At 46.5% G+C, this 70,291-nt stretch overlaps 3 protein-coding genes across 4 annotated transcripts; 2 read left to right on the top strand and 1 right to left on the bottom strand.

Annotated features, from left to right (window-relative positions):
* The first annotated feature begins 10,562 nt into the window (after positions 1-10,562).
* SMYD1 (SET and MYND domain containing 1) lies at positions 10,563-37,787 on the top strand. Of its 2 annotated transcripts, XM_063157896.1 has the most exons (10): positions 10,563-10,969; positions 21,385-21,561; positions 23,145-23,358; positions 24,571-24,701; positions 26,454-26,492; positions 29,151-29,343; positions 32,430-32,522; positions 34,101-34,264; positions 35,754-35,922; positions 37,358-37,787. In XM_063157896.1, the coding sequence occupies exons 1-10, from the start codon at positions 10,833-10,835 to the stop codon at positions 37,514-37,516; spliced, it is 1,476 nt and encodes a 491-aa protein (XP_063013966.1). In that variant the 5' UTR covers positions 10,563-10,832; the 3' UTR covers positions 37,517-37,787. The 2 variants fall into 2 exon arrangements, with proteins under 2 accessions (XP_063013966.1, XP_063013968.1); XM_063157898.1 differs by lacking the exon at positions 26,454-26,492 and having other exon boundaries at positions 10,564-10,969.
* A 1,778-nt stretch (positions 37,788-39,565) lies between these two features.
* FABP1 (fatty acid binding protein 1) lies at positions 39,566-42,661 on the bottom strand. Its single transcript, XM_063157899.1, has 4 exons — positions 42,503-42,661; positions 41,326-41,498; positions 40,208-40,300; positions 39,566-39,685 (listed from the first exon to the last, which is right to left on the bottom strand). The coding sequence occupies exons 1-4, from the start codon at positions 42,567-42,569 to the stop codon at positions 39,635-39,637; spliced, it is 384 nt and encodes a 127-aa protein (XP_063013969.1). The 5' UTR covers positions 42,570-42,661; the 3' UTR covers positions 39,566-39,634.
* A 9,514-nt stretch (positions 42,662-52,175) lies between these two features.
* Positions 52,176-60,784, top strand: THNSL2 (threonine synthase like 2). The gene is made up of 9 exons (XM_063157895.1): positions 52,176-52,298; positions 52,959-53,206; positions 53,833-54,027; positions 54,277-54,429; positions 55,119-55,349; positions 56,198-56,346; positions 59,029-59,154; positions 60,028-60,167; positions 60,283-60,784. Exons 2-9 carry the CDS (start codon positions 52,984-52,986, stop codon positions 60,515-60,517), a joined length of 1,452 nt encoding a protein of 483 aa, XP_063013965.1. The 5' UTR covers positions 52,176-52,298; positions 52,959-52,983; the 3' UTR covers positions 60,518-60,784.
* Positions 60,785-70,291: the final 9,507 nt, after the last annotated feature.

The raw sequence follows: 70,291 nt of genomic DNA, 5'->3' as shown, positions 1-70,291 counted from the left end.
CAGTGTAGGTGTGTCACTGGGTGAGAAATTGAGGGTTTGGGATTTTTAGTGTGCTGTGGATGGCAGCAAGATGGAGGGCACAGGGTCTCATTTCTTCATGCTGCTTCTTCCTCCTTCTCCATGGGTTTGGGTGGCATTTTGTAATTGGGCAGACCAGTCTGCATTGTGGGCTCTGTGGGATCAGTTATTGGGTTAAAAGGGAAAATAATCCAGGTGTCAGTTCTTAATTGGATGGTTTAGTGTTAAAAGCCCTTGTACCAAGAGATTGTTGGGCATTTTGTGACTTCTAACGAAAAGCTGCAGAACTCACAGCAGTGAGACTGTTTTATTGATAAGAAATGATAAACACCTGAGTCTGAACGTGAACTACTGTCTCAAGTGCCTTCAATCCAGACCTAGAAAAACCAACAACTTTTATAAGCTACCAGATCTTTAGGCAAATACATGGTTGCATATAAATAAATAAATAAATAAATGTACATATATGTGTACATATAGCTATCTATATAGACATATATATATCTATCATATATATCTATCATTTATATCTATCATATATATCATATATATATTTATACAGATATATATACACAAATATATATATACACACATACATATATATACATATATATATATATACATATACATATATATACATATACACATATACATACATATATATACACATATATATACATACATACATATATATATATATATATATGCAATACCTGGGCAGGGTTTTTCTCCGTGTTATTCTGACAAACCTGCACGAGGCAAGCTCAGGAATGAACTGATGTGTCTCTCACTTAAATCCCAACCAGGCAGTGAGCTGTAAATGGCCTTCAGTTTGCTCTGGGACACTTCCCAAGGGCACCACACACATCCACAGCTGCTAAATGACACATCCCTGCTCACTCCCAGAGAGGGGCTCTGAACAAGTCTGGCCTTTCTCCTTCTAACTCTGCCTCAAGGCCATTTGTTATACACAAAATTGGCAGAGCATGGGGACATCTATGCTCCCACTGCCTGTATGCAAGCAGTTCTAGAAATATTAAGCAAAATTTTAGGTTTTTTTGCTTTCAGATTCACAAGACATCTTTCCTGGCAATGAAGAAAAACTTCTTTACAAGGCTACCTGACAGTTTGTAACCATGTCAGCAGAACTTTTGAGAGAATCAATCAAAAGCTGTGTCCCTGCAGAACTGCCAAACTGACATTGTCATTTATATGCCTCCAAAATATTTAATGGTGCTGGTGGTGTGAATTTGGAGTGGAACACATTTGTGACATTAAGAAATGGTTCACTGCAGAGCAGACCAACTACTGATTGTCACAAAGGTGCAGCTCTTTAATAAAAAGTTATTGATAAAAATGCTTATGAAATGTAAGACGAGATTTTAGTTGTTGTTTTTTTTTTAATAAAAGATACAAACATTCATAACACATGATGAAGTCAACAAACAATTTTCAGTGTTTCCTTCCCTTTATTTTTAGTCTAAACAATTTGTTTGTCAACAGCCAAATTTCAGAGGGGAAACCAGATTTCCAGACTGGAGACATGGATCCAGCCCACATCTCCTTTTTACCAGGACCCAATGGCAATACCTCCTCATGTGATTTTTAGTAAATCCTATGGTCTGTCCTTGCCACAGGTTCCTCAGCTGTGTTTTGGAATTTGAACATGCTGTGAGGGTTCATGGCTTGAGAGGTCCACTGACATACCATGGCTACAGCAAATATTAACAGCAGTTTAAGCATCTCAAAGGAATGCATTAATGAAGCAGCAAACAGAAGGAGCTTCTAGAGAACAAATTATGAATCTGATCCCACTGGAATGCTAAGAAGGGCTTGGCAGGTGATTTTAGCACAAGATATTTAGCCTCAGACACCCATGGGATTCCATGAAGAGAATTGCAAGGATCCCTCCAAGATTTAATTTCACATTCACGAGAAGTGTGGAGCTGTGACAATTCCCTCTGGCTCCTGGGGTGAGAATCCCACTGAACAGATTGGTCCCCCTGCAGTTATGGCCCTGTTTCCAGTTTCACACCACACCACCTGCCTCACCTGCACCATTGGCTTTGCCCCACCATCCTTCCCAAGCACTACAGAAATAATCCTTTTCCGAGGGAACTGGGCTGCAGAAAGCACCTGTCAAAGCTGATTAGACAGAATGGGAGATGAGTGTTCAGGCACCATCCAGGCATAAAGGGAAAATCTAGCAATAAAACTGGCAACATCTTCCTGTTCTGTCATGCTTCACTTGTGTGCCCAGAAAGTAAATGTGAAATACAGCCCAGGCTTCCATGAATGTACTACCTAAAAGCTGTCCTTTAAATAGCAGATATTTGTGCCAAGAAAAACAGAATATTATTGTTGTTGGATTGTCAAGGCCAAGGAAAGCAGACCCTGGAGACTACTGCTGCCCAGAATGACATGATTCTTTCAGTACCAGCTCTCAGCAGCCATAAAGTAATTCCTGTGATTACTTTAGCTCTTTGATGATTCAAGAACCTAAAGTCTAGGACAAAGAATGGGTGCCAAAAAAGATTTTATCTATCAAAATGCCTGCAAAATGCTAAAAAAGCAAAACACGTGCTCACAGAAGTCAATCTGTATTCCTTCCTGGGTGTGTAACACTGTTCATTTATAGCACTCATCTGAGATACTTGGGTATTTTAATAAAGGGCTGCTTTACAATCAGACTTAAATTCCAAATGTGCTCCAGAGGCTATGGAGCCCTAACAGAGAAGAAAGAGGTGGGAGGAGGTGGGAAAGAAGTGGGCTGGAAGGTTGGTTCATGGCTCTGCACAGAGACAGGGGACAAGGCTTGCTCAACACCCTTCGATACACATTCTCACATGTAGGTACTTTTGTATTTAGGCTTGTAAGTCTGAAATCTGGTTTTCACTCCTGTGCATCTCTGGATCCTGCAAAGGTAGCACGGGAGCAATGAGTAACTGCAAAGGGATGAGTTAAAACTTAATTCTTATGTATGAGTGTAACTTTGATGGACCTTTCAGTATTACCCCCATCAGCAGCACTGGCATAAGCAGCATCACTTTAAATGACTGTTTTCAGTTGGGGTGTGAACAATCTTTGTTTGAATTCACTGGTTTTATCAGAAAACAGGTGTTTCAAAACTGCTCAAAGTGCTGGACTCCTTTGAGCAAACACAGTCAGTGTTTTTGCTGCATCACTGCTCCCTCTGAGCCAGTGTTCACCTTAAGTCACACTTGGAGTTCTGCCTTGTAATTTAACTTTTTACAATGCCACTTTAAAAGCTCGAGACAGAGGTTTGTAAAGAAATAATTTGATTCAAAACTAATGTTTCAGTGAGTTGGTCTCAGTTTTACAAGTTCTCCAGCTTAAAACAAGCTCTGGGTCACTGAAAATGTATTAATTACCAAAAACCACTCAAACTTTACCAAGACTGGTGGATGAAGACTTTCCTAAACACATCCACTTTTGCTCTCATTAAAATGACTTCTCATTCTTATCTCCAATGTGACTTAAAAATGACATGAATAAATAGAAAGAAACTGTTATTAAAACAGAATAAATCACAACAGTAAATGCATGCTTGAAAGCCAGCATGCTATTTATTGGTGTAATTTTCTGACTTGTGCATTCTGAAGGAAGGACACAGCACCTAATACATCAGATGAAGTGAAATCAAAAGCAGTCTGAGATAATAGTGAATAACAGTGAAGACAGAGAACAACTTCATTGTTTCAATGTTCAGATACAGAAATTATGGATATTGAGAAGGCAGTGGGAACTTCAGGTTCTCTTAACAAAAAACCTCAAGCCCTTTAAATAAAAAGAATTAAAGTAACTGAGGTGGATTCTGAAAACCTGAAACCAAACAAGTTGCCTAATAATAATGAATCAGACTCTTGCTGTGTGAATTGAAAGATAATGATTTGTTCACTGTTTCTCTATTCTTCATTGTGATCTTGAATCACACCCAGCTTTTTTTAAAGTTTTTTTTCCTCATTGTTACAGCAATTCCATAAAGCCACTAAAACTTTGATATGAGAACACTTAAGGACATTTTAGCATTATTATATTTGCAAATTTTACCACTTGAGAGAAGTTTGAGAATGTCTTTCCAACTTTAAACCTTTGCTGTCTGTTTCCTTACTTTTGCTGCATTAATTGTAGAGGAATCTTTGTAGAATTCCATGTAGGAAAGGCAAGGAAAAAAGTGTTCCCTGGGGGCAATATAAACGTGGTAGGAAAAATACTAACATTAATTAAAATATCAGAAACCAGGCAATTTTAAAAAGTCTGTCCACCCCAGGATTTCCTACCTCTTGATTAAAAAGGAAATGCTCCCAGCTTTAGCCTATTATTAACTTTTCTTTCCCAGTACTTCAGGGCGAAGAAGACAGAAAACAGAATAATGGAGTAAAGAAAATATCTAAGCTGGACAAACCCCTTAAGGCAAAGGCAAAAAGTTTCAAGTTCAAGGTAGTAAACCCACAAAATGACCCAGCCAAATTGTACCTTCAGACGCCAAGAGCAAACTCAGCATTTCAGTGAGAAGTGGGCGGATGTGCATGAATCAGGCACAACAATCACTGCAGTTCCTCAAGAGCAAACACTGACCCAGTTTGTGAGCCCTTCCACAGCCTCACAAGCCATGGCTGTGGGAATCCTTAAAATCAGAGGGTTTTGGGAAAGCTGCAGAAGGCAGCCTCAGAGAGAGCAGAGCTGTGATTGGAGCCAAGCAGCAGCCACAAGATTTGTCAGCAGAAAAGTTGTATGAGAGGTGGAAAGTAAGGACAAATAGAACATTGGTCTGTGTATTAATGCTTGGCTAGAATAACTCCCTAAACCACAGAAAAGTACATTTTCGAAGATGTTAGGAAGTTCTAAGCTTCATAATGGAACTCTGTGCATTGTATTTTAAGGTTACAAGCAGGTATTGCATTCAAAATAAGCAATTGCTTTAAATTGTTTTAACTAAAGTACGTGTATCGGAAAGCAGGGCAACCCCGACGAGGGGAGAGAATTGATGAGGACTCCATGAATATCAGAGGACTAATTATTACTTTATTATACTATATATACTATATTATACTATACTATTACTTTATTATACTATATAATACTATTATACTGTATATTACTTTATTATATTATATATATTACTTCATTATACTACATTATTACTATATTATATTATATTATATTATATTATATTATATTATATTATATTATATTACTTTATTATACTATATACTATATATATAGTATATACTATACTATATGTACTATATTATACTATATATAATATTATATTACACTACATATAATCTGAATCTGCACAAGCACCCAACTCCACTGCACTGAACAGAATCTCGTGACTGTCAGCCCACAATCCCAACACACACCTGGATTCAATTGGTCAGTGAATCAAAACACTCACACCAGAATCCAATCACCAATTCCCTTCAGGTGAACAATCTTCCATGGTGCATTCCACTTGTGAACAACACAGGAGCAGGAAATGAGATAAGAATTGTTTTTTTTCTTTCTCTGAGGTTCAGAGAATGTGAATCCCAGAAATATTCTTGGGAAGCTGCGCCTTGCTTTTCTCGGTGAAGAGGAATGAGGCTACATACATGTGCTTGTAGTGGTTGGGTAAATCTACTGTCAGTCTGCTTTTGCTTTGTGTGATTGGTCAAAAAACTTCTAAAGTGAGTTGTAACATTGAGTTCTTTGTCTGCTACCTGAGATGTGAGCTGCTGGCATCTTCCCATTGTCATACCCATGGAATGAGGCTGATGCTGGAAAATAAAACAGCTGGAGATGTGTCCCACAGCAGCCCTGTCCAGCCAGTTAGGTGAAAGACTTTTCTCCAAGGAAGCAATATTGTAGTAGCATTAAATTTTCATTTTCTCGGTGAGTTTACTCTCTGAATATATTGTGAGTGATTTTTGTTTTCTTTTCAATGCTCATGGGAATGCACAAAAATGAAACACCAGACTGGTTTCTGCTTGGAAATGAATGCTGTTAATGCTGGCACTGCGTGTTTCCATAAGCTAGTTTCATCACTCAAACCCTAAGAATTTTCCCCCACAGAATATTGAAACAAGAGTTAATTTACAAACTTTCATGGGTATCTTTGAACACTACAGTAGCATTAATTTGGCTACAACCCAGGACTAAGCCTGTCCTCTGCTTCCTCCTTTCTATCACACCCATGAGAACTGGGCCAGGTTATCAGTGCTGCAGCAGACAGAAATCAGCTATTCTGATTCTATCAGAAGCAAAAAAAAAAAGAAAAAAAAGCTGTACTTTTTTAAAGTGTCAAAAAGATTTTCATTGAAACCAGTAGCTCAGGATTTCAGAAAACAAGTATTTGATTTTTTTTTTTTTCAGTTTCTGTGAGTATGGTTTGATCCAGCTGTGCTTAACTTCTTGAAATACACCAAAAAACTTGACAAGGGTGCAGCAGAAAGCTGATTAAGCCTATGCTGAGTGGTTGATTCTTTCCAAAGAAGAATCCTTAGGATAACAGACTCTTTTCCCTTTCCACACTGGCATGTTTTATTGCTCCTTGTGCCCTAAGAACACAGTCAGAAATACCCCTCACTCTGCAGGCTCTCTGGGACAGGTCAAGACAAGGTTCTTGTCCTTCTGCCCAGCTCCTTTCTGCCATACAAATGCTCCCATTTGATTGTAGGAGAGCATTTTGTGCTGTGCTACTTCCCAGGCTCCTCTCAGTGCCCTTTCAGAGGGGTTTGTGGAATATTGGGTGAGAAACACAATCAGTAAATTGGTACCCAAACTCTTTCTCCTCTCCAGGGATTGAATAAGATGTGCTGAAGAAGGGAGAGGGGAAAATGAGTAATTTCTGACATCTGAGAGCTACTTATTGAGTCTTGAAAAAGGATGCATGACTTTAACTACAGATTGACTGCATTCCTACAGGCACCAAGGGGTTTTAGCTTGTTAACACTGAGTCAAAATAAATTCCTTACACAAAAAGAAACAAAAATTATAAATTCTTTATCATTTAATCAAATAACACACACATGCTCCAAAGGGAGGATGTGTGTGTTGTGTGATAAAATCATTAAGAATTGTGCCATTGAGCCTTTCCAAAGCTGAAAGTTACTGCTGATTTTGCATTGAAGAAAAGGATACCCTCTGCTCTCACAGATTCTCAGACCAGAAAGTGCCCACAAAATGCAGTTCCACAGCTCTGTTTGGCAGAGGTATGAACTGACAAACAGAACCAACAATCCTTGCTGTGTCTGCCTCATGACAAAACCTGGACCAGCCCTGCACTAAAAATAAGAGTGTGAGCTACCTCTAAAGGTTAAAACCCACAGCCCTCAGGCTCCTAAACCCCTTGCAATTTCCAGGAGCTCAGAGTGCTCCTGAAGTTGTAAATGTATACCAAAGCAGATTTTGGAGTTCAGAAACACGGCAATTCAATTTAGGAAATATGTGTGAAAGTAGGAATTTAAACCTAAACATAGCGAGGCCATATTGGAACTTTCCCCAAGTATATTCCTTTGGAGAGCTCTCATACTTTCCTCCAGAAAGCTGTCTGCTTAAAATAGCTGTCAGCTTTCTAAAGGCAGTGATTAATTCCACTGGAGTTATTTCTGCTCCCAAGAATACTAATAAACTTAACAGACAATGGGCAAAGCTGCTGCTAATGGATGTCTCACATATTTTAAATAAATCCCACATTTTTTTGTTGCTAAGTGTGTGGGTTTTAAGTTTTTAAACTTGATTTTCATTATACAACCTATCAGTCAGTGCTTATAAACCACTGACCAAAGCCATTCAATGAATTGTAGTTTTTGACTAATTGACTACTAGTAATTAGTTAGTAACTGCCTTGTAATTGCCTCAGAGCTAGTAGAACCTGTCTAATAACTCCCAGTAACCACTAGAGTTAGTAAGTCCCTAGGAACTGCTCAGTAACTGCAAGAAGAGTTTCTCAGTAACTACTAGGAAGAGTCTAACAAATTGCAATTTATTATTATTATTATTATTATTATTATTAATAATAATAATAATAATAGTAATAGTAATAGTAATATTGTGGTAACTGCTGGTAACATCTTAGTACCTAATAACTGTTAGTAATGACTTTGTAGTGTCTAATATCTAACATTTACTAATCTAAATATCTAACAATTACTTAGATATATCTAACATTTACTAATCTAATATCTAACAATTACTAATATGTATCTAACATTTACTAGTCTAATATCTAACAATTACTAATATATATCCAACATTTACTAATCTAATATCTAACAATCACTAAATTACTAATTACTGCCTTGTAACTGCCTAGTAAATAATAGTTACTGCCTAAGAGCTCCTAGTAGCTACTTAATACCTGCCTAATAATTACTAGAACTGCCTTGTAACTGCCTATTATGCCTAATCCCAGCCCTTCCCTTCATGGCCCCATTGACCCAGCCCTTTTCAGAGCTGAATTCCCATTGTTCCCAGCCCAAGGAGAATGAGCAGAGTGATTTCCCCCCACTTTTCCCCAAAAAGGGGCTTCATGGAGATCAGGGCCTCCCCTCACCTGAGAGGGGTCACACTGGGCGGCCAAAGCTGGATTGCAGTGGCTGGAGGAGCCTCAGCAGCTCCTGCTCGGCCCTGGGATTTTTTTCCTCCTGGTTTTTCCTGTTCTTCCTCTCTAATTCATGGCTCATCTGAGCTCTGCTCGCAGCAGTCCGAAGCTGCTGCCGTTAAATTTGATAAAATCATGCTTTGGGTAATTTTTAGAGGGCAGCAGAGGGTGCTGTTAGTTCCCCTGTGGGGAGGATGGGGCCACTCACCCCTCCAGCCCAGAATCCAGACAGACCCAAAGCCCAGAATATTCTCCTGCCCAGGGCTCAGCCCTGCTCCATGCTCCTAAACTGGTGCTCTTCTCCAGCTGGCTCTGAAATTCAATGGTTTTTTCAAGGGGCTCAGAGTAGGTTCCCTGCTCTAAATATGGATTGATAAAGAAGGAATCCCTGATATCCAGCACCTGCTTTGAAAATACAGATTCTTTGTTGTAATTTTATTATTCTGTTCTGTATTATTTGTTATTTGGGAACCAGAAACAGTGCTCAGAGTGATTAATGACTTATGTTCAATACAGCCACACTCCAAGCTGTGTGAGTTTGGGAGGAAAAAGCCAATCAGCAGTGATTTTGAGGTGCTGAATTCCTTCTAAAAGATGCCTAGAGCCAAGGGAATAACCTCTGAACAAGAGATGGGACCAGAGCATCCTGCCATCACCTACCACACATGCAGAGCACTGCAGCTGAAATTGCAATTGCTTGTAGGATTTAATTGCCTGTGGTGACTTTGCTGGGCTGCACAGGGTGAGCTGGGAGCCTGGTGCTGGTGGCTCTGGGACAGCTCTGGCCCTCCTCAGGAGCAGTGCAGGCGTCTGGCTGGTGTGGAAATCCTGCTCACAGCCACATGAGTAGCCAGATCGCCCTGAATTTATGGAGCTGCGGATTGATACTGTTTGTGCTTGGCACAGGCAGGCTCTAAGGCAGGGATTTGTCATGACACCAGACTTCATCTGCAGGCAAGAAACACTGCCAGAGGCTTTTAGCAGGAGATGCTGAGCACTTCTGTGTCTCAAAGAGCCCAGTGACACTTCCCACCGCCTTGGAAATGTGAAGGATTCATTTTGCTGCCACAGGATGCCCAGGATTTGCCTCTTTATTTCTCTGCACTCAGTTTTGCTGTTGACCAGGCAGATTTTCCTGTGCAGCACAGGCATGTGGGAAGAGCACTGCAATCACTGTTATCTGCACAGTGCTTAGAGCAGGACACAGCATCAGCTTTCCTCAGTGGAGGGTGAGATTAGCAGGAACCAGCCCTGGGAATGCTGTTAAATGACAGAGAAATGCTGGAGGGCAGTGTGGGCTGGGTTCAGTTTTCACAATGAGTTCGCTCTTACACATGAGGGCCTTTCCTTGTGTCTCACTGAACTCGCACCGGTGCAGGGAGTAAAGCCAGGGCCTTGCTGCTCCTGAGTTCGGTCTCTCTGCTGGACCATCCTTTTCCTCTCAGGAGGCTCAGATTCTCCTCCACAGCTCTCAGGTGCTGGTTCAAAGAGCTTTAGTGCATCCAAGATGGTGAGAATGTCAGGATGTCCTGCTTGTCCTGCAGTCTGTGCTGAACTCTTGGTGTCCTTCCAGCTCCTTCCCCACTGCCCCTGGCATTTGGGATGTGAATTCCCCTTTTCCCGGTGCTGACAGGATGCTGAGAATGTCAAGGCACATGTTTCTCTGTTATCCCTGCCTCTGAAATCGCTGCCCATCTCTTGGAGGGTAAAAATAAAGCAGCTTTGTTTGATTTCTAGAAAAAGCCAGACGGCAGTGCAGGGGTCAGAAATAGGCATCCCAGCCCTCCCCATCCCACTGTCTCAGCTGTTGCTTCCTGAGAGACAGAAGCATGTGGTGGCTAAAAATACCCTGTGAGGAGAATACACTCTCTCTCCAATGGGAGAGTGTAAATTAAGCTGAGTTGTAACATACACAACTTCTTGGGGCTGGGAGAAACACCCCCCACGTCACTTTCGGAGAGGGTTTTCCTAATGGAGCAGAACCCCCAGCCCTGCCCCGTCCCCGCATAGCTCAGGGCTGCTGGGCAGAGCATCTCCTGCCTCCCCTGCTCCCACCCCCTGGCCCTGCTATGGGCATCCATGTGCCCAGGGGAGGGGGCAGAGCAGCCCTCCCTTTATAAACCCACAGCACACCCCAGCTGGCAGCAGTGCCAGGAGCTTTGCCTTGCTCCGAGACACCCACCTCCCACAGCCTGGGCTCCCTGGGATGACCAAAGGAGGAATGGAGTCCGTGGAATTGTTCACAACCGAAGGCAAAGGCCGGGGATTGAAAGCCCAGAAGGAATTCCTGCCTGGGGATGTCATCTTTGCAGAGCCAGCCTACGCAGCCGTGGTTTTTGACAGGTAAGAGAAAAGCGTTTGGAAAGCTCAGGGCAAAAATAATCTCGCTGCGAAATTCCATCGGGGTGGCTGGGTAAAAGTTTGGAGGTGCCTGGACGACATCAGAGAAGGATCAGAGGGAAGTCAGAAGCACTTCTGGAGAGACACATTCACAGTTCGCAGTGAATGTCCTTGCCAGGGCTCAGACCAGCCTGCTCACCTGCAGGAGGTGCAGTTTGTGTCCAGGGTGTGACCTTGCAAGGTGCTTGGTGGTGCAACCCTTGAGAAAAGCAGGGAAAGCGGGATGCACTCAGTGCCTCGCGGAAGCAGCAGTGCTGCACTGCAGGGAACTGCCGGGAGCCAAGGCAATCCAGGTACAGCAGCCCCAGACTGGCCTTGCTCAAGCCTCTGGTGGGTAATACATGATAAAAGTGAGTTCTGTGGTGCTCTGCTCATTCTACCACCCCCAGCTGCACTTGCAGCTCCATCACCGCTGCCCTGGAGCGAGGAGCTGGTGGGGATCAGCGAGTGACACTGTTTCTGTTAAACGCATTTAATATTTACAGCTGCCGGAGCCAACTGGAGACAAACGTCTGCTTCTGCTCTTTCACGAGGCTGGTTTTGAATTTATGCTCACACTGATGTAGCCAGACTCTGAGTTCTGGTGCAAGGATATTTTTCTTTTCTGCCGCTTGTTTTAATCGCAACATTCACCCAACCTGTGCTGCTGGTAGGTGCCCACTCCTGCCCTTTGGATCAGTGGAAGATTCGCTTAAATAACCTGGAAGAGAAAAGATGCAAAAATGGTTTCTGTGCTGATTTCCATTGGATTAAATATAAATTAAAGCCTCTGACACAAATTAAATTTCTTCAGCCTTATAATATGGTAACTGAGAACAGAATGTGGCCCTGGTTTTTAAACTGAGGGCTTAGATGGCAGCTGAAGGTTTAATTCTGAGCTTAAGAAAGTTATGAGTGTTCATCAAGGGCATCGTGGTGAGTCCTGAGACTGAATTTTTAGCCCCAAACAGCCAATGACTCCAGTAAATACCCTGCACACCTAACAGGGCTGTGAGCAATTCTGTTTAGCTGAGTTTGTCTAATTAAATCAGCTCTGCTAATGAAGTCTGGGGCACAAGCAGAGGCTGTGCTGCTGCATTAGCCCTGGTGATATCGTAGCTGAATCTGCTCAGTGCCACTGTGTGATCTGGCAGCAGCAGAGAATTGGATATTAAATGGGCAGAGGAAGAAATAAGTTTTTTATGTGTCTTTCATTCACTGTTTCTTTGTCCTTTAACTGCGGGTGAACGTGATTATGAATCTTTGCCATAGCAGGAGTGACACCTTTAGTTTTTATTTTAATATGTCCTTGCAAGAGCTCACTTTAAAAATGCCATTTTTTCACTTTAAAATGTTGAGTTCTTGAAGTCCTAACCCTGAGCTCAATTCCAGGAGTTGGTGACAAAATCATTTCTCCTTGATGTGTCCTTTTAGCTCTTCAGTCAGTATCTCAGTTTCACTCGTGTCACTACATGGAATTTTGTGGTGATTTGCTTTGGAAGTGCTATGGACAATTATTTCTCTCAAATGCCTTATTCAAAATACTTTTCTTTTTTAAACAGCTGGAAACATCTTGGCTTTTGATGGTGGGTTAAAAATATTTTTTTCTTCCATGTGCAGTGTGGCACCATGCAGAGAGCAGAGCAGCCCATGTTGAAGAGCTGCAACTTTGCTGCATTTTCAAATGTCACTGGTGTAATGTGAGACAAGGGCAGAAGCCAGCACAGCTCAGACTGCAGGCTGTGCCTCAGGCTGAGGTTTCCAACAGAAAAGCTCAGATGTGTTTCCCTGCTTCCCTCCCTTCCTGCCCAAGCTGGGCTTGTGCAGCTCCCAGAGGGCAGGTGCAGAAGTCAAGGTAAACACAGCCCTTCTCTGCAACTGTTGAGCAATAATCATGGATTCTGACCCTCCTGTGGCACATTTCATCCCAAAGCACTGAATTTGGGTCAGGGGTGAAACACAGCCCCAAAACCTCTGAAACAGACCAAATGCTTGCTGGTAAGAGCTTGGCAGGATATACCCTGGGTGTGAGATATAATGGAAACACACATTTTTCTTGTGGAAATTACCTTGATGCTTTTCTTCCACACCTAGGGCTTTGGCTTTAAAGGTCCCTTGTGTTGCTATCCCTGGGTTTCAGCTGCATCAAACTCCATTGAATTAAGTGCTGTCAAAGAAGGGTTGCCTGCATCCTCACATTCTTTATTCCTGCAAGATTAAATCCACACCTGGCCTTGGTAGCTGGTTTTACCCTAGAGGAACTGCTGTTGCCTCTGCATGGATGAAGAGCCCAGTGAAGGGGCATGTGCCTTTCCTAGCCCACAAACACAGGTGTTAATCTCCTAAAATTGCTGTTGAATCTACACTATTAAAAAAGGGTCTCAGTCTGCACAGGGAAACCCAAAATCCAGAGTCCCTCATCCTAACTCAACTCAGTATCCCCCATGCCTTGCTGAAAGCACTGTGTACTGTGGAAAAGGGATTCAAATTGGAAGAATTGCTGGGTTTAAGCTTTTGTCTCAGGCCCTACCAGATATGTGACCAGATTTTCCAGAGATCTCAGCTGTCTCTGTGCATAAAGACCACACAGATGCACCAGAGTGCAGAACTGGTCTCTGCTTTGCAGCCCTTTGAAGAACTCAGTCCTTTGGGAAGTCCATTCCCAGTCTGTGGGTACTGAGACCCTGAAATCCTTCCCCTGATTTGCTGTTGAAAGGTGTCTGGAAGGCAGCTGCAGTGCAGAGGCCACACAGGGATTTCTGTATGGCTGCATAGGATGGGCAGGCAAAGCAAAGGTCTCTTTGAGATTAGGAGGAGCAGCTCTGCAGAGATCCAAAACCATTGTGCTGTCCAGAGCACAGCTTGGGATGGAGACCAGACCGGGATATCAGCCACAGTTCACCTGGCCAATAACCAGATGGTCAAGTTTAAGGTCAGTACCAAGTTACACGTGGGAGCTTTGACAAGCTGCCAGGCAAATCAATCAATGCCCTTCCTGCACTTACCCAGAAAGTCAGGGCTGTTATCACTGTTTGGAGAGGTTCTTCTATCAGCCCACTATGGATCCAACACATATATATATATTTTATATATATATTAAAAAAAAAAATATATATATATATACACACACACACATATATATACATATATACATATATATGCATATATATACAAATATATACACATATATACATTTATACACATACATATATATACATACATATATATACATACCTATATATACATATATATACACATATATATACACACACATATATATACATACATATATATATATACACACACATATATATATCTATAGACACACACATATACATACATAAAAATTATACATGCATATATAAAAAATTTATTTATATATATATATATATATATATATATATATATAGTGGATATCACAGTACAGACTCCAACCCGACTTACATGTGTAGATGGAGATGGATATCTGGACAAACAGACACATGTGAGGAGCTGTCAAAGTAATTTGACACCTGCACTTTATTGATGTCTGTCTTTCAGTAGGGGGCTGAGTTGAGGAATTGAGATTTTATTTTGCTAGGAAAAAGGACGAATGTTTTCTTTGACAAAACTCTATCATCAGGTAGAGCCTAACACTGGACTTCTGTGTCCAGACGAGTGAATCCAACAATAAATGCCGATATAATCAATGGAACTTTGTATGTGCAGGGAACACAGACATCTACCTTTGAGCTGAATGGCTTTCTAGACCCTTTGGACACATCTTGGTGTCTGAATCCACAGGCTGCATCCCACCCTGGAAAGCCCTGAAGGTCACAGGGGCCCTGAAAGCCCCTGAAGTTGTTTACGGTGGTGAGGGTTGTGCTCTTCAGGCCAATGATGCTCATCTGAGCAGCAGTTTTTTACACAGTGCCAGAGACTATTAATCCAGAAGAACGTAAAACTCAAAGAAAAATGAGGTTCCTATAAACACCAGCCAGCTCACAGTCAGATTTTAAGGCCAGAGCATGACTCACAAGGCTAACCCTGTTCATTTCAGGGGGGTTGCACTAGGGCTGGGTGACCTTTAAAGGTCCCTTCCAACCCAAACCATTCTGATTTTATGATTTTATAACTCAGTTGCTTCACACAGTGTATACTTAGTGTTGACTCCTGTATCAAACCTATCTGACTGAGAGCAGGCTGCTGCTTAAAGAAATGGTGAATAGTGATGGCAAAGGGGTGCAGAGCTCTGTGTGATTTCCAGGATGAAGTGCAGACACAGCCTGATCTCTGATTTACCCTTGCTGTCACCAGCTGAAATATCACCCAGAAAACACCACTGTCAGGCTTTGCCCTGAAGTAGAAAGCAGAAAGCTGGAAATGCATCTTCTCAAGGGATTCTTTGCTTTTGTTGGGGTAATTTTTCAATTTGCAAGGGCCCTGAGCCTCTCACCGAGGCTCTCTCTAACCCTGCCTCCCTCTTTGCTTTCTCCCAGGTCTCCTTTCCTCCACCACCTTCCTGGCCAGGCATTCCCAGTGCCTGGGCTCAGGGTGCTCTGTGTGACCTTCTCCTCTGGCACATCCCTGGGCTCTCAAACCTGCAGGAGTTTACATTGCCTATAAGCAAGGGGATGCCTCATTTGTCTCTGTCAGCCTTTGCCAAGAGAAATTTGCTCTTTGACCAGCAGGATTTGAGGGGCAGTAGTCGAGGGAAACAGAGTCATGTGGTGGAAAATCGAGATCACCTGGAGATCTGCTTGATGAGGGATCTGCAAATGCATAAAAAACTGAGATCATGCAAATTTTGCATGTCTTTTGATGTACAAAGAGGCCAAAAACATTTTCCAAGGAAATGTGGGGAGCTCTTCGATTGTAGTTAGGATGACCTAGACGTATAAAAAATACAAAATTTTCCATAACAGCATGACTGAAAAGATTATGGGAACAAATTCTTTGAGCTGACACTGATAAAAACTGAGAGCTAGTGGGATCATATTCATATTTTAAAAAATGTTCTGAGGTTTGATTTTTTATTACTATCTCATTTGTTCAAAAGCCTAATTAAAACCTGAGAACAAACCCAGATTTTTAAAAGAAAATCTCACCCACACCTCTAAGAAAAGGCTGGGAAATCTTGTAATGAAAGACTAAAAATAAAATAGTCAAAAATTAGTCTAAAATAAATCCTCCTCTCAAATCAGAAAAACCAGGATACCTCATCCCTGACATTTTAAAGATGAAAGCACTAAACTCCAACTCCTTTTAAAAGGAGCAAACCCATTCTTATGCTAATAGTTCATCTTTAGGTAGCAGGTGCATTTTCTGAGGCTGCTGTCTTTAGTGAAGTGCTACAGCCTCTGCTTTGAAAACCAAGGAGACTTTGCCCTACATCCTCAGCTGTTCTTATGCTGCTCTCTGGAGCAGACTGAGGAGAGAGATGCCCTGCCAAGCAATCATAAATAGGATTTAGGTGTGAGTTAGGCCATCTCTGTGTGTCATCTGTGGTGTACAGCACAGCAGGGACCCATGTTTAACCGTGTGGGAGCCACTCACTGTGCCAACCATCTCCTCAATGAAATCCTCCTTGGTTCTTTGCACTAAAGCCATCTCACCTGGCTTCACCAGGCCACTGAATGAGATGTTTTGTGGACTGGGTGGCAGATGTTTGTGCTGTGCATGTCTCAGAGATGAGGTTAATACATTAACAGAGATGAGGTTAATACTGTGACAGTGCTCAACCCTGGCAGGTCCAACAGACCTTAATCTGTCTGAATGCAATCCAAGCAGTCACAAGAGTTGTTTCTTGTGCTTTCACTGCAGGCTGGGCTTGCAGGAGCCATGGCTTAGCTGTCAGTGCTGTGTTCCCTCTTGCATTTGTTGGCTGGCACATTGAATCACTGCTTTTGTCACTGCAGCTGCATTCAGGATTAGTTGGAGTTGTGTGTCCGACCAAGTGTGGGGGTCCCAGTTGCTGGGGTCCCAGTTGTTGGTTTCTCTGGGTTTGGATTGAAGGCACTTGAGACAGTAATTCATGTTTGGACTCAGGTGTTTATTATTTCTGATCAGTAAAACAGTCTCACTGCTGTGAGTTCTGCAGCTTTTCATTAGAAGGCACAAAATGCCCAACAATCTCTTGGTACAAGGGCTTTTAACACTAAACTATCCAATTAAGAACTGACACCTGGATTATTTTCCCTTTTAACCCAATAACTGGTCCCACAGAGCCCACAGTGCAGACTGGTCTGCCCAATTACAAAATGCCACCCAAACCCATGGAGAAGAAGGAGGAAGAAGAAGCTGAAGAAGAAACCCAGGATGACACCCTGTGCCCTCCATCTTGCTGCCATCCACAGCATACCAAAAATCCCAAACCCTCAATTTCTCACCCAGTGACACACCTGCACTGCTCTCTACAATCTATTGCACACTTTTGTGGATTCCAGTCCATCTTGAAGTCTGGGAAACTTTCTCCATGGATGAGGGTCAGAGTCAGAGCTGCCCTGGGGGTCAGGGCACCCCAGAGCAGACACAGAAATATTCCTGGTGCTCTGGGTTTGCACACCTAAGTGACACCAGAGCACATGAGCCCTTCAGAGTTCAGCTTGGTTGATGTTGGGGTGGGAAGGAAGAGTGGCCAAGGAAACCTGAGGCTGCCCAGAAAGTCATTCAGTGAGTCAGCCAGTGGCATCTGCCCTCTGTGTCAGCCCTAAATCCTGACCTGGCAAGGATTGTGGTGGGCTGGAGGCATCACTGTGCTGAAGGAGATCCTGGTTTGGGCAGGGTGAGAACCAGTTCTCACTATGTGTGGGAAAGGGCACTGATCACCCCAGGGGTTGTGAGGGCACAGGCAGAGCAGAAATGAGTTGTGCTGCCCCTGTGAGGAAGCAAGGGAAGCTGAGCAGCAGGACCCAGAGGGTTCAGAGCTCCAGGGTTCCTTGGGGGGTGCCACAGCAGCAGGCACCTCCCCAGGCTCCTCTCCAGGGACTTCCAGTGCTGCCTTTGTGCCTCGGGTTTTGGCTTTTATATTTTTCACATTCTGTGCTGCTTTAGTGTGTGGGTCTGGGCTTCACATCAGGGGATGGTGAGCTCTGTGCACAGAGCAGGGGAGACAAAACAATTCCTGCTCCAGCTGGGCACCAAGGACAAATGACCCAAATCTCAGCCCCAGAGCACAAACACCGTGGGCTGGAGAGAGAAAAACAAGCAGGGTGGGACTGCATGGGCTAAAGCTGGAAGGGGACAATGAACTCCAATATGCAAATGGAGCAGAACTGATAAAAGTGAGAGACCTCATGACCACTCGTGCATTTTATGACCATTTTTTGTGACCAATTTGGTTCACCTTGGGTGCAGCCCTGGCTGGGCTCCTGTGCTGCCCAAGGTGCATCCATTGAGGAGATCCTTTTAATAAATCCCTGCTTTATTCTTTAGCTCTGTCCAGCCTCTGCTCTAGGCCAGCCTTCCCAAGGCATCAGCCTGGCCATGCAGCACCCTGCCCACACGGGTGCATGCTGCTCTCTGTACTGGAGGGGACACCTGGGACACCTGGAACCATTTTGGGTTGTGTTAAACACTTTCTGGGCCAGACAGAGGAGGTTTCATAGACCGATGATTTCCACAGGCTGAGAGACTTAAATTTAATCTCAGGCTGCTCCACGTGGAGAGCCTCAGCTTTGCAGAGGGGAGGAGAGAGGAGCCCGTGGGCCATGCAAGCCTTTGGTGCCTGGGTGTTGTGTGTCTCAGGACAGGTGGAGCCAGAACCCAGCCAAGGAGAGCCCCACTCTGTCCTTCCCTTTTGGGGCATCCAGCTCTGAGCTCCTCTGACACAGCAGGAGCTTCACAGCTGCCAGGGGGCACCTGGGGGATTTAGGAGCTTGCAGATGTTTAAGCAATTCTGGTTGAAGTTTTATGTCTCCTGATTTTTTTACTGTGCCAGCAGTTGAGCCCAGGCCTCTGGAGTCCTGATAACACACAATATCAACAAATCCAATCTTCTTTGAGACCATTTTGGGGCACAGAGGGTCCCATAATGGTTTGTTAATGGCTGCAGTGTTTCTTACACTTGCCAGTCAGGTTGCCTGGGAGTAATTGTCCCTGCAGTTTCAATACCGTAAGGGCTGCTGATTCTCTTTCTCAGAAAGTCTTGTACAATGTTTTTGGTGCATTTCTGCATCTCCTCAGAAATGAGGGATTTCTAGAGCTGGTGGTAAGTTCTGCCAGCCAGGTTTGCTTTGGAAAATCTGGACACCCATGGTATGAACAGCAAAATGCAAAGTCAGCATTTCAGTATTTTTTATTTTCAGGGAGCAAACTGAGGATAGAGAAGCACCTGGTAGAGGACTTGGATTTTTCTGCACCACGTTCCCTTCCAACCTGTCATTCTTCTCTACAAGGAAACTTTTTTTTTTTTTTTTTTTTTTTCTTTTTGACTGCCCTTAAAACACCCGGGTGGCAGGAGGGACCCCCATTCCCCATGTGAGATATCTCCCTGTGCTTCCTGGCATGTGGGTTTATCAGCTCCCTGGCTCTGCTTTGCCTTACAAGGAGTTTAATCTCTCCTGCACCTCTCTGCCCCCCTGACCTGACAGCTGACAGAGCACAGCCTCACATTTCTCACCAGCTCTCAGCTCTCCATCATCGGGCACAGTGGAGCTGCCTGCATCCCCCTTCCCACACACATTTCCCCCTGCCCCATCCCAGCTGCTTGCCTTACACTGGGCTCCCTCCAGCACTGCTCACTTTCCCAAACCTTTTTATCCAAACCTCATTTTTGCACGTGGTTTTGTCTGATGTGGGTCATCCTGCTTTTAAATCTGTGCCCCTCTTTATCCTGCAAGAGCCACGGCACAGGGTAGATTAAGTCAGCAGCTCACACAATATTTTCAGAGAAAAGAAAATGCATTTAAAATGTACTGTGATATAAATATAAATATGCATATGTATGTGTGTACCTATATATAGGTATAGTAGAGACAAAGGAGAATCTTTGGGCTGGAATCTCTGGGGCTGTGAGTCTGATTCCTGCTTGTGGCACATCCTCCCTACAGGCTCATCAATAATTTGTTTTTCATTTCCCCATGCCTCAGTTTCCCCACTCTGCACCGTGCACAATTATAAATGTTCCTTTGATCACGAAGCCTCTGTGGTCCCTGAGGTTTTTGCAGTGAGGAGAACCTCCCTCCTGGCACCAGCAGTGGCTGAGTGATGGGAATTTAAATTCTCCTGCACTGTCAAGCCTGGCTGGAGGCCCAGATGAAGTGGGTGGCTGCCTGGAGAAGCAGACAGCTGCAGACACCAAATCAGGCTGTGAAAAGCCCTCCCTAGCAGCAAGGGGAAAGTCCCAAAATTTTTTTGGATAGGAGACCAAAGTGTCTCCCCCCCTCCTTCTCAGTGAATTAAGTTGTAGGAGCAAAAGCTGGACAACTGAAAGGGGATATGGAGGAGGTTTCTGCTCAGTATGGAACCATGGACACTCTGAGAGGGAGGATGTGAAGTCAGACTTCATTATCCCCCAGCCTTGGTTACGGTTACATGCACACAATTGTAGGATGCTTCTTGGAAATCCTGTTTTGAATCCCCAGAGATGAAACACCCCTTTGGAAGGGGTCCCAGTTATTCCATCACCATTTAACTTACAGCAACAGCACCAGGCAAGAACACAACAATTAAGCTGGGTGGGATGTTTCTCCATCCTCCCCAAAAATCTTGAGGGGTTCATTGTTGTGGTGCTGAGAGGGTCCCCAGGATGAGGTGAGAGATGAGAATCTGACTGCAAGTTCTCAGAAGGCTGATATTATATTGTATATCATATTGTATTATATCATATAATATTATTATATTGCATTATATTATATTATATTATATTATATTATATTATATTATATTATATTATATTATATTATATTATATTATATTATATTATATTATATTATATTATATTATATTATATTACATTACATTACATTATATTATATTATATTATATTATATTATATTATATTATATTATATTATATTACATTATATTATTATATAATATTAAAATTATATACTAAAACTGTACTAAAGAAAGAGAAAGGAGGCATCAGAAGGTCAGACAAGAATGAGTAATAAATACCCATGACAGACTCAGAAAGTCAGACACAGCTGGATGTGATTGGACAATAATTTAAAACAATTCTCATTTTTGGATAAACAATCTCCAGGCCACATTCCAGAGCAGCAAAGCGTGGAGAAGCTGAGGCTTCTCATCTTGCCAGGAGAAGAAATCCTGGTGAAGGGATTTTTCATAAAATATCACGGTGACCGTTCCTTTGTGTGCAGGGATGCAAAACCGGCAGGAACTTCGCTGGGCAGAGCTGGGGCCTCACTGATGCAAGGTGTCCTTGTGTCCTTGCAGCCTGACCCACGTCATCTGCCACACCTGCTTCAAGAGGCAGGAGAGGCTGCACCGCTGCGGGCAGTGCAAGTTTGCCCATTACTGCGACAGGACCTGCCAGAGAGCGGCCTGGCTCAACCACAAAAACGAGTGCTCTGCCATCAAGAGGCATGGCAAGGCACCCTCCGAAAACATCAGGTGAGAGCTGGCCCCTGTGGCCTGGGAGAGGATGGGACAGACCTGGGACACGTTCTTCTCGTGGCAAAGAACAGCTGGGTGGCCTGGTTTGGGCAAGGTGGAGGTGGGAGAAGGTTTGGGATAGGCCAGGAGCATCCCTGAGATGGGGAAGGTACGTGGAGGAGTGTTGTGAGGGTCCCCAGGACGAGGTGAGAGATGAGAATCTGACTCCAAGTTCTCAGAAGGCTGGTTATTATATATTATATTATATACTAAAACTATACTGAATAAAGAGAAAGGATACATCAGAAGGCTAGACAAGAAATGTTAATGAAAACTCATGACTGACCAGAGTCCTGACACAGCTGGCTGTGATTGGTCATTAAGTTAAAACAAGTCACATGCTGGGTAAATAATTCTCCAAATCCCATTCCAGAGGAGCAAAACATGGAGAAGCTGAGGCTTCTCCTCTTGCCAGGAGAAAAAATCCTGGCAAAGGGGTTTTTCATAAAGTATCATGGTGACAGAGGAGCATCAGTGGTGCAAGAGATGTGTTCCTGTTTGGTTTTTTTGGTGCTGGGCCTCAAAAACTCTGCATGTGGTGAGGTAAACCTACCCTGCATGGTTTAGGAAGTGTGGGGAGCTGGGGAGTAGGTGGGAAAGTGAAAGAAGAGATGGGTTCTTCCCCAGTTTGCCTATAGGATACATTAACTTTATTGTATTTGCAGGGATGGCCTGACAAAGGCAGGAATGATGAATCTGACTCCATGTTCTCAGAAGGCTAATTTATTATTTTATAATATTATATTATATTAAAGAATACTGTACTATAGAATACAGAAAGGATACTTACTGAATGCTAAAAATATAATAATGAAAACTCCTGACTCTCTCCAGAGTCTGACACAGCTTGGCTCTGATTGGCCAAAGAGTGAAAACAACTCCCAGCAGAATCCAATGGAACAATCACCTGTGGGTGAACAATCTCCAAACACATTCCACAGGAGCACAACACAGGAGAAGCAAATGAGATAAGAATTGTTTTCCTTTTCTCTGAGGCTTCTCAGCTTCCCAGGAGAAAAACCCTGGGCGAAGGGATTTTCTCAGAGAATGTGAACGCCACATTAACTTGTCTTCACGTTCTGGCTCCACCATAAAAAAAATGAGAGGAATCCTCAAGGAAATGGGAGCAGCTGTGGAGGGCTGGGGATCTGTAGAACATCTCTAGATGAGAACACAGGTGCTGGGTTCAAACCTCTGCATCTCCCTGTCCTTCAGAAGGCTGGGGATGCTGACCATCCATCACCCACTGGATGCTGAGCCTGTCTCAGTCGATCTACCTTCACCATTCCCCCCAGGAGATGAATTTTGATGAATTTTGTTTTCCCCACGATGAATTTTGATGAATTTTGTTTCCCCATGTTGAATTTTGATGAATTCTGCTTTCCCCACAATGAATTTTGATGAATTTTGTTTCCCCACGATGAATTTTGACGAATTTTGTTTCCCCATGACGAATTTTGATGAATTCTGCTTTCCCCACGCTGAACGCTGCTCTCTGCCCGCGGTGCTGGTGCCATGACCCGTTGCTGTCCCCTGGCCAGGCTGGCTGCCCGCATCCTGTGGAAGATGGAGCGGGAGGGCACGGGGCTGTCCGAGGGCTGCCTGGTGCCCATCGAGGAGCTGCAGAACCACGTGGACAGCTTTGGGGAGGAGGAGAAGAAGGAGCTGCGAGCTGACGTGGAGAGTTTCCTGGAGTTCTGGCCGCCCCACTGCCAGCAGTTCGGCATGCAGCTCATCTCCCACATTTTCGGGGTGGTACGTACCAGGGGGGCACGTGGGGAGGGTTTGTAATGCCAGCTCGGGGAGAAACTCTGCAGCTGGCCTCGTGAGAGGATGGCTGACCCCATCCCATTCCCCACCTGCTTCTCCTCTGCGCTGACACTGGGAATTGAGCCATAGCAAAGGCTGAAGCATTTTGTCTGTCTCAATGTGCAGACAAGTGGTTTGCTCAACCTATTCAATCATAGGTGCTGCGTTTTCATCACAAGTCCCACTGGGCATCCCTCTGCACCTGGGACAGCTGAGAAAGTATATTTTTAGTGAATACATCCAGAATATATTTGAATATAGAAGATCTGGTTTAGTAGATACATTAATGTCTACTAATATTGTGTGAATTAGTTTTTTAACATTGACATAATATATACAATAAAAACAGTAAGACCCTCTGCCCGTGGCTGCTGTGCAAGACAAGCCTTTGCCACTCCCAGTACAGGGAGAGGACACAGCATGCTTTGGTACCCACACCACAAAGAAAACCCAGTCCACTGCACACAGGGAGACCCTATGTGCTAGTGACCAGCACAGCTTGTCTGTGCAGGAGCAAGGAAGTACAGAAAAACTACAGAATCAGTTCACAAAGGAGATAAAACTATTATCAGGGTAAAATAATCAGTAGCTGAGTTAATTATTTCCTTTGGTTTATCCTATCATGTGTTCTCTTTGTAGATATTTCCATTATTTATGCTTGTGACTAAAAACGGCTCTGTTCATAGTAGTGTATCATATAGAAAAGTGAAATAATTCATTCTTGGAATATATGTCATGCAAAAGTAGTAATGCTGAAAATTCACAGCAAAGAGTAGTAGCTGGTGTTTATGAGCTTTGAGGGCAACCCAGCAAACATGACCAGGTCCAATACAGCAGTCAAGGTAATTTCTAACTGATACCTGTTTCCAGGAGTGTGAACTTTGCTTTCTGCTTGAATTGCCTCAAAGTCATTTTCCTGTGACCTTTCTCTGGATTATTTTCAGGAACCAAATATAAGGAAATCAATGCATGGCCAAACCAAGTTTATCTTAGGCATCCCAAGTGAACGCTGACAGCAAATATTCTGTAACATTGACTCAGCTCTGGCCTGCTCCCTCTGCACGAGTCCTGCATTGCTTCTCTTCTGATGTTTTATCCCAAATGGAGTTTCAGCTTTTTCTGCTTTAACCCTTCTCCCTGCCTGTGTTTTGGGGCTAGATCAGCTGCAATGGCTTTACCCTCAGTGACCAAAGAGGACTGCAGGCTGTTGGAGTGGGAATCTTCCCCAACCTCTGCCAGGCCAACCACGACTGCTGGCCCAACTGCACTGTCGTCTTCAACAATGGCAAGTGAGTGGATTTCTGTCCTTTGGTGCAGCAGGGATGGATCCTAACAGCCAAAACTCAGCAGGCTCTGCCACCCCCAGGGTCAGGTTCCTGCCCCAGAAAATTTATTCATTCTTCTTTCCTTCTCTAGCTCAGGAAAAAAAAAAAAAAAAAAAAAACCAACAGTATTTTCTTGCTGAAGACAAACTGGTTTCTCTCCTTGTTATTTAAAAATTTGTCATCTGATGCACTAACAAATACATAAGATTTGACCCCAAATCCAGCAACCAGCAAAGAATTTTCCCCTGGTTTCTTATGAGTTTTGTAACTAGTCTCAAAATAGGTAGCTAAAGTAAGAAGCAGCTGTTTAACTCACCCCTTATATTGAAGTCTCATTTATAGATAGTTGAGGAGTAATTCTACCTGCAAATTTCAAGGATTATGCTGAGTCTACAACCCAAGAGTTTCTTCCAACTGAAGCTTGCACTCAGCTGTGTATCACACACAATCTGCTGGTGTGTTTATGACCATTCCTAACACAACCCCCATCTGGTGAGAGTGTGCCATCCCAATTAATCACTGACTAACTCTTTAGCAACGGGACTTTAGTGACAGATGGGATTGTAATCTGCAAGCAGAGTCACCTGAGAGTGCAGGATGCTCTCAGTCTCTGGGCATTCCCTATTCCCACCCCAGCCCTGTAAGAAAACCTCTGCAGGACGAGTGAGATGGGAAAAGATTCAGTGGGAAATGGGAGATGTTTCACCAGAGCTGGGAGTGAAACCATGATATGGTGGAGGTGGCAGCCCACAGTTTCCAAGCCATGACAGGTATAAACTGCTGCTGATTCAGAAAGTTGCAGTGTGTGTAAAACATTAACTGTGGGGAATTGCTTGCCAAAAACTGCACAGCCACAGGATTTCCTCTGATCTTTCTGCTGCTTTTTTACAGCTACCTGTCTTCACTAAACTTTAGTGCTATAACTTAACCACCCCTCTTCCCCCCAGCCCCTTATTTTTTAACTAACACATTGGTTCTGCATTCCAGTTATCACTGCTGGTTTTCCCTGATAAAACTACACCAGCACTTACCAAGCAGCTGGTAAACGAGCCAAGAGAAAACAAATCTGGGTGATTACCTTGGTGGGAAATAGGGTCTGATCCAAAGTCAGCTTGGAGTCTGTACTATGACATCCAGTTGCCCTGGATTGGATCCATGGTGGGCTGATAGAAAAGCCTCTCCAAACAGCTCCCAGCAGTGATAACAGCCCTGACTTTCTGGGTAAGTACAGGAATGGCATTGATTTGCCTGGCAGATTGTCAAAGCTCCCACATGTATCTGGTTACTGACTTTAAACTTGACCATGGGGTTATTGGCCAGGTGAATTGTGGCTGATATCCCAGTCTGATTTCCATTTCAAGCTGTGTTCTAGAGAGCACAACTGCTGATGTCAGTGGAGACCTTTCTGTGCAGGAGATCCAGTCCCCTTGCTCCTGCCAAATATCAGGAGCAGGTTTTTCATGTTCCCTGACCTAGACCACTCCTAAAATCACCGTGCCAGGGCATACTCCACCAAATCCCCCATGGCCCAGTGATGGACAGTTTGGTCCTGGCAGTGCACACCAAAAGGGAAGCTCTCATGCAGCGCCACGTGGGCCAGCACAGGCAGCCCCCTCGTCTCCTGTCAGTGCAGTGTCCAGGGCTATGCCATGTACCCATTTCTTTGTTGTTGTACTTGTACATGTGTAAACTGCAGATGTTTGTTTTGTCTTTCAGTCATGAGGCTGTAAGATCAATGTTCCACACACAGATGAGGTGGGTCAGTCTTGAAAGCATCATCCTCCTCCATTACCCTGTACCCCCCATGTCTAATGGAAAAGATGCAAAGACCCCAAGGGGCTCTGTTTATTCCAAATTCCACTTTTCCTCTTTTCTAAACTTCTCCTCTTCCCCTGTGTAAAGCCCCACTAAACCCAAACCTCATTTAACTCTGCATTTTGTAGTAAATTAAAATAATAGTAGTAATAGACTGTTTTCCCTAGGGTGAATTCCCTCTCTGCCTTCCCACCCTCTCCCTTGGCTGCCTCCCTGTCAGTATTTCCCCTCTCCACTTCTCATTTCTCCTCCCCTGACCATGGCAAGAGCATGAAAGTCAGAACAAGGTCTTGCTAATCTTGTACAGCCCAAAATAAAGCCTTGCATATTAGGAGATGAGAAATGACTGTGTTACTGACACACTAAATACTCCATGTTTCTCCTGCAACAAACCGTGCCCGAGGAATGTGTTGCCTACAGGAGCAGTAATACCATGAGATGTAGGTTTCAATTCCTTTTTATCATAATCCATGATTAATGTTCCACCTTTTAATGATGCCACTGTTACCTGATCCAAACTAAATAAATCACAAAAATATGTGCAAAAAAAGAATCTTTGCTTAACTCATGGCATTTGGTATATTATAGTCAGTGTTCTTAAAGGGACACTGTTTGCCTTTAAAATTTAATTTCAAGCAGGCATGCACTTTCCTCAAAGAAGATGTGAAATATATTTGAAGTGCTTTTCTTCACCACTGAATCTTACTCAGTACATTATAGATAGGGCCATAAAAAAGGGGAAAAAAGAGTTTCAGTTCTGATTAGAGTTGCTATTTGGGGCAATTTGAGTTCTGAGCTGTCAGGCACTCGCTGTGCCTGTGCGTGCACTATCAAGGTCCCTGCTGCTCGTGGGGAAAGAGCCCTTGAGAAGCTCAGTGGTGTGCTCCTGGCCGACAGTGTCTCTTTAACTACAGTATTTAAAATATGCCATGTGTTTCCTGGCTTACCCCAAAGGCTATCAGTGCCCTCCCCACAAGGGATGGCTGCTTAAAATACCCCTGTGGTGCTTGGGCTATCAGGGGCATCATGAAAGTCAGAGGCTTGATTTTGCTTCTCTGGTTGCATGGCTCGCTTTGACAAGGATCCTGTGAGGTGTGAACAGGAATGTTTATATGTGTAAGCTTTTCAGCTGGGAATTGCTCTTTTTTGTGCACTTCCTCCTGGAATAGCTGTTTGCACCTTTCTCTGTCTGGCACTTTCCTGTGGTTGTGACATAACTAATAGCTGCCCTTTGTGACAATGGCATGTTTGGTGGTAAATTTTGTATGAAACTTGTTGCTGATATGGCAACACCCAGAGAAGATCAAGACCAGCCTTGGAGAAGAATTTTGACAGCAGCTTTAGCAGAGCTGGAAGACTCAGAGCTACGCCCTTGGTACTGAGAGCCTGTAACAGGAATTCCAAGGGAATTTAAAGGGAATTACAGGAGAATCCCTTTGCAAAAACATGATCACACAGAATAAGTCCTGTCCTCCCCAAAAAGCTTACTGCTAAAGCACCAGGTGATAGCTCTGCCACCTCTGTCTTTAGTGAGGCTTTTGTTGGGTTCCACCTGGAGCCCCTCATGCTCAGGTGGGAGCCAGCAGGTCTCCCCCAGGTCCATCTCGGGGCAGACATGTGCATTAAACACACTGTTGAGCTCACTAGTAGCTGGGAGAGGAGGTGGATACAAAAGAACCCCTCACAGTTGGTATTTGATAGATTTTTTCCCCCAAATTTCTGGCCAAATTCTCTAGCCAGTTGTGCCTGTTTAGCCCCTACATCTGAGAGATGGCCCAGAGTTACTGGGATGTTCAGTATGTAGAGTGAAACAGCAAGGGAATAGTTCTGAATCTCCATATTATTTAAGACCTTTTGCAGGGAATGAATAAGGGAAAGAGAGATACAAGGGTCTGGCTTTCCAAATCCCATCATCAGGGGCTTGCCATGGATTTCAGTAACAGAGACTGGCAATTGAATTATGGTAATAGGTCAAATGAGCTGTTTAAAAATAGACTCTCTCCAGATAATTACTTCTAAGCTTTTATGTGGAAATGCATGAACAGGGTGAGGGCATCTCTTATGCAGCACCCAGAGGGAATTTATCTTAACTTTTCAAAGTGAAAACGATACTGAAGGCAGCAGAGCTCGGGATCTGGGAGTATAGCCAGGGGTGTATGGGTAGCATGCAAAACAGCACTTAAAAAAAGACCCCAAATCCAAACTCAGCATTTTGGTGGGTATTTCTGATCTCAATGGTTTTTGTTATTTTCTTCTGGTGAGATCTGCAACAAACTAGAAATTGATGTTTAGGCTGAGCCACCATGTGGATAAGTTATTGGGGCCATAATCTCTCTATAGCTCAGACCTTTACATATCCCTACCAGGGACTTGTAGAGGGGCAGGAAAAACTGCAGTGAGTGTGTTCATGCCCTGCATTCAGTTACCAGGCTGCTGTTCACCTCTGCACTGCCTCCCTGCAGCCTCAAAGCCGTGCCTTGGGGCCAGGGCTCACCTCTGCAGGCAGGGCAGGCTGCAGGACTGTCCCTGCCGGCTCTGTGGCTGCACCTCTGCTTCTGCTGCTTCTCCAAGCGCACATCCCATCTCCTGTGCCCCCAGGATCGAGCTGAGGGCCCTGAGCAAGATTTCCCCGGGGGATGAGCTGACGGTTTCCTACGTGGATTTCCTCAGCCTGAGCGAGGAGCGGCGCGCGCAGCTCAAGAGGCAATATTACTTTGACTGCGCCTGCGAGCACTGCAAGAAACAGCTCAAGGATGACCTGATGCTGGCAGTGAAGGCAGGGGAAAGCAAGGTATGGTTTGTCCTGCAGTGCCCAAACCCAGTGGTGGCTGCTTCTCCTCTGCCAAGGCATCTGTGGGTCTCTGGGATTGTGGCTTCTCAGCGGTCTCGATAGGAACATGGTCAGATTCTGGCAATGTGAAAAAATGAGAACAGAACTGGACCTTGATTGGGCACAGCAGCAATTCAAGCCCACCATACAATGGTGGGCTTAATCCTTATTATGCAAGGACAGTTTTTAATTTTAAAAAGCCCCAGAAGTTGCCTTTAACCTAAAAGTCCAACAATAGACAGAATGCAAAAATATTGGAAAATTAGGTGTAGAGCTGACAAAAAATGCTGGCATTTTGAGATTGTTGTAGTTTTTTGTTTGGTTGGTTTTTTGTGTTTTTTTTTGGTTTTTTTTTTTTTTTTTTTGGTGTTTTTTTTTTTTTGTTTGTTTGCTTGTTTGCTTGCTTTTTGTTTCCTGAAAAACTGCAAGGGACTCCACATTTTGAGTGCAGAAAGAGAAACGTGTTGCAGGTGATCCATGGTGACAGTTCCAGCGCTGCTGGAACTCTATGGTTTCCACCATCACGCTGGCTCCAGGAACGTGGGAAGCCTGAACTTCCAGTCCCTCTTTGCAGAGGCCTGTCACAAGGAGTTTGCACCATCACTTGACTTTTTTGCATGCTTGCTGCAGGCAGACTGACTGTGAGGAATTAACATGTTGAACTGCTCATTTTCAAGAAAACTTTCTTTTCCTTGGAGGTGTCACAAGCCATCCAGTAGGAGGTATAAGGCTGTGTCTTGCTGTTGGCGGTGGCTTGGCCAGCAGCTCCAGTTTTTGAGTGTGCTGGCAGCTCTAAGAGTTTCTTTTTAGTTACTCTGCTCAAGGATATAATTGCTCATAGGTTTTGTGATCTCTGGCAGTGTTACCTTGGGGATTTCTACTCCTGCAAGCTTTATAAAGTGCATAAGGGAAGGCAAAGCAAGGCAGAGCAATAAGTGTACCCTTTCCTTGCTGGGTCAAATTCTCTTCTGCTGCAAATGACCCTGCTATAAACCCATTTTACATCATCAAGCTTCATCTCACAGCTAATGCTGACAGCTGTACCTCTCCACTAAAAATATAAAGCTGTTCCAGAGCTCAGTTCTCTGATGCAGAAGGATTTTTATCTGGCTTTCAGCAGGAGTATTTTTGAACACATTCTCCAGTAGACAGCATAAAAAAAAATCTCATCCCTCATTCAACACCTGCTGTCAAGTCTTGACTGAACAGTGAGACCACGAATCACAGAATGATTTGGCTTGGAAGGGACCTTAAAGATCATCTCATTGCATCTGCCCTACCATGAGCAGGGACACCCTTCCACTAGACATGCAGCATCCCCTTTTTGTGAGCACAGCACTTCTGGGGGAATGTGCTCCATAGCCTGAAGGGCTTGTGCAGAAAATCCTGTGAGTATGCAAGGTGCATGATTTCAGCTATTAAAAATACACCCCATCCACAGACAATAAGCATCCAGGCTGACCTCACCCTCAGAGCACGTTGGCTGTGTCCCATTTCCTGAGCTCAGGCACGCTTGCCTGGGGGCAGCAGCACTCACAGCTGCACGGAAAAAGCGCCAGGAATACATGGGAGATGGACAGCTCCCATCCTCAACAGCTGCTCTGACCTCCAGTCCTTCACCCCTTCCAAAGAGCAGCAAAGTTCCCATTGTTTGTAGTGGCAACTGACTTAGAAGTCTAGTAAAGGCAAGGGAGGATTTTTATCAGACAAAGCCACTGTGGAAATGCTGTTTAAGGTGCCTATTCTGGGAGTCTTGACTCAGAGAGCACAGCAATGTGATTTGCACTGACATTAACATTGACATTAACATTGCCTTTGTGTGTGCTCTGTGCCCCAGGACACCCTGTGCTGCCCAAACCTGATTAGCTGCAGTAGCTTCAGTATAACGCTATAGAATAATAAATCATAACACAAATGTTAACATTTTGTTAACATCTCTAACAGATAGGGGTAAATGGATCTGAAAATTATGGGTTTTCCTTAAATACTAGACTTCGAAGAGGATTTCCCAACTAGATGAACTTCAGATTCATCAAAAGTCTAATTGACCAGGTGTGGAAAAAAGACAATAGGTCAGTCCTACAGTCCTGACTCCCAGTCTTTGCATCCTTCATTGCAATACTGGGACTCTGCTTTTGATCTACACCCAGAGGTGTCTCCTGGCTGCTGGCTCTGCTGTGTGTCTCCAGACCAGGATCTTCCCAAAAATTCCCAGAGTCATGTGACTGTGGGCTGATTTCAGATTTCCTCATTTATTAAAAGGAAGACCACGACTGATAGATACAATGGTTGGGAAATGCAAATTTGAAGGGCTCAGAGAAGCAGAGGATGAATGGTTGTGCTGGATATCATGTTATATTTCAGTATTAAGATAATAAAGAGGTGACAGCTAATTATGAGCTCATTAGTGTTTTGCCAGGTGTTCCCAGATGTGCTTCATGTCTCTAAAATGCATGGTGAAACACAGACTTCTTTGAGGTGTGCAGGAAAACACATTTCCCTGTCGGGGTGCAGCTGAAATCTGAGCTTAGCTATCTTAGGGAATTTGGAACTAATGACAGCATTTCTCAGGGTAGGTAAAATTCAGGGATATTTCCAATTCCACCGATCTCTCATTCCTCTCTAGCAGTTGCACTGAGAGCACCTGACACCCACCAGCTGGTGGCTTTCACAGCCTCTTTGGTATCTCACAAGACCTCTCCGTTGCAGGGCGAATTCTGCCCCTTCTCCAGAGGGGAAGGGTGGTGGGGAGGGTTGAGGAACCCAGGCATGCATCTCAGAGGCACATGGCCACTACCCTGATGGGCAACACTCACTGAAGTCAGCAGGACCTCCACCTTTTGACCTGGAACTGGGACACTGCAGCCCATTTCAGCCTTGGGCAGGTCTGAGGAGCACACTGGATTTGCAACCAGCAGCAGGGAGTGGTGATGTGGTGGGAAGCATCCCACCAAGCTGATTTGGAGCAAGCATCCTTCCAAGCAGTACCTCTTGGCATGTGTGAGGCAGTGCCTTTTCCTCACTGGTGTCCCCTCTGCTGTCCCCAGCCCTCTGCAGACACGGTGAAGGAGGTGATCCAGCTCTCCAAGGACACGCTGGAGAAGATCAACAAGGCCCGCATGGAGGGACATTACCACGAGGTGAGACCTGGGGCTTCTGCTCTCTTGCTGCACACATCCTGCCCAGGAAAGGAGGCCTTGTCCCCCTCTAGATTCACAATTTATGGATGAAACTGTAAAGCTCAGCCATGTCTGAAGCACCCCAGACTAACTTCTTTCATAGTGATGACACAAGGAGATTCAGGTGACTTCCAGCACCTCTGGCCAACACAGGTGTTGAAGCTCCTGGGTGAAACTCATGAGTTACAGGGCAGGTGTAGCAAAGACAGTATGGATCAACCCTGCCTCGAGTACAGACAAACCCATCCGTGGGATTGTCTTTGCTCAAGGACCAGGTTATACATGGTGGATAATGCAGAAAGATGGAACAACACGGTGTGTGCCTCAGGGAGACCTGATTGTGGGATGAGACTCTGCCAGCTAGCCTCTAAAAAAGGACAGTGGGTTTGGAAGTGCAACAAGACCATCAGGGGTCTTTGTGTTGATCTCTTTAGTGCTCTGTGTTGCTCATTTGTTGGGTGCTGAGCACAGGTGTGTGATTTGGGTGAACCATGTCCCACCTTGGAGACCAAGCTGCAAGGGCAATGGGTGAGAAAACTCAAGTAGTTTCTTTTTTCTCTCTCTTTTTCTCACCCAGGAAATATTTAATTGTTCTCCTCAGAGAGCACTCCAGGTTGAGTAATGACCTCTGGGTTTTAGCTGTCTTTGGGTAAAGGCTGAAGCCCCCTGGAACAGAAATCTGGACACTGACTCATGGCTAGATCAGGTGTGGAACAGTGCAGCTCTGTGTCTCCAGCTCCAAGGGGTCATTAAGAGTATTCCTTGCACTGAATATTTTCAGGAGGCTGGTGGATGGCACTGGGGTATGAGTCCTTCAGGCACTTGGTGTCTCCTGAGCAGTAGAAGTCACTTTTTCCTCATCAGTTTTAGGAGTGTAACCCTGGGAGAGAAAGCTGCGAGTCCCAATCATTTTCCTAGGCTGAATTTTCTCAATAAATCAAAGCACATCCTCTCTTCCCCAACCTTCAAGGGGGCTGGCTCAGCTCTGGGACTGGTCTGGACTGTGCAAACCACAGGGTCTTGGGGTGGCAGCTTCAGGCCCAAAGGTGTAGGAATGTGCCTTCTGTAGATGGAGTCACAAAACTACCCTTTGTCCCCTTAAAAAGGAAATAAGCCCAGAAGTTTTTTCTTCGATTGGGTGAAAAAAGCATCTTATATGCCTGGAGGACTTCACCACAACTTAAGGATAGCTAATTGGACAGGAGCCAAAAAGTCCTGCCTGGGCAGTTTACTAGAAAAAGAAGAGAACAAAGAAACCAATCGCTTTTGTGAGGTGTTTTACCAGGGACAAGGACTTCTTGCACCTGGATCAGTTTTTCTCTGTAAATACAGAGTTTGTTATTTTGCCTTTTATTAAAACCTTTTTGCTTCCAACACTACAACAGAAGCCATCCTGCTGATTTTATGCCTTCTAAGGTAGCTGAGCTATCTTGGTTGTGAAACAGACCTCCAAGAGCTTATGAGAGCTGGCTTGAGGAGGCTCCTGTTTAAGCAAGGTGCTTGGACTGACCCTTCCTGTCCTGCTTCCTCCACGCCCAGGTTGTGAAGCTGTGCCGTGACTGCCTGAAGAAACAGGAGCCTGTGCTGGGGGACACCAACATTTACCTGCTGAGGATCCTCAGCATTGCCTCCGAGGTGCTCTCCTACCTGCAGATGTTCGAGGAAGCAGCTGACTATGCCAAGAGGATGGTGGATGGCTACCTGTGCGTGTGTGCCCTTCTTATGGCAGCTCTGTGCTCCTGCCCTGCTCAGCAGTGTGCCACAGGAATCACTTTCTTAGTCTGCTCCCAAGAGGGCAGTGGTGGTGAAATTAATATGGGAACCTTCTTTGTACCACCAGACAGAGAGGGATCCCTTCCTAAATGCACAAGGGCTCCCAAATGCCTTGATTTACTAAACTGGAGCTGGCAAATGGTTTAGGGACATCTTTCACTGGCCATTTTGTTTTGTCTCAGAGGCATCTCAGGGCTGCCCTGACAGCAAGACACAGAGCCTGGGTGCAGGACAAAGAGGCTGTGACTGCAGGAGATGCCTGTTCCCTGCACGCTGCAGGGAGGAGAGGTCAAAGAGAAACATGTCAAACATATCCCCTCACTCCTCAATATTACATGGATTATCTCGTGGCTAATTATACAGTCCTGTGGTAAAAGCTTAGTGAGAATAAAGAAATTCAGGTTTAGATCCAGGGTAAACCTCACATTAAAAATTACGTGCTTTATTATTACTGAGGTTTTATAACAGGACTGATGAGTACTTAACAGAAGGAGGAAAAAAAAGGAAAGAAAAATAATGGAAACTGTGAGAAGAGAGAAAAGCCTAATTTATCATCTCATTCACCTTCCTGCTGAGGAAATCTCACACTAATTTCTTGACTTTTGGTCAGTTTTACCCAAAAGGCCTGTTATATTTTGTTCTTTTGCAGAGGGGTGACAGAGTCCCCTCCCTGGCTTGCAGGCCTGACAAGCAACTTCATGTCTCAGCCCTGGTGCTGAGCTGATTGACTGAGAGAAAATCCCTTCCCCTCTGTGTTCCTCAGTTTTTCAGACCATGGTTAGGACCTTGGTAGTTTCCTTTCTTGCTTTAAGTGCCAATTCAAAATTCCAAGGAAGCCCTTGAGGGCAGGTCCAAGCAGCTTCTAGTTCTGCTTCAGCTTTCAAAGTTGGATGCAGAGGAGAGGTTTCATTTTTCCCACCTTAGGCACTGAAAATTCCCAGATAAAGGGATGCATCTGCAGAGGGTGAGATGAACATTTCTGGAGCTTCTGGAACCACCTGTTTCTCTTCCTGCTTTGAATGGGGAACTGGTGATTGTTGCATTTTTACCCCACTAAGTGTGTCAGGTTAAGCTGCTGCCCTCTGAGCTGTAGGGTCAGATCTGTGTTCTGCTTGTGCCAAAATATTGACAGAGCGTGGTTTTTCTCTTGGCAGGAGATGACAGAGGTTGGCTTTCTCCAAGCCAGGAGCTGAACTTTCCCAGTTCACATCCCATCTTTCATAACTCATGACCCTGTACAGCCCCGTCCTTGAGTAATGTGTCCCCTCCCCTTTCTAAGAAGGGCACATTTCAAGGGCATTAGCTGCAACAGGCTCTTCACCTGAGCAAACAATCTGCTCTTTGGCAAACATATCATGTCAGTGACACTTTTAGGAACCCAGATTTCTCCTGAACTAAAATTACCCAATGTTTTCCCAGGAAAATTTACCATCCCAACAACGCTCAGCTGGGGATGGCCGTGATGCGGGCGGGAGTGACTCACTGGCACGCTGGCCTCATTGAAGCTGGCCACGGCCTGATCTGCAAAGCCTATGCCATCCTCCTGATAACCCACGGACCTTCCCACCCAATTACCAAAGACCTGGAGGTAGGTGCCATCTCCTGCCTTGTCTCTGCTCTCTATCTGGGCAAGATATTAGCCAAGCTGTAGAAACAACCACCTGTAAGAGCTGAGAGATGTATTAAGTGCTGACTGCTTCTTATCAGCGATGTAGTTTTATATAGATTCTGTTACATTCTGCTGGGAAATGCATGTCCTTTCTTATTGGAAATATTCATCCCTGAAAAACAGCTTTTATTCTGCACCAGAACATTCACAAGAAATGGCAGCTGAGCCCCTGAATCTTCTTTGAAATTGCTGTGCCAAAAGACAGAGCCCCGCTCATGCTTCCAGCAGGCTGATTTCACTGCTCTCAGATGGATGACATTGCAATTTGAGTATATCAAATTACATGTGGTGGATGTGCCCGGTTTCCCACCTGATTTTCTTTATTGGTGTCCATTCTTCTTTATTTACCACTCCCCACTCCTCCTCAGCAGCAGTGTGTTTTTCCTCAGATGACTGATAGGTGCATTTCCTAGCTTAGAGTCAAGAGTGAAGATCCCAGGGAATTGCATCTGCTCAGATATGAGGAATTATTTACAATTGCAGCTGGGGATCTATCATTTCTGTAGCCCCTAATCCACTTCATGTGACCTGTTTGCTTCATAGAATTCTCCTTTATTACCTTTAAAAAATTGGAGGATACCAGATGAAATCCTTTATTGATGTCTTAGTCCCCATATAGCAGAGCTATAACCTTTATTGGTGCAATTTTATATCTTCAGAAAAATTAGTATCTACTACCTAAAGCCAATCTGTTGACTGTTTCCATATGTGTAGCAAAGGATGAGACACAGCACCTCCATTTCTGTGCTTCCCTTCACATTTTAGGGAGAAAATAGCAGATATATGACACAGGCTTATCCCTGTGCTCCTAAACCAAGAGTTGAATAAACACACAGACAGGTGTAAATATATATCCTGGAATCCCTTCTGCTCCTCTGCTATAATGCAGCACTAGGAATGACTGCTGCTGATGAATTCTGGGGGGGGTCTAAAGGGTGCAAATATGGGATTAAGCACCTCTTGTCTCTCACTTGATGTGACCCCACCCTGGTGATGGGCCACCCCAGGGGCCAGGCCCAGGGTGTGGATGGGAAGTGCACTCATTTCCTGGCTCTGCACAGCATCACCTCCAGGTCCTGCATCACTTTTTGGAGTGTGAGGCTTCCCAGCAGCCTGTGGAGAAGCTGGATGTGGGAAAGGCTGATGCCTTCTTCAGCAGGCAGGCAAATGGGAGTGGGAAAGGAGCAGAAATCTGTGCCCAGCCAGCTTTGGTCCTGCTGGTGGGACACTGAGGGCAAGGTGCCTCGGCCACTGCATGGCCTGGACCACCCCTTGGGGACAGAGCCTGAAAGTGGCAGTGTTTGACTGACGTGCTTTGAGGTCCCTGTGCCACAGTAACCTGCTGTGTCCCCAGGTCATGCGCGTGCAGACGGAGATGGAGCTGCGCATGTTCCAGCAGAACGAGTTCATGTATTACAAGATGAGGGAAGCTGCCCTCAAGAACCAGAAGATCCAAGTCATGCCTGAGCCCAGCAACGAGAATGCACCGAGCCTCTTCCACAAAAAGGAATAAACCCAGAGCTTGGCACCAATTCATGCCTGCAGGGTACCATCACCCGTGGCACTTCCACACACTGGGAATGTCATACAGCAATGGGATACGTCCAAGGATTGTTTCCAGTGGCACAAGTCTGACAGAATGGACCTGCTGGGGAGCATCCTGAAAACTCTTCTGAGGGCTTAAAGCAGAAGAGGTCCTGGCAGAAAAAACATCCCTTTTTCTATCACTAAGGCATTAAATAATCAAAGAAAAAAACCTGTTATAAAATTATTTACATTTTTTATTGGAAGCGTGTTTCTCTCTACACCCATCCTGGTTCTGAATTCCTTTGTTAAATTTTGATTGATCTTTCCTAAGGGGTTCTACCACTTCCTTGGGATGACATAATATCTTTCCAGTGGTGTCCAAGGGACGATAGAAGTGGGAAGCCAGTCCCAAGAAGTGTCATGTTCACCTGTGGGCAATGAACGCAAACTGAACAAGACCCCACAAATGGTGTTTTGTGTTAAATGATATTTTTTCTGATGAAAAACTGCTGGAAAATGATTTTGCAGCTGGCACAGGTGCAACATCGAACTGTGGGCCATTTGCAAGTGAGACTAACTGGAATCCTTACATCAAGATAAGTTAATTGAGATTAATTATTCTCCTTAGTTACAAATCAGAAAATGACCACAGTGATGGACACGGGGCCATGCCAGAAGCCAGTTGCTCTAGTTTGGTGTGCTGGTTGTGTGGACTGTTCTAACTGGACAAGGAGTTTCCAGGGAGGGGAATCCACCCTTGCTCACCCTCAGGGTGAGCTGGGGGCTCCAATGACTTAAAACACCTGTCTTTTAACTTAGCTGTTTAATCAGTTTTGCACTGAGGAATAAAGGATAGTCCATAGATCAGCTGCCAGTGGACTGCTAACAGAATTAAGGAGAAGTCTAATGGCTAAAGTTGGACTTCTAGATATTAAAAAATGTATTTGTTGTCTGCCCATATGTCTCAAAATCCAACTGATTTCCTGCACACTTTCAGTGGTAGCCAGGAGAGTAAAAGATTTATTCAAGAATCCCTACCTGCTCCTCAGCACAATAGCAAGAAAACAAAACCAGGGCCTTTTCTCTTTGACATTTCTCAGTGATTTTTCTGATGTTTCTCCAGATGTGAGTTCACTAAAGATCTGATTTTTAGGCACTGTTTAGCTAAGCCCTTCCATTTGTCTGTGAGGTGCCTTTGCCCTGTGTGACAATCCATATTGGTTCAGTTCTTGGCATGAGGATCAATGTTGATCTGTAATATGAAAACCCTTCCTGGGCACAGAGGAGTCCTGGCAGCAGCCTTGGAAAAGGCAGGTGAGAGGAAAGAGTTTCCTTTCCTGTGTGCAGCAGAAAACCACATCTCCATTTGTCCTGAAGTGCCAAGCAAGAGTGCAGGAGATGACTTTGCTGCTCCCTCTGTCTACAACCAGCCTGTCTCCTGCCAGGAGAGAAAACCTGTATTTCACCCTGGGAGAAGTGTTTAATTCCAGTTCAACCCAATTTATCAGGTGCAGCTTGGGGTGAAACACACACTGTATACCTGAAGGGAGCTGTGACCCTCCTGCTGGTGGGAAGGGGTGGGGAGGAGATGGGGATGGGGTGGCCAGAGCCTTTAGGGCTGGTATTCCATGCTGGTTTCTTTCCCAAGGCAGCTTTCCAAACAGGATCACTGGTGCTTCCCTGACTCCACCAAAACCACCCCAAATCCTTTGGCCCTGCTGGTCACTCTGATCACTTTGGCCATGTCTCTGCAAGGAAAGGGACCAGAGCCCTTCTCCTGTCAGTGCTCCCCAGGCCAGATCAACCATGGATACAGGACCCACCGGGTCCTGGCTGCTGGCACCTGTCCCCAGGAAAGGGCTGAAAGAAACTCATCAGCATGTGTCACTCAGTGGGTCTGTGCCTTGCCTCAGCTCCATTCTCCAAACCAGCACACCCTTAGATCAGTTTGTTGCCCAATTTCTGCCATTGCTTCCATGAGCTTTAGAGGCTTGTGTCTATTTATAGTAGCAATGAAGAGGTTGATGACAATGAAGAGGATTCAAAAAATTTTTATTTTAATGGCCACATTTTACATGGTAAACTACTGGCATGTGTAATATTTCTAGATTCTCTTGCTGACTCTCTTCAAGGTGAGGTCACCCATGGTCATTGTCTGAAAAAGAAATGGAAAGTGTTAGCTTTTTATGAATTTGTAGAATCACTGAATATCTCAAGTTGGAAGGATCATCATGGTATTTAGCTCCATACTGTACTTAGGATATGGTCTTGCAAATCAAAACAGGACTGCTCCCCAGTCTATCTCTCAAAAACTGGATTTTTAAAGCTTTGAATTTCTTCATGACTATCCAAAAGCACGTAGGGATAAGCAGGCATCCCTCAGCTGGGATGCTTTCTGCTCTAAGAGTGCCAAGCCCTGGCACATACCTGTTGCTCTGGTGGGTAAGAACACACCCTCATTACCCAAAACTTTGATCAGCCATGCCTAAACTGGGGTCTTAAAAAGTACTTTCTGGATCATACTCTAATGAGAAACTGCCTTCAGCTCCTGGCTGCAGAGCCTGTGTGCAAGCACGTGCTCTGCTCCAGCACCCCCCAGTGCCTCTGTAGCCCCCCAGGGCAGGCTCCTGAAGGGAAGGCAGCCCTGCTGTTGCAGCCTTTGCCCCTCTACACTCACGTAGGTGATGGTGTCTCCGTTGAGCTCCGTGACGGATTTCATCCCTTTCACCTGTGTCACCAGTTTGTTGTTTCCCTCCATCTGCACAACAGCCTGGTGGAAGACAGAAGCATTCATGTTACTGCTGGAGACCACCTCGACCCCTGCATGCTGTCCTTCCCCTGCCACAGCAGCAGGGGACTGCAGAGCCACCTGAGCTGCACATCTGAAAAGGCTACAGACAGCAGCAGCACCCCTGGGGCAGCTGTCACTGATCAGTGAAGTTAACCAAATAAATATGACAGCAAAGCCCATTTCTGTTTATCTGTCTTGCCCAGCTCTGTGTTCATTTGCCCTGGAGCTGCTGATGTACAGAGGCTAAAAGTCTTCTAGTAATTCTTTCCAAAAGAGTTTATGCCAAAGGGAGTGCAGGGGTGCTGGAAGTTGTGACACAGCAGGTAGAGGTAGAGCTCTCAGAGCCCCATTCACAGGGCATTTCTTTGGGGATCACCCCTCTGCTTTCAAAAGTCCCTGCAATTCCATCTTCTCTCGAGGCAGAGATGAGAGACAGATTTTGCCAGTGGAGTTGCCATTCTATGAACCACTGGAAACTTATGGCCAGGAAAGGGAGCACCCAAGTTCAAGGGTGGTAACTCCTCACATTGCCAAATCATCTCCCCCAGGATAATCTGAAGCAGTGGGAAAGGCTAACAGAGCAGCTAACAGCTACTGGGACTTAAAAGGAAATTTTTTGGTTTATAACTGATTCTCTGATTTTCCTGCACTACCTTTGAATCAACAAATTAAGGCAGAGGTATGTTTTGTGTTGCAACATGACACAAAGTCAATCCTTTTCCACCTTAAATCTTTCAGATCTCTTCCTGTCAAAAATTTTTACCAAAGCATCTCTATCCCCCTTTGCCAAATGGGATATTAAAACACTGGCTTCTAGTGTTTTCCAAAATTACTATTGAAATAGATTCAGAAATACAAGACTTCTTCCGCAGGAAGTGCAGTGCATTAATTAATACCTGTGTTATGGTCAATCCCTTTGCTCATATGCAGAGGGAATGGCTGGAAAGGAGATTTAATGTCCCTGAACCCCCACGGCCCTGGCAGAGGAGGGGCTGCTCACTCACCTTCACTTTCTCTCCAGTCATCAGCTCAATCTCACTCTCCTCCCCAATGGTGAACTGGTTTTTCATCACTTTGGAGCCAGTGGTCACGGTAACCGTGAACTTTTTCCCATCCTGCACAATTTCTGAGACGCTCTTGAGGTCCTTGCCCTTCTGGATCTGGTCCTCAGGGAGCCCTGCCCAGGAACAAAAGACATGGAGTGAACACTGGAGCCATCTGTGGGCAGAAGGCTGCTGCTGAACAAATCAATGCAGCAGGATTTGGGGACCTACAGTTGGGAAAAATTCTATTCCAGTGTGCAAAAACCTTTCAGTGATGGTGCTTCCCCAAGAGCCATATGTCCCTGAGTCTGCTGGGGAGGAAGATTAATTCTGTCATCCTGAATTTTGTGTGGGAACTAGACATGTCCCGTGTCTTGCTGACCTGACTGGGAGCACAAACACCACCTCCCTGTCTAAGAATAAATCCTGCTTTCCTTCCTTCACTGACAGGCAAGGGAAAATGGATTAAATAAGAAAGAATAAAGGAACAAAGTGGGTTTTTAATGAGATTCAGGGTTCCTCAGAACCAGTTTATAAAATCTTTTCCCAAAGCCTGAAGGTGATCTGACAGGTAGAGCCCTTCTGGCACATAGCCATGCAGAAATATTGCAAAGTCCCCTGGATCCCTGCAGGACTACATTCCCACAGACACAAGTGGAAATCTATCAGACACATTCATCATTCAGCATTTAAACAACACCAACTATTGTTCTGGTGAACGGTGGGATGTGAGGCTGTGCAGCATCAGAGCACAGTGGCTGAGCAATGTCCTGCTTGTCCCCAAATTTCACAGCCTGATGGAGCAGGTCTGCAGTGCCCCTAAGCCACCAAGGTCCTGCAGGCTTACCACGCTGGCCAGAGGCTGCAGAACCCACTAGGATTGACTTCTGCAAGCCATAAACTTCACCCATCATCTCCTGACCTCCCACCCCAGACAGAGAGATGCTTTCTCTTCTATTTTGAGATCACATCTCCACACAAATACATTTAAAATCCCAGTAATTACAAGGTGACAGACAGAAATAGCAAATCTCAGAGATGTCTCAATCTACATCATCAGCACATCAGCACAGCTGGCTCCCAAAAATCAGTGGGATCTGCAAAGACAAAGCAGTACACAGCACATGAAGGCACATACCGAGGGCTCTCATGAAGGGCTCAAAGTTTTCCTGGTGCTGGAGCTCGTATTTTCCAGTGAAGCTCATTGTGGAAAAGCTCTCTGTGCTCCTAACACAAGAGAAGGTGCCTTGCTGGTAAGCAGAGCTTGGTTTTATATCATCCTTCTGCCTTAAAAGTTGGCCAGAGGTAAGATGATGTAATTGGTTTATGGGCATGTTCAAACATTAACGTAAAACTGGGCAATGGTCAGTGATAAATTTCTCTGCATTTTACAGATCACAATTTACAACGTGGGGGCAGGGAAAACCCCATAAAATACGTTTTATGGAGGTTGCAATGTGGCGTCCATAAACAAATGATAAAAATATAATAATAATTGTGCAAAGAGTCTCATTATCAGAGGAACGAGCCAAATCATCTAATGAGTTTGCAGTCTGGGAGCACGTATGTGGAGGAGGAGAATGTGGTGACTGTGTGTGCCCTGGGGCTGGCCCTGGGGGGTTTCTGCTCACTGGTGTGTGCATGGTGGGTCTTTAGCACTGGCAGAACAGTGGCTGCACACTGGCAGGGACTGGCTCACTCACACACCTGTGCTGGTGGGGTTTGGTGTAACCCAGAGGCAGCAGCAGCACAAACCCATCGCTGTCCTCTAAGAAAAATGCTCCAAATCAATTCCTGGCCTTGCACTGGCCCACCTGAAGACTGCAGTTTGGATCAGGCTCCACCTCTATGGTCCTGTGTGGATAGAGAGCTGGTGCCATTAGTGATCTACCAAATCACTTTCATCTCCTTTTCCTGTAGGAGCCACAGTCACTTGTGTACTGAAGAAGCTTTCCAAACCTTGGAATTCAATTCTCCCAGGTGCCACATCAGAAGGGCCAGCAGCAGCCTCCAAGTTGAGCCCAATTCCTCCCTCCAAAGCAGGACTCAGAGCTGGGCTCCTCTTCCGGTCCCTTTGGCTGAGCACCCCAGGATTGATTCATGGCATCTGAGCATCCATCCTCTGGGTCTGAACTCCCAGGCTGGGCTTCTTGCCTCAACGTATTCCTCCTCCCTCCCAAGGTCAGCTCACATCTTTGTCCTTTTTTGAAGTGAAATAATGTATAAGAATGACAAAGACCTATCTCCTTCCAATTTGGAGATGCTGTCAGAGCCTTCTGCCGCTGTCTGTCCTGCTGCTGCCACCTCAGCCTGCTCTCTGTGCTGCAGCAGTGAGCCTCAGTTTCTGGTTAATTAGTACAGGCAGTGCCTGCCAGATGAGGCAAGAGAGGGAAAACCTTGGCTGGTGGGACGGCCAGTGGATGAAGTTGGCTGGGAGGGGGGAAAATCCGCAGGGACATCATCCCTGTGCGCCATGGAGGGAGCCAGGCCGGTTCAGAGAGCATCCATGCAGGGGTGGATTGACTCAGCAATTTCTCCAAACAGCTTTTGAGTTTCTCCAAACAGCTTTTGGGTTCTTTTCCATTTTATCCCCTCAGGAATGATGCCACGTTAGGAACTGCATTTCATTTTTATGCCTGCCTCAGGTGAATAGCCTGGTGTCACGTGGGGCTGTGCTGACATGTCCCTTTTCAGTGTCCTCCTCATGGGGACAGCGGTGACTGACCTCTTTTGCTGTGTCCTGGCCAGATCCCTGCCTCCTGTCAGCCAACATTCTCTGGCCAGGGGACACCTGGAAGAACATGTGTGCCTCCCACATTTTCATGCCCTGGACCTCCAGCTGCTCCTCCAGGCAATTCAGGTTCCCTCTCTTTGCATGATGGGGAGAGAGATTAGGCTTGAAAAAACTGTGCACAGAGTTCCCAGGCCCACAGTGTCCATGGAGATGAAGCTCCTAAGGGCTGGATGTCCTCATCAAATGTTAAAAGGGGAATATAATTATCCAGGACTCTCTTGGTAACAGGGTAGAAATTTTTCCATTCACATAAATGGGCAACTCATGAGAGAATTCACCCCATTTGGAACTCAAGTTGTTCTCTGTAGGTATCCTCTCTTCCTCTGCTTACTGCAAATAGCTATAACACATCCTTGCTCCTGATTTGCTATTGCTATAAGTGGGGACTATGGATTGCTGTTAGAAATTTGGAACTTTGTGTTCTGTTAGGCTCAATATTATTTTATTTTCTTTAGCAAAGATATGCAGGTCGTACTAAAGAAAGGAGAAATGCTTATTGAATGAAATTTGGCCAAGGTAATTATTATCTAGCCAGGCCTGCTGAGCAAATGGCAGGTGAGATAAACTTAATCTCAATAGCAAAGTTCAGAATACTTGTACATCTCCCCAACAGAATACAGCATCTTTTAAAGTATGATATCATTTTACTTTTCAAGAAAATGCACTTGGTTTGCATTAACATGAGGCCATGTCAATTGATAATTTGATTAAAGTAAATCCACATCCTAAAATTTGAATCTGGTTTGTATAAAGAGAAAATGCATGGATCGTTTTCAAAAATTATTGAGGAAGCTACATCTTGAGGGAAGCCAGCAGGTACTTCTGTCTTTAAGCTGCCTTGAAAATAAAGCTGAGGGTCTTAGAAGCTTGTCAGAAAAAAAAAAGACTGAAGTATCTTATTTCTGCTTTTTGCACCTGAATCAGAGATAGGGACGGCCAGAACATCTTAGGCAAGAATATCACCAGTGGATCAGCCATGGTTTTGGCCAAATTTTAAACCCCACCTCCTCTGTCTCCCTGGGCACTCATCCTGGGTCTCCAAGACCCGCCTCTTGAAGGAGAGGTGCTCAACACAAACCTCCCAAACTGCAATTTGTGGCTGGTGCCTCACATTACAACATCTTCCACAATCAAGAAGAGTTTGGCTCGGTCACCTCTGTAGCTGCCTGTGGAGCAGTTGCATCCTTTTATGACATCCCCTCAATCCTTCGCTGGATTCCTGAGCTCAGCTCTCACTTTCACTCAGCCTCTGGGAAGCCACCCTCCTACCTGCACTCCTTGGTAAGTTGAACATTATAACTAGATTTTCAGGTTTACAACTCCTACAGGGAAAAAAAAAAAAAAAAGTTTCTGCCTCCTCCAGTTCAAACTGAAATTCTTAATTAAGTTCTGAACTACAAATATGACTTTACAGCCAAAGTATGGGGAGAGGCACTTCCTGTGGCCCAGGGGAGGGTCCCTGGCAGCCTTGTGGAGGTCTGGGAATGTCTTCATGCACCTCCCCTCTATCAGCTCATTTGCTTCTCTTATCTGTCCCACCAGTGACTCCCCAGACTCCAGTGAGCCCAGCACATCAGTGCTTTGGGAAGCCAGGGTTGGGCTCTACACCAGGATTTTCTTGGCCCAAATGTGAAAGGCTACAAGGCAGGACCTTTGATGATTCAGTCCTGGATTTTTCTAGTGCAGGTCCAGTTGAACACCCCAAAACCCCTAGACATTTTTTAAAACAGCTTGGTCACAAGCTTGACAGTCATGGATCCCCAGGTGGGCTCCCCTCTGTCTCAACTTATAGTATTGTTGGGTAATTCTATTTCTGCTGCCCTTGAACCTGGAAACTTGGTCTGCTGCCAAGTTTTCACATTTCTGGTATCATTAGTTTGAACCTTGTGGTACAAAGGTTTCTTCATCAGGCCACATGACTGCATTGCTTGGAAAGGTTGGATGGGATGGAGAAGATGCTGCTGCTGCTGAGAGCTCTCCATCCCCCTTGGTTTTCCTTGTGCTGTGTTACCAAGACAGCACTGAGATTAAATACAGCATCTTTCCCAGATTCTTCTCTTTTTAAAATGCCCTTGGCAGTCTGCTGAGATTCCTGCCTCCAAGCTGTAACTTCCAAGCTGCAGATATGCAAATGCCATTTCCTATAGGTTTAGATTAGATATGTCATTATCAGAGCCCTGATAAGAATGCAAAAGCAGGAGCTTGTGCAGAGAGCTGCTGCTTGATAAAGCTTTCCATCGATGCTGTTATTCAGAAAAGAGCAGCCCTCAGCCCTTGTCATCTTATTGCAAAGGTGCCAAAGGGAGCAGAGGGTTTGTATTGCTTCTTCAAGGTCAAGGTGGCTCTAGCACTGATAGCACAAGAGCCTTAGCTCTGCTTATCAATGATCTCCTGGGGACCAGAGCTTACAGAAGAGTTGGACTTTGCTGCTGGGATCTTGCTTTACAATAGGAATAAAGCTGCTGACTCTGCCACCCACTTCCCATTCTCTTGCCTCCAACATTTGTGGTGTAGAGCTGTGGTCTCTCTCCAGGCACAGGGACCCTCTGTTTATGCCCTCAGAGGATGTGCATTGTCCCAGCAGGTTGGCCTTTGGTGGGGTGAGGCTGCTCTCCATCCCACAGCCCTTGTGGAGTCAGGGTAAAGGACTGGAAATGGTGCTCATTGCTTATGGAACTAGTTTGTGCCAGGACAAGGAAAGAAAATGCTGGGAAAGAAATGGAGGCATTAGCAGTCAATGTTCTCGAGTGAGGAAGGTCTGGAAGAGACCCCCAGAGCAGAGCCAGTGAAGATTTAACCAATGGTGCATCTGACCCCACCACACATCTGCAGTGCAAACATTTCCCTCTGACCCAGGCACATGAAGAGGCCCTGAGACACAGTGGGGACAAGGAAACTTTTATCTGAGCAAGTGCACGAGACCAGCATGTTGGCAAGGAAAGGGAGCAGCCTCCAAGTGCCCACAGGGGGTCAGATGATCTCCAGTCCTGGAGGGACACCTGGCTGTCACTGTGGGCCAGTGCTGGCTGTCCAGCTGTGCTCCCCTTCATCCTGATTTATCAAGCACAGTGGCTCACTCGGTGCTCCTCACAGAGGGCTGCAGGTGATGAGTCAAGGAGAGAATCCTGGGGCCAGACAAGTGTGGGGAGGAGCCTGTTCCTGTCTCTCCCTGAGGTAAATATATAACCACAATCTATATATAAAATGAAGGAAAGTGAGATGGTGGGTGCCCCTTGGCCGGGGAAAGCAACGAGCCAAGAGTGATGCACCAGCCAGAGGGTCAGTGCTGAGGCAGACACAGCTGTGAGGAGGGCAGAGAATTGCATGGAGTCTGACAGCAACTGAGCCTTCACCAGGTTCAGGGCCACAGAGATGCTCCATGGGGAGCAACCATGGTGCCAGCACCACCAGAGCTGTGGACCTGGATTGCACTGTCCATGTCCCACTTGGTTATGTTGTGTTGTTATAGTCAAAGTGCCTCCCTGAGCACAGGTATCCCCATTTGGCACATTATGGAGCCTGATTTTTCCAAAGTCACCTGGAGAAGCTGATAAAGCATCTTCCTTGTCCAGTCCCTAACTGGGGGTTGTAGAGCCCACACGCTGTGGGATTGCAGATTTTGATAAAAAAATGTGGCTATGGGGTACAATGTGAACTTCAGCATGGTAGAACCAGATTGCACAACCTTCTCCAGAATACAACAGCTCCTCCAATATCTCACCAGGGTGCCAGCACTGCACAATTCCTTGAGCTCCCTTCCTTGGCCTACAAGACCCAAACCACAACACAGATGTCCCTGACCTGGTTGTGAAACACCTTGCTCTGAGGCAAGAGTGTTGCACCCAAATGTGGGGAAAGGGCTGACATGCTGGCAGCTCCTTGCCCTGCAAAATCAGCAGAGGTGGAAAAGTCTCCATGTGCACATTTGCAGATGAGAGGACGTGATCCAATGATCCATGTGGAAGTTCTGCCTCACATCAGCTGAGATATTGGCAATTTAGATCACACTTAGAAAGTGGGGGAAAGAGCCACCTTTGCTGTAGCACAGATGAAGCTTTGTACAGTTTAATTTATTTACAGTCATATATTTCTGTCTTATATCTCCTTGACATGAGACTCAAATAAATAATTCTGAGTGCACGTTTGCCTGTGCAGCTGCAGACATTCTGCAAACTTCCTTAGCCCCCTTTCTGGTGTAGATTCTAAGCCTGACTAAGTTGTGCCTGCCTCTGAGAAGGCACAACTGAAATACTTTCATTTCTGGTCATAACCTTGCAGTTTTTACCTAGAATCTCCCTGTTCTCTCTGTGAATGTTCAGACTTCTGAACGTGAGAGGGCAGGGGACACATAACTTCCACAACCCCCAGCGATAAGCTCCTGTAATTTTTCTCAGCCAATATAACACACTTCCCACTGGGAGGTACTCTGTACAGGGCAGTAAATGGCATTGCAAAATCCCAAACATCCTGATCACCGCCTTTCTGACCTGCCTGGTGTTGTCTGGCTCACTTATATGTCTGAAAGCTTTTGTTTGAATGCAGTTTTCAGACCCCAGACAATTTGTGGGCAGAGACAGGACTGGGAGTAATGGGGACATTTTTGTTCTGCTCAGGGTTATGTGTTCCTATTTTATTAAATGTGGTGCTTTTTGGACCTGCATGAGAGTTGAGGTCCTTTCTGTGTGCCCTTTTCTGAGTGTCTCACTGGGGACAGGAGAGATCTCGCTGAAAAGAAGGTAATAAAATCCCAGGATGGAATCCTCTGGGGAGAAGATGGGTGAACACGAAGAGCCTCCTTCCCACCCCGATGAGCTCTTGCAGCAGCTTTGTATCCAACATTCCTGCCGCAGGACACCGCCCGTGATTCCTCTTCCTCAGCTCCAAAACTGTGGAGAGGTGTTCCCCGGCGTTTGCTGGGACATGTCCGCAGCCCGAAGGGCGGAGGGACCTGTGGGAGGGTGGGAAAGGCTGGAGGGGATCAGAGAAGGGATGTGCGGCTCCTCCAGGACGCCGGGACACGAGGCACTGCCGCCATCTAGTGATTCGGGACTCGCCGGCAGCGCCGCTGCTCCACGGGGATGCTCTGCGTGGAAAACGGGCCGGGGACCCCCAGCCAGACATGTACAGGGGCACACTTTGCTGGAGAGGATGGAAAAGCTGCTCAGCAAACAAGAAGCTGAGAGTTTGGCTGGGCTTGTCTATGAGTGCTGCAACATTCGGGGCTGAGACATGTTATTTTAGGAGAATTGGTGAAAAAATTGAAAAAAAAATTGAATTTTTGCTGTTATACATGTATTCCTGCTTCCTCATCCTCATCATGCTTTGGGGTGCCTTTGGAAGGTGGAGAGGTTGAGGAAATCCCCCTGGAGGGATGAAAAATGATGCATTCCAAAAAAAGAAAAGAAAAAAAGAGAGAGAGAAAATAAAAGGGAAAGTCTGATAGCAGCTTGAGCTGGAGTTTGCAGCTACAGGTGATTCCTGACATATGAGTCCAGAGACCACGAAGCGCTCAGGAATGGGCAAGGTCCAAAGCAGAACTGCAAATCCCAGCAGAAATAGGGAGGCAGTGAGTAAGTAAGGCCAGGTTAATTAGAGGCTATTACATTTTCTAGCTCTTCATCTGTTGCTGCAGTGGATGAGTCCTGACAGGCAGCATGGGCACACTCCTCCCCTCCTTTTCTTAAAAATTCAAAATAATATTACAGAATCATAGAATGAATCATGGAATCATGATGGTTTGGGTTGGAAGGGACCTTAAAGATCATCAGGTTACAACTCCCCTGCCATGGGCAGGGACACCTTTCACTAGACCAGGCTGCTCAGAGCTCCCCCCAAAATAAAATGCCACTCTAAACTTGAGTTCACGGAAATTGTAGGGCTGAGCATGGGAAAACCTCTCCAAGTAAATGGCAGTGTCACCCTGGTTTGTGTCCCAGGCTGTGTTCTGTGCTCACATGTGACTGCCACATCAGCAGTCCCTGCACCCCAGCAGTAACCACTGACCTTGATAATGAGGGTTATCACTGCTGATAACCAGGGCATGGACAGACCTGTGGCAGCAGCCTCTTTGCAGATGCAGAGCAGCAGGTATCCTGCTGTAATAATTAGTTTTTTTTTTTTTACAGGGCTCCTGCATCCCAGAGAGATGTAATGCTAAAGGAATCATCAATCTCATTGTAAGCTCTTCACTTGGAAAAAAAATCAGATGTATTAATGAATTCATTTCACAGCTAAAACATACATTAAAAGAATTGGACACACGGTAAGTGAATGCCCAGAGACACAAGGTCCCATGCTGGTGGGAAAAGGTGAGGTCTCATCGCAGTGTGCTGGGTGATTCTTGCAAAGATGTACATTGGTGATATTAAATATTAAATTGGTAATAAAAACTATCAGCCTGTGCAGTTCTTCCTATGGATCTGATCCTGGCCTTGTTCTAGCTCAAAGTGTGCTCTGCCTCTGCATGGGCAAGGAAGGAAAATCCTGAGCTCACCTTGGCACACCATCACGGAAAAGGGGAGAGGTTAGAACAGAGGAGGCAAATCACACATCCTGCAGTTTTTGCTATTTCCTTTATTTCTCATATTTCAGATGTTTTGTCCAGAGATACTACTTGCAGTTTTTTGTGCCAGCTACCACTGGAGTATGTTGAGGAGCTGAGACTGTTGTGGAGACATCAGCTACTTCCCTCAGCATCTAAGTAAATCATCACTGGGAGCTTCCAGTGATTTCAGGGATGGTGATGGGGAGGTTTCACCATCAATTTAAGCCTGACCAATCCCTGAAGAACAAGGTCCAGCCTTGCTGTTTTATCCAGAACCTTCTGAAAAGACCTGGATCCACATCTGGAATGGGGACAGACCTCCATTACAGGGTGAGCACCCCACTGCATACCAGTGTGCCAAGAGGATCTGGTGACTACAGGTACAGGGAGAACTATGGGGCCACAGCAGGTTTGGGTGGCTCAGGCTTCATCTTTGCAATGTCATGAGGAATACTGAGCACAGAGATGGTGGGGAGATGCAGGCTGGTTGGTGATATAATTTATATAGTTATAGATAAACAGCTCCCTTCCTAGCTGATTTCCTAGAGGTGTGCTCTGCTCTGGCCCACTGTTTGAGCTCAGATATATTATTAAAACACTTCTGTTTGCTTCCCGCTCTGCTACACCTGCCCTATTCAACCTTCAGCAGCACCACCAGAAGCAGCTCTGTCCAGAGCCTGAAATTTACCTACTGCCTTCACCTAAAGAGCCTGCAGAAAGAGTCTTTTGGGATGATGGGTGTAGAAAACTCATTTTCCACACCACTGTCCAGGGCAGTGACTGGCCCACCCTCCATCATATATTTTTCTCATTGCTCCAGTTAGAACCATAAGAATAAAGAGAGAGAGGCAATGTATTTGGGGCAGACTCCAGTGCTTCGGCAGGTGGTGTGTCCTTTGCTGCAGATGTGGGCTCTGTGGCTCACAGCAGGCTGTTATCAGCCATCCTTTGTACCTCAGCTCCTGCCTGCCTGGGCTGAAGTCCTTTTGCTTCCTCCAGCACTCAGCTGTGCCCTGGGTTTGTGCAGCCACCTGTCCTGTCCTGACTTTGCCCTTCAAAAAACGCTGATTATATTAAAATAAAAACCAGTAAAGGGAAGCACAGCCCTTCCCTGCGAAATAACTGGATTTTTTTGCACAATGCCTCCCATGTCTCCTCCCTCCCCTGTGCCTCAGTTTCCCCACTGATGTGACAGAGGTGTTGGGAGGCTGAGCAGAGCTGAGTTCCAGACTGATTGTGCTGCAAGGGACTTCTGGGGTTTCCCGACTCAAACCCTTCTTTAAGCAGCTTCAATCTCAAATTTAATTCCAAACTCCTGGTTTGATTAATCAGGTCTCTCCATGTTCCCCACTCGAAGTCGGAATGTCTCCCGGGTTGCACAACAGACCACAAGGTCTCCATGCCCTGCGCCTGATCACCCTCAGGTTAAAAGCTGTCTCCGAATATTTAACCAGATTTCCCCCTCGCTGCAGCTCGCACCTGCTGCCCCTTGTCCCGGCTCCTGGCACCGGCAGAAGCAGCCGAGTTCCGTCTCTCCCGCTTATCCCCATTCCAGGCTTGCTGCCGGCCGTCTCTGCCGCGGCACCGGGAACACCGGTGAGGGGACAATTTTCCGTGAGCACAAGCGCAAAGGGTGGCCGGGCTGGAAGCGGTGGCCGCAGCTTCTTTGGACACTTCCCCGCCGTGCTGAGCCGCGCTGAGGGGGCAGCGCTGCCTGAGGGGGCACAGCCCGGCGGGCACAGCCGGGGCGGGCACAGGGGCAGCGGGAGAGGGGGCCGCTCCCAGCAGCGCCGGCGGGATTTGCGCCGGTCCGGAGGATTTAGCTCAGCCCTTCCTACACTGCGTCAAATCCTGTCCTTAGTTTAACCCCTGTGAACAAAATCAGCCTGCTCTGAAAACGTAGCGATCTCTTTTTTAATGTAACGCTCCAGCTTTTGCAAACAGCCCACAAAAGGTTCATGACGTGCTTCTGCAGCGACTTGTGCGCCGTCAGGGCTTTTCCTCAGGCGGGCAGGGTAGAGGGAAAGCCGGACAAGGAGGCTCCGACCTTGGCATAAATCCCAGGCAGCCTTTCCACCCTCTGCAAAATGCCGAGTGCCCTGCACTGACCCAGCTGCTCCAGCTCCCTGTGGGAGGAGGTGGTTTGTCCCCTGGGGAGTTCTGTCTGCCCACAGGAGAGGTTTTGGAGGGAGTTGTTTTGGGGTGAGGGCCTGTTCCTGGTGTGAGGTTTGTGTGCCAGCTTTGGGTTTCTGGCAGTGATTGCGGTGCCTCCCCAGCAGCCATGGAGTACATCAGCACACGGGGAGGCGCGGGGGCCGTGGACTTCGAGGGAGCCCTTTTCTCTGGCTATGCCCCCGATGGAGGCCTCTTCATGCCCCAGCGCATCCCCTCGCTGGACAGGGACGCCCTGCGAAGGTGGAGCAGCCTCTCCTACCCTGAGCTGGTGAAGGAGCTGTGCTCCCTCTTCGTCCCGGCCGAGCTGGTCCCACGGAACGCACTCAGCGGTGAGCTGAGTGGGGAGCTGCCCGTGGGGACGTGGACAAGGATTTGGGGGGGGGTCTGGATGCATCTGTCTGCCTTTCCCTATCCTCTTCACAGGCGCCTAGAGAAGGAGCCTGCTGCACATTGCCTGCTCCTTTCTGTAGCCTGCTCTCCTCTGTCACCTTGCTGGCACTAATGGAGAAGGTGTCCCCTGTTTAAAAATAAGGGTTCTGGTGACAGCAGCAAGCTGATGTTGTGGCTCTGCTCACTGCTGGGGCTCCCTGCTGCTTCACGCTTGCCTTGACGTGTGTTTTTAAATGTTTTTAACAGTTATGAGCTATCTTTTCCACCAGAGGGCAGCTGCAACCTCTGTCTCAACAGCACATTGGTATAAAACTCGGGTTTCCTGTATTTTATGTTTTAATGTAGTTTTCTGATTGTGCGGCATTAATCAGAGTTATCAAACAGCATGAAGATGGGCTGGTTCATTCTGAATAACCACAAATAACTTTTGGGGTATCTGTCACTGCACAGAGCCTTTGGTCGTGCAGAAAGGTACCCAGGAGCACAAAGAGCACAAATGCAGGAAGCCATGGGTCAGAAAAACACTCCTTTCATTTAACAGGCTATTTAACAATTTTTCCTCTAGAGTTGATTGACAAGGCCTTCAGCAGATTCAGACACAAGAATGTTGTGCATCTGTCCAGGCTGAAAGATGGGCTGAACATTTTGGAGCTCTGGCATGGTGTTACATATGCATTTAAGGACCTGTCCTTGTCCTGCACAGGACAGTTTTTACAGTATTTCTTGGAGAAAAGGCAGAAGCATGTCAATATCCTGGTGGGTGAGTATGACTCCTTGGAGGTAAGGTTCTTGGGCAGGCCTTTACCTTGAGAGCCACCATCCTACAGCCCTCCCCAAAGATGCCCCAGGATGGTATTGCCTCATAATCTCCAGGCAATGCCAGAGTGGCTGCTCTGGCCAAAAACATCTCATGGAGCATCTCTACATCTTTTTCTTAAAGTGAAGTGATGCAGGTTTGATTGACACAGCAATATTTTGCTTTTCTTGGTGCTTCCTCACTTTGAAACAGGGACTTCAGGGGACACGGGGAGCTCGGCCATCGAGAGCGTGAGAGGGCAGAAGAACTTGGACATCTTTGTTCTGCTGCCCAAGGGGCTCTGCACCCAGATACAGGAGCTTCAGATGACCACTGTCATTGAAGACAACGTCCATGTCTTTGCTGGTTGGCACTACTGTTCACTTTATGGCTCTGCTGTGTCAAAACCTTGACCCTAGAAGTCTGAGGGGGCTGCTCAGTGGGGTTTGCAGCTGCAGCCAGCTGGGTCATTGCTATCACCATGCCCAGACACCTGGCTGACAGGAGACAACATCCCCAGTTTGACAACCAGGCAGTTTAAGGCTTCTTTTTCTCCTGGCCATAGATCAGAGCTGCCTCCATGCGGGTGGTTGGTGTTTGGCTGAACTAAATTCAGCACCATTTTTTGTCACTAAAGGGATTTGGAGCCACCCCTTCCCTCTGTCCTTTCGCCTTCATGGGTGAGCCACCTCCTGCCACCGTGCCATCCCCGTGGATGGGCATCACCACTGGGTGCTTGAGCTGCTTGAGTTCCCATGGACTTCTCTGCTCAGCCTGGTCTCACCTTGGCATCTCACAAGGGGATGCAGCATTTGCCTCCCTGGCAGGTTTATATTTGCTAGAAGCAGCAGCCCAGAGTGCTGTGTCTGCAGAAACCACCTGACATCCACAGGGTGCCACTCAGGCCCTGGTTCACACAGCCCTCAGGGCAGATGGGCAGCTCCTGGCCACAGCAAACCCCAGGGCTTGAGACCAACCCTATTTCTGAGCAGAAACACCTCGTGCCTGTTGCACTGCTGCTGGCAGATCTAATCTTTCCTTTCTCCTTTTGACAGCTCATGGGAACAGCGATGAAATCGATGAGCCCATCAAGGAACTGTTTGCTGATGTTGATTTTGCTGGAAAATACAACGTGATGAGCTTGAATTCTGTCAATTGGTCCAGGATTATGGTGCAGATTGCCCACTACTTCTATGCCTACTTTCAGTGTGCCCCATCCCTGGATACCACCCAGCTGCCCATGGTGGAAATTGTTGTGCCAACGGGAGGAGGAGGAAATATCACAGGTAAGGGGAAAAAGAGATGGGTTAGATAAGAGAGAGAGAATGCTCTGATCTATGGACCAAAAGCACTTTGCAGATACTGGGTATTGCTATTTATTAAAACACCCACTCTCTGGTAGGATTTCTTCAGAACCACTTATATTTTATTACTCATGTATGGTTATTACTCAATTTAGGTGTCACTGATGATTTGCAAGGTGCAGAAAAACCCAAACCACTCTTTGATGATGACTGTAACTATCTTGAGGATGGGCACATTGGGAGAGGACAGAATGTGTTTGATGCAGAAAAGAGGGAAAATGCTGTGGCTCTGATTTCTTAAGTGAGACATTAACAGAGGTGTGGAGTCCTGCCTGGTCCTCTCTGGTTTGCATGGTAATGCATGGTCAGGACAACCACTCTTAATTGCATAATCTGGCCTTCTAAATGAGAGTCCTTGATTGCCTCAGTCCCAAAATAGGTGTAGAACTCTCTTACGAAGGCAATAAAGGATTTTATATATTCACTGCCCTTCCAGGATGCCATCAGAGAGGCAAAAGCCCAAAATCTTCATCTCTCCTGCTTGCCTGTCAGCTGCCTGAACTCTCTGCCCCCTGCCTGTCCACCAGCAAAAGTGGAGATGAGCAAAGGTCTGTGTTCAATGGCAGGTGGAGCGTTGCATCCCTGGATTTTGTAATCTGTGCTCTACCAAGCCCCTGAAGTCAGATCTCTCAGAGTCCACTAGGGAATATAATTTCTGCCTGCTTCTGAACTAGATGCTCAGTCAATTTGTAGGATGACTTCTTTGCTAAATCTCCTTCACATATTTCTTTATTGAGCACTCATGCATTTTTTTCCCTCTTTTCCCCTAGCTGGCTGTATTGCCCAGAAAATGGGTCTCCCAATTCAACTTGTTACTGTGGTGAACAGCAATGACATCATTCATAGGACTGTGCAACATGGAGATTTCTCACTGGCACAGAGTGTGAAGGCTACCTTAGCTTCAGCCATGGATATCCAGGTATGTAGTGAACTGGCCAAATTACAAAAATAGAAAATATTTCTGGAGTTTTTTTAAATCTTGTACTCTGTTCTACCTGTAAAATTCTGCCACCCAATGATGCATTCAGAGGTGTGACTCCTATTGACCATTTATGCTACTGACTGCTGGGCTGAGATAGATCAAACTCCTTCTCCTTCACTTCTCAGGGTCTGACTTTCTGATCTTTGTTGTTGAGTTCTGGGTTTCTGGGGATTGTTCTATGCAAACTTAGCAAGATAGGGACATTTCCACAACATGTGACAACTAGAGAACAAAAAATGCCATCATGTCTTGGGGGTTTTGTTGATTCTTCTGAAAAAGTCCACAAAGAGCAAGAAGAGAGACTAGGAAGGAGGTGGAGAAGTCCAGAAGAAATGCCTTGTTCATGGCTGCCTGCAGCTTGCTCAGAGCAAAACAAGTCCCAGCAGGCAGGGAAAGGCCTCAGAAAGAAAAGCCATGGAGGTACAGAAACCAAACACCTGGAAGCACACACCTCCCCTTTCATTCCCACCCTGGGATCCCCAGGGATTGGATCTGCTTCCAAACAAGTGATCAAAGTGGGAAACCCTTGGTGTTGTATCTCTGTGGCCTTAAGCTACCTGGATTTTCCAAAAGCTTTTCAAACACACTGGGAGGACCTGGCAGTCTGGAGGGATTGCCATGCTTTGCAGTCACTAAGTCCCTGTGCCTCTATCACCAGGCTGTGCTCTGCAGCTTGGCTTTCCTCCTGAGCCAGAAACTTGTGGGGCTCCTCAGAGCTCCAGGGGTAACTGGGTTCCTCTTCAGCCATCTCCCTTCAGTAGCACTGGCCAGCAAGTGCCAGACTTTGGGATCTTGGGGGCAGAGACAGGTGAGAAGATTTTCTGAGATTCCTGAGGAGCTAGATGAATGAATCCCTCTGCACATCCCTCTCCATGGCTGCATGGGATGTCACTGTTCACTCACATCTGAAGCATCCATGCAAATATTCCCATAGCTAAAGAGAACATTTGTTCTGGAGGGGGGTTCAGGAGGTCTCTGGTTGGTACTTGTTTAAAGCAGATTCAGCCTTGAGGTCAAGTGGGATTGCTCAGGGCTTTGTCCATTTGGGTGTTGGAAACCTTCAAAGATGGAGAGTGCACAGCCTCTTTAGGTTGCTGCTTCTGCAGACTATGATAAGGCAGAGAAAACTTTCCTGTTAGATGCTGCCTGAAGAGTTGAAGGTGAAGCAGAAAGTCTGGTGTGGATGAGCCTTGCAAGGAGCAATCCCAGGACAATCCCAGCAGACACTGAGCTTTTGCAGCCAAGCAGGCGCTGTTCTTTGTCCCTGAGGTCAGGAAGAGCCACAGAGCTCATATCCACACTCCAAAACTTTGTCCCCAGTATGACCTGGCCTCCAAACGGGGCCCCAGCATTCTCCTGGAGAGCTCTGGTGGTGTGGGACAGAAACAAAACACATTCTCCTGGAGAGCTCTGGTGGTGTGGGACACAAGCAAAAGCCTTACTTAGGTGGTGAGCCTGGTACTTGCACCAGTGCCCTGGCCCAGTTCAACTTCCTGGTGTCACCATAGTGTTCTGTAATGGAAACCATAAGGCTGGTGGGAATGGAGGGTGAAGGGGACTTGTGGGAAGATGTGGGAAGGATGTGGGAACAGCAGAAAGAAGGACAGGAGAAAGGGTGTCAGGAGCACAGCGTTGGAGGCACATCCAGGAGCAGTCCAGGCACACTGACCAGGACAGCCTAAAACAGGGGACAGCCTAGAGCAAGGGGCAGGCTACACCCAGACTAGACTGAAGATTAGAGGCTGGAGGCTCTGGGAGATGATGTTGGGAAGATGAAGAACAGAACTGAGCCCATAAGACACCCAGATAAGGACACAAAAGGCTGAGTAAGTCCTGATGACTTGACAAGGTAGGACATGATGCAGTGACAAAAGGTCACAGGCTCTGTGAGCTGCTAAAAGTTTTGAAGAGTTTATCCAAACTTGAGCCCAGGAGGTGAGATGAGGACTCTGTAAATTGGTGCCCTTGTCCTGTCTGTCCCTACAAGGCATCTCAGCCAAACCACCTGGATGAATATTTCTTGGTGCTTGTAAATGTGCAGGAATGAGGCAGGGCAGAGAAATTGGTTTGGGACCCTCCTGTATGGTGTTGCACAGAGTTCTGCTGCAGTGTTGCAATGCTGATTGCTCCACAGCCATACAGGCCAGGCAGGCCCTATATGTGCCCTGTGAATTCAGGGAGATTATCAGCCAGCCCTGCAGCCAGCTGGGTGTCTCATGAAGTCCTGCAGGAGCTGGGTGACTCACAGCAGCATCTGCAACACTGAGTAAACAGCTGGATGTGTCTGGTTCTCCAATACACAGTGTGTTATTAGCCTGGGCTCCTCACAGTGATGGTACAGATGTGGTCAAGCTGTTGATTCATCAGCCATCCCTTCATTTTCTGTTTTAATCTGATGGTCACTGTCAGACTGCTCTGACAGGTCAGAGGTTCAAAAGACGTTGTGTTCCCAAAGACTTGTTCTGGAATGTAGGTGAGCAAAGGGAAGACAAAAAGCCCACTCTGACTTCCACCAAGAAAAACTCAGTGGTAGGACCTCAGCCCTAATGAGACATCAGAGAATCCACAAGGATGCTCCCCCCCATTTGAATTTCCTCACCTCTTGCCTTGTTGTCCCAGGAGCCTTACAATGTGGAGAGGATCCTCTGGCTGCTCTCAGGCTCTGATGGCCGCCTGATAAAAACTCTGATGGAGCAATTCAACATCTCAAAAAGGCTGAAGCTGCCAGAGGATTTGCACAGAAAGGTCAGTTCCTCACCCATACAACACTGTGCCTGTGTGTGTGTGTAAGATTATTGCTACCAGGTATTTTCAATTCATTTTCAGAATAAAAAAAAATCATAATGGAGAATATGCAACCAAAAGTTTAAGCGTGGCTCCAGAACAGTTTGATATCAATGTGTGTACATGGAGATACTAAACCCCCCCCCCCTTTTTTTTTTAAATTACCTGCAGTTATTTAGGTAGCATATGCAATTGGCCTATCCTTGGCCATGCACTGAGGCATTGTACAGTGGATGCTGGCACAAATTGGGTGTTTGGGAGTGCGTCTGCTGAGTTTGGTGCAATTCAGCCTTGCTGTTACAGTAAAGGGGAGCACAAACACAAAGCAGAGAGAGATACAAGAGAAAACAAAAGATGTGAGTTGTGAGAGGGCCACGTACAAAATCCTGCCTTTTCCTGTCCAATTTCTGATGTGTTCTCCCTCACAGAGCAGCCTTTGCCCAGTGCCCACTCCTGCTTGTGCTGCAACAAGATAAATATAAAACAATTTTATTATTAAAAGCAAAAAGAACTGTTGCACTGAGGTGGATTTTACAAGTGCTCAGAAACTCCCTCAGAGCTGGAGTTAGCAGTAGGAGCTGGAAATAGCAGTGCAGAGGTGAGGAGCTGAGCCCTGGCTCCTGCCCACCCACTCTCACAGCACCTGTGGATGGAAACCCCTTGCCCACACTCCATCCCTGTGGTTTATTCCAGCAGTGCCTCATCCCCTGCTGCAGCAGCAACCCCTTTTCCCTCAGTCTCTGGGGGAACCCATCCTCCAGCCTCTCTATTTCCACCTGCTCTAAAGCCAGCTGGGTGGTGGTGCCCTGTGTGACCCTCCCTGTTTCCCCACAGCTCTCTGAGACCCTGGGATCGTGCTCAGCCTCTGACCAGGACATTGTGGGAGCCATGCGGCGCTGCTGGGAGGAGAACCAGTACCTGCTGTGCCCCCACTCTGCCGTGGCTGCTCACTACCACTACTCACAGCCACACAGGTAGGGACAGCCATGGTCAGGAGCATCAGGGACTGGACCATCACTATCCCTTGCTCCTGCAGCATCTCCAGCTCACTTACACCATAAGTTTGCTTTGCTTGTCTTTCCTTTCCAGCATCCCCCGGTGTTGCTTGGCTCCAGCCTCTGCAGCCAAATTTCAGGATGCCATTCTCCGAGCTGGCCTGGCTCCCCAGATCCCCCCTGACATCTCTGCCCTGACAGCAATGGAGACCAGGTCCACTCCCCTGGCGCGGGGACAGGACTGGGCACAGGTGCTCCGGGGCCGGATTGAAGCTGTGACGCAGCGCTGGGAGGCACAGGCGGGTCACTCTGCACCCCAGGGCAGGTAGTCACACAGAGCTGACCACTGGGCTCAGCTGGACAGTGTCCCAGGGCTCATTCTCCACTCCCAGAAAAGCCCTGTCTTATTCTGGGAGTCTCCATGCAATGATGTATTAGCAAGAATTCACTTCCCTGTCTAATTGGACTATCTCATAACATTTTCAATGAAGAGTTCAATTATATCGACAATTTCATAACATTTTCAGTAAAGAGCACTTCAATTGTATCCCTTTTTTCCTAATAAATCACAAAACCTGATTAAAACTCTGAGTAAACCTGGCTGTTCCATCATTACTGGCTCTTACAGAAAGCTGTCATAGCACTGCCCACAGCTGCCTGCTCCTTGAGCATTATCCAGTGATCCTGGCTCTGTGCTGGGATGTTCAGCCCAGCAATCCCAGTAGCACCAAAGATGCTCAATAGGAAACACATACAAGAGTGGAGTGGATCCACTTTACCCATTCCTGTAGTTTAAGTAGTGCCAGGGATTGTGTTGAGGCATTGAAACTTGCTCTGTGATAGTGTTAAATAGCAGATGTTTTCCCTGGACAAGTTTTACTTAAAGAGCTATTTTCCAGTGTTGTATCTCACAGCTTTTGGTCCTAGTCCTCCTTCAGACTCTTTCCAGGCAACTTCCACTGTAACAAGTAGGAAATGGGAAATTCCCTTTATCTTCTGCCTGAAACTTCAGGTCTTTCAATACCACGTTCTCATCATATACATATAAATACATAAATACCTTGTGTGGGAGCTGCCTCCACAAGTCATGCATCTGGCAGGAATCTCTTGTGCCTAAAAAGGGGGGAAGAAAAATAGGAATAATTATACCAGGGGGGAAAAATCCCCCTTTGCCATCAAAAAAAAATTCCCCCTTTGACATCAAAGGAAGTCCTGTAATGGGAGGATTAATTTGAAGGTTTAGTGGCATTTAACAGGGTAAAAGTAAATTCTGTGAAGTGATTCAGCTTGGGATGTTGCAGAATGTGCGGGAAGAGTGGGAAGCTTGGCCTGGGCTGCAGGCTGCCTTGCTGGCACCCAGGCAGCCTTTTCCTTGGCTCCCTCTGGCACAGCTGGCTCTGTGCCACCTCCTTCCATCCCACCGAAACCCTGCAGGAGAGGAGGGACCTGTGCCTCCTCCAGGCTGGGGGCTGAGGCTGCCCCATCCCAATCAACGGGGATGAGGGAAACAGCTTAGCTGAGAGTGATGTAAAAACCACAGCACTTGGATGTTTTTGATGCTAGCAGCTCTACTTGCAGGGATTGAGCAGCTGGGAGGTGGGGTCCAGGAATGATATTTCATGAAGCCATCATTCACCCTTCTTTAGGAGCCAAAAAAATACCTCTTCTTTAAGCAGCACCTTCATCCTCACAAATAACCCTTCTCCAAATCATGGCTTTGCGCTGGGGGTGGTCAGCACATCTCTGGGGGTGGCAGTAAGAAACTCCCCAATCCATTTTGACCCCCATGATCAGTTTTCCCTGTCATTGATGCAGGTGTTATATTCATTGGACTCCACTGCCCTTAACAGCTGCCTCCCCAAATCTTGGGGTTCTCAGCCAGGCCCAGTTGCAATTTAGCCCTTAATCATATCTCAGGACACCCTGTGAGAGGGGAGAGACCCAAAATTGCACCCAGTTCTGCAATTGGTTGCAAACCTGGCTGGCAAGACCCCAACCCCTCACTGGGGAGCACTGTGAAGGATGGGGTGAGTGGGGCTGGAGCTGCAGCCTGCCAAAATCCTGGTGTGTTTTGCAAGCAGAAAGCGTGACAAATGCATTCCATGCTCCCATCCCCGTGCCCTCAAGCAGTAGGATGAGTAAAGGGTCCAGCCTCATTGCAGGGTGAAAATGAGTTTAATTCTCAACCGTCCCTGAGGATACTTTATGGGGTGAGGATGCTGCATCTCCCCCAGCCCAAATCAGACCTTTTTTTAGGGCAGGACACTATGAAACCCTCTCTGAGATCTCTGGGGCAGAAGAACAGCAGGAGCCAAGGCAGAGGGAGCAAGACAGGCTTGGCTTGCAGAGGGGCTGTGCTCCCAGAGAGGGCAATGCCCAGCCATGTGTGCCAGCCTGGTGCCTGGGATGTGGGAGTGAACCCGGCCCCATGGGTGTGCTTTGTCCCAACCTGCTCAGGGACCAGGGCTTCCATGGCCACTCTCACACTGGGGGTTCCCACTCTGTCCCCAGAACTGGTGCTTGGGGCTCTGCCTGCTCATCCTTGGGTCTCTGTCTGAGAGGGAAGGTTTGATGGAAAGATGGAAAATGGAGGGAGGAAAGCCTGGTTTGATGGAAAGGTGGAAAATGGAGGGAGGAAACCTGGTTTGATGGAAAGATGGGAAATGGACTTTTGTGGGAAAGTCACACAAAAAGTGGCACCTCCTCACCCAGCGCTGATGGGTGGCTGCAGGCTCTGGCAGTTCACATGTTCCTGGGGTTGATGGTATTTCAGTCCTGCACCTTCCAGATCTGATCACAAACCCAGGACAGGCTTGTCAAATAATTGATCTCATACATCAACTGCTGTTGCTTTTCTTCAGCAAAAATTCCAGTTTTGGGTCCCTGTCCCCAGGCCTGTCTGACAGGTCGTCCAGGAGATAGTGATGCCCACAAACTGGTGACCACACTCCATGGGGATGCTGCATTCCCCCACTGAGGGACATGGCTGGGACATGTTCCCAACTCCTACCTCAAGGAGAAAGTGATGTCTTGAGATGGAGATGCAATGTGTTGAGATAGAGGAATAGGGTCATAGCTCAGCTGGGGTTTCTCCTCAATAACTCACATGTACCAAAGCAACTTGCTGTCCTGAGCCAAAGTCACCTGTAGTTGGTGTGTCCAGCAAGGGGTTGGGGCGCCTGTCCTGGTGTGGTTTGGGATCTGTTGGGGTCTGCCCTCTAAGCCATCTGCCTGTGTGCCCTATGGGGGCTTCACCTGCCAGCAGAGCCGTGCTGTGGTTCAACACTCCAGTCATTGAGAGTTCCATTAAGAGATCTATTCTCTAAAGGGGGACGTGGGATGACTGGCTGACTGCTGCTCTGCCTGAGGTAAAATTGAGAGGAATATAAAATCCCAAAGGAGCTGTGGGTGAGGATTCTTTTTCCCATGAGCAGAGCAGTGCAGCCTTCCCCTGAGCTTTGTCACAATGTCCATCCCCATCTTCCAGCTCGTGGCCACCCAATGAATTGATCTTTGGGCAATTACCCCACTGACTGGGCTGTCACGTTCTTCTACTCCATTTATGAGCTGGGAGGTGGTGGTGAATTATAAGCCAATGCTTTAAAACAGTGTTCTGAAGGTTTGGGAGCTGAATTATTATTTATAATGCCCTGGGGCCCCCATGTAATTTATGGACAGGTATGAAGACAAGTAGGCGCTCAGACATGGGGATGAGCCCGGTGTAAATGCTGAGATAGAAGGATAGATAGATGGATGGATGAAGATAAGCTTCTTGGCCAAGAGAGCTGGAGACTGAAAAACTGGAGATGGAGAAGGCTGCTCAGACATCTCTGCTCTCCTAGGGTGATACCTACACTCCCACTACTCTCACTCTGTAAAATGTCATCTCAAACGTGGTGCAAAGCATTTGTTTACTCTTATTTTTTTTTTGAATTTATCCAAAGTGCAAGGAAAAAAAAGTAAAAAGGAATTGCTTTGTTGTTGCAATTTGCTGCTAGGCATTCCTATGTGTGCTAATGATAAGTATTAATTAAATAGCTTTCTGTTGTCTTTTAAATGCAGTTCTTTCAGGCTGTAATTAAAAACAGACACCCAGCCCTTTCTGTCTGCATAGGAAAAGGCAGGTAGGCCTCTGGAGCTCTGCACTTCTTTCCTTGTAACAAGAGAGAAGTGGAAAATGAGGCAAAACCAGTTTCCACTGAAAACTCACTACCCTGTGCGTGTCCTTCACAGGGAAGGCAACCAGCCCAAGGAAATTAAAGGAATGTGACTTCCAAGATCTCAGCCCTGCAATCAAAGTTTATTTGCCCTTAAGATCTCTCAGCTTCATACATTTAAAAGGCAGAGGAGATCACTTTGTTTGATCTCTGGGCTGCACAGGCTGCTGAACATCCTCCTGATGCATTCATCATGCCCAGAAGAAACTCATTGCCTTACGAACATTTTGATCTGAGTAGCTGGAGATAGGATGCCATGCCTCTCTCTCCATGCCCACTTGTTTCTTGCTTTCCCCAGTATTTTTCACTCTTGCTGTGAAAAACCAGACGCTGCTGTAAATCCCCATCCCTGTGCTGCTCATCTGGTCATTATTAATCTCCCAAATCAGGGTGTGCTGCTCAGGGAAACTGGAGCTCCCCCCAGCCCTGCTGCCCTCTCTTTTTGCCATCTTAAAATACACTAAAGCCCTCTAGAAATGCAAATAAAATGTCAGAGACTCACATGATTGAAAGCAACCACGAAATAAAATTTCCCATTTGACCACAGCACTGAATGACACCTAAGCCCAAATTTTTTCTGCCCTTAAAGGCAGCTGGGCTTCACTTATCTAAAATACTGCTGTAACTCAATAAATAGATGGAAAAAACATGGCTGTCTGCTGTGCAGCTCATGAGAGTGGTGGGGGAAGATGCAGCTCACTCAGAGGATGCCTTGGTCAGAGATGGCCCATGAGGGAAAAGTTTCTGTGTTCAACAGCTGCATATCTGCATTTTTTTTTTTTTGTTTTGTTTGTTTGTGAATGGCAACATTTAATTATGCATTTGAGTAATTTATAACCTGAGATGTGTAGGATTTGTGTAACAGATAGACAGAGGATATAAGACAGACACAGTGCCTGTGAGGGGATCCTCGGTTTGGGTAGTGCAGCACTTTGGTCACCCAGGGTGATGCTCCTCTGCAATGCTAGCTCCTGACACAGTTCACAAAACAGCCACAGCCCTTTTGGGGTCCTCTCAAGGCTGGATTTGCTATTTTTCTGTCTCCCTCAGCCCCATGGCTGTCTTGTGATTTTGCTGCAGCTGGACAGGTATCCACAGGGAACTGGGAACACAAGAAGGGGTCTGGGACACTCTGAGGCTCCTTCCCTGGTGAGGGGAGCATGGGGCTGGGAGCATCTTTGGGGCTGTTGGTGGCAGCAGCAACAGAAGTGGCTCAGAAGGGATTTTTTTTCTCAATTATTTGCATTTTAAAAATGAGAAAGGGGGAGAAATGGGATGAAAAAAGCAGGAAAAAAAGTAAGCATTCAGAAATTAAATACTTCATTAAAAAGGAGTTTGAATTTGTTTGTATTGAATCAAAAGATTTTTTTCTTTTCACCAAACGTGAGTTTCTTTTGAGCAGAAACTGAAAAAAAAGAGCCTTAAAACAAGGTTTTTTAAAGGGAAAATTACTCTTAGCTCAAATGGTTAAAATTATGCTTCAGTTTTGGGAAAAAGAAGGAAATGTAGAAATTTTGCAAATTCTAGGAATATTTACAACACCATATCAAAAAAAAAGGTGTTATGGGGGAGATGAAAAGCTGAACAAGAGGGCTGGAAAAGACGAGTGAGCAGCTGCCCTGTGTGCCTCTGTCCTTGCCCTGACACCCCTGGGATCACCCCGAGCACTTTAAGATCACGAGATACTGAGAACAAAGAGTTTGTGTTCTCTTTTTTGCTCTGTAGTTCCCTGCATTTGCAGGCTCCCAAAGCTGGTTCAGCACTTTTAGGGCAGGTTAGAAACCAATTCTTAAAGAAAGCAGAGCAGAAAATCCCATATAACGTGGCTCCAGGAGGGTGGTGCTTTCAGAAAAATAGCAAAACTAATGATTCCTGAAAAACAAATAAATTAATAAGTGATGAGCACAGGTCAGTGATATTTTGTGCAATTCCTCACTATTCATCTCATTGCTCTTGCCTTGGGACCCCTCAAGCAGAGCATGACAGGTATTTGCAGAATTTTTTGCTCAGGAAATGAAACAGCAGCACGATGCTGCAGTAAAAGAAGTGGGAAAGGGAGAAGAGGCTGTGCATGAACATGGGTTTATTTTGGTATCTAACATAAGGAATGGAGCAGGACTCACTGTGCTGATTCCTGGACTGACATGGATTTTGGTGTTGAATTTTGCGATTAGAATTTAACAGGTTTTGAGGATGGTTCTGTCACTGACTCTGTGCCACCCTGGGGATGGTCGAGGTGAGGAGCAGCAGGACCCTCCTGCAGCTCCCCCAGCCTGCTCACTGCCCCCCGGGGGGCTCCCCACAGTGCCTGGGCACCAGGCTGCTGCCACCTCCTCACCCTGGCCTTGGTGCCCTGCAGCTCCCTCGGTGCCCACCTGCCCAGCCCAGCCCAGCCCTGGCCCTGGGAACGCCTGGCTTCCGCTCCTCCGGGATGCTTGCGGGGATTAGCCAAGCTCTGCTCCCTAAACCCATCACATGTGTTTCAATAGTTTTAATTGTTGCCTTTAAGATAATTACAGGCTGCAGAGCACGGACAGGAAGAGCCCTGTGGATTTGCACCGGGGCTCGGGAGCACCGTTGTGTATGGAATGGGATATCTGCCACTTGGAAGTGTTTTTCCTGCTTGGGAGAGTGGTTTGCATGCCAGAAGCAGGGAATGCCACAGATCCCCGCTTCCCATGGCTGGAACGACTGGAACAAGGTGTCCCCCTGCCCCCCACCCCACCTGCCCTGGGGAAAGAATCCTCCAGCACCTGGCTCTGCAGTTACTGACCCTTGCTCGCTTAAGCTGCAGCTTTTTCCTCCGTCCCACATCTGTTCTGAAGGGAATGAGGACCTGAAGTGAGCAGGGTGCTCAAAATCAGGCTCAGAGCGGGGTAAGGAGCATCCAGTGCCCACCTTGCTTAGAAATGAGGAGCAGCAGCCAGCCCCAGCACTCTCCTTGGCTCTTAGTGGGATGGACAGTACTTGGGTTTTTTACTATATTATGGTTTGTCCTGGCCCCTTGCTGGCTATCCAGCCTTCATCACCGGAGAAAACACTTTCCTGATCTTAAAGGGAGATATCTGTGTCCCTCCCGTAGCCTCGAGTAATTCAATATTGAGTGAGAGGATTGCAGTCACTGCTTTTCCTCTGTTTGCACCTTTCTTGCAATTACTGTGTTCGAGCTCCCTGCTGGAGGGCAGGGCAGGCAGCTTTCAGAATAACACAACTTCCTGGATGCTGCCTCGCCACAGAAGAGCTGGGGGAGCACTGAGGACCCCTCTTGGGGCACAGACCTTCCCCAGGGTTCACCACACAGCACAGGATTTCTCCTGAGATCTTCTCCAGCCCCTTGTGTCACCACAAAACCCAGCAGGGCGTTCTTGCCTTTGCACTTGCAGTAACTTTTTTAATCACTGATGCTTTTTAAAATAAAAACAAGATTTTATTTACATCCAAGGCTCTGCTCCAGTGCAGCCTCCTGGTTGCAGGGTGTCTCGTGGCTGGTGTGGATCTGGAGGATCTGGCTGGTCGCTCCCAGACACTGAAACCTGCAGTAACTGGAGGGGTGATGTGGGGCCCCGAGGGTGGGATTTGTTTTAGCATTCAATCCATGGAAATCCATTTAACAGCACTTCCCCTAAAGTGCTGCCTTTCTCCCACTCAAACTCCTAAAATGGAAATAATCACGGCAGGGAAAAAATTTGGAAGAAGTCAAATATTAAAGTGCAGCGAAGGTGAGCTGGCTGCTGGGTGGAGGGGACGGGGCTGGGCCCCGTCGCGGTGCCAAGGTGAGCTCGGGGGACCTGTTCAGACCTACATCTGCTGGCAGTGGATTAGAAGCCAAACCCACCTGAAATCCAGCACTGAGCATCCTGAGGGGCTCCTCGAGGATGGGATATTCCCCTCCATGAGCTGCCGACTTTGGCCCAATAATCCTTCACATCCCATCCCACTTCTCCCTCTCCCCTTTTCCCTTCCCTTCCCCTGCGATATGACGCATTGGCAGAGGAATAAAATAATCAGCTATTGCTTTATTACTTTTTCCACCCCTGCTTCCCTCACGGGCAACTGTATTTCGGCAAATGTTTTTAATATTTGCTAATAAAAGCAGCTCCAGTAATGACATGTTCCCTCCCAAAGACAAAATTACCGGGACTGGCGTTATCTAACAAACTCGTTTTGGCACAAGCGCGTCTGCGTTCGAGCCATTTCTGCCCATTCACAGGATTATCAGCCATCTCTGCAGCCAGCCCCAGCCCTCCTCTCTCATTCCTAGTTAATTGGTGTGAAATTGGAGCAAGTTCTCAGGTGATAATGTGTTTGCATTTACTGCTTCACTGAACCACCCTAGCCACTCAATCCCAGCTTCATTAAAGCTTCAATCTCAGCTTTTGCTCCTGGCTGTGAGCTTCAAACCCTATTTCCTGCGTGGCAGACATACAGCCTAACACATGTCAGGAAGACAGCTTGAGCAGAGCTGCTGGGAACAAGCACAGCTACTGCCCGGGCACCGCTCCGGGAAAATCACGTTCGCGGTGGGAAAGATGCTTGGAGTCCCCACGGTGGCTTCACGCTGCGTTGCTTGGCTCCCTGCTCTGGAAAAAGGCATCTTTTATACCCTTTAATTATACTTGATTAATGAATTAATTTTAATTTTTTTTTTTCACTGCAGCACTTTGAAGATAAAAACCCCCTCGTCTGAATTCTGTGATTAGTATTTAAAGACTCGAGTGAAATATTTGTAGGCAGAAAAACCTAACCGAGGAATGCCTGTGTTCAAGCATTCAATAGGGCCTATTCACAGGATAGATTCCAGGGTTATTATTAGCAATAAGGTTATCTTTGGCATAATCTTTTTATGCACAACATGCTATTGGATTCCACCCTCCCTTTTTGCTCAGGCCCTGGGGCAGAAGGTAGGCAAACCAGAGCTGGTTCAAGCCTTGCAAGTGTTTTTCATGCAAGTGGAGCTGAAGCCTGGCAGAGTCTGCCACGGTTATATTTAGGACAAACCATAAGGGGGTTTTTGGTGCAAGCTGCATGCCCCAGAACGCTTCTGCATGGAGGGAGAAGTGTGCTGCCCCTGGCAGGGGTACCTCCAGCCCTGCCAGCACATGCTGTGGGGCACCTGCTGCACTCTGGGGACAGCTGTGACACCCTGGGGGGGTGACCCTTCAATCTGAGCGGAGAGGGAAGGGTTGGGCTGGTCCTGTGCCCGCAGGTCACGGGAGCAGCTCCGAGCATCCCCCGGACATGAGAGATTTCGTGGACACAGCTCTGGCCTTGGACAGGTCTGGGCACGGCCAGAGAGGAGCGCTGCCAGCCCCGCCAGCGGGTGAATCTCTCCGGGGAGCTGGGATCGGCTCTCAGCTGGCATGGGCGTGCCCGGGGGTCCCAGCCGCCCCCAGCCCCAGCCGGGAGGGCTGACACGAGTGGGGCTGCGGGGCCCCAGCTCGGTGTGGGCATGAAAGGAGGGAGCAGCCGTCACCTGCCTGCCTCGCAATTGGGTGTATTTCTAGCTCTCATCAAGCTGAATGTAGGAGGTGGGGTTTTGTAGTTGCTGCTGGTGCTTTTTGGTGTTTTGTTGTGTTTTTTTTTTTTTTTTAATGGGTGGTGGGTGTGATTTTCAAACGCGTTCCCTCTGGCACGTCCGTGCCAGCTCTCGGTGAGAGCCCCAGGATGCCTCTGCTGGAGCCCGGGAACAGCTCCCTTTGAAACTCGCCCTGTGTCTGCCCAAACCCACCGCTGAGCGCTGGGGGTGGGAGGAGGTGAGGCCACCTTTGGCTGTGCTCCTTTAACCCTGAACAGCCCAGCTGCCGTGCAGGATCCCCAAGTCACCCCAAAACCAGCCTCAAAAATCGATCAGGGCTGCTCCTCCATGGCCAGGCTCCCCGGCCTGGA

The sequence above is a fragment of the Melospiza melodia genome, chromosome 5, assembly GCF_035770615.1.
Source record: "Melospiza melodia melodia isolate bMelMel2 chromosome 5, bMelMel2.pri, whole genome shotgun sequence".
NCBI lineage: Eukaryota > Metazoa > Chordata > Aves > Passeriformes > Passerellidae > Melospiza > Melospiza melodia.
The sequence above is the reverse complement of the archived record's forward strand: the minus strand, read 5'-3'. Positions and strand labels throughout refer to the sequence as shown.

What these genes read in the sequence shown, in the direction of transcription:
- FABP1 (XM_063157899.1), bottom strand. Translation starts at nt 42,569, where the DNA reads ATGAGCTTCACTGGAAAATACGAGCTCCAGCACCAGGAAAACTTTGAG. An exon ending in TGACTGGAGAGAAAGTGAAG is followed by an intron (nt 40,301 to 41,325) that starts GTGAGTGAGCAG and finishes GTCTTCCACCAG; the next exon opens with GCTGTTGTGCAGATGGAGGG. An exon ending in ACGGAGACACCATCACCTAC is followed by an intron (nt 39,686 to 40,207) that starts GTGAGTGTAGAG and finishes TTTCTTTTTCAG; the next exon opens with ACAATGACCATGGGTGACCT.
- SMYD1 (XM_063157896.1), top strand. Translation starts at nt 10,833, where the DNA reads ATGACCAAAGGAGGAATGGAGTCCGTGGAATTGTTCACAACCGAAGGC. An exon ending in TCTCCCACATTTTCGGGGTG is followed by an intron (nt 23,359 to 24,570) that starts GTACGTACCAGG and finishes TTTTGGGGCTAG; the next exon opens with ATCAGCTGCAATGGCTTTAC. An exon ending in AGGATGGTGGATGGCTACCT is followed by an intron (nt 34,265 to 35,753) that starts GTGCGTGTGTGC and finishes ATGTTTTCCCAG; the next exon opens with GAAAATTTACCATCCCAACA.
- THNSL2 (XM_063157895.1), top strand. Translation starts at nt 52,984, where the DNA reads ATGGAGTACATCAGCACACGGGGAGGCGCGGGGGCCGTGGACTTCGAG. An exon ending in AGGAGGAGGAAATATCACAG is followed by an intron (nt 55,350 to 56,197) that starts GTAAGGGGAAAA and finishes CTTTTCCCCTAG; the next exon opens with CTGGCTGTATTGCCCAGAAA. An exon ending in CTTCAGCCATGGATATCCAG is followed by an intron (nt 56,347 to 59,028) that starts GTATGTAGTGAA and finishes TTGTTGTCCCAG; the next exon opens with GAGCCTTACAATGTGGAGAG.